This window comes from Oratosquilla oratoria, chromosome 34 (assembly GCF_046742065.1).
Source record: "Oratosquilla oratoria isolate Oo_2021 chromosome 34, ASM4674206v1, whole genome shotgun sequence".
NCBI classification, from domain to species: domain Eukaryota; kingdom Metazoa; phylum Arthropoda; class Malacostraca; order Stomatopoda; family Squillidae; genus Oratosquilla; species Oratosquilla oratoria.
The window spans coordinates 39,010,767-39,082,855 of record NC_134810.1 but is presented as its reverse complement, the minus strand read 5'-3'; the positions used below and the strand labels follow the sequence as shown (position 1 = coordinate 39,082,855).

The following is a 72,089-nucleotide window of genomic DNA, read 5'->3' as shown; positions in this document are numbered from 1 at the left end:
TTTTTTTTTTTTTTTTCATAATTCTTGGATGCCAACCGCCAGACATAACAAGCTCAGAACTCAAAAATGCAGAAACGACTTTTCGCGTTTCGTTGACATTACAGAAAAATCTGCGATCAACCACCTTTTGTTTTCCTTTTCTTATTTACATACTGGATCCTCGCAGGCCGAGTGGGTTAGAGCGTCATCACTTGCGGTGGAGGTTGAGATGACGTCCGTTCGTACTCTGCCGCTAGCGAGTTGGACCAAGGGCACGGTTCATTAAATTCCACGCCACAGAGTTCTCTGTGAGGAGCACCGTCCTAGCCTCCTGATAGGTGGGGGGGGGGGGAGTTCGTGGATTTAAACCGAATTATCATTAATCATCCACATACTTAAATGATGTCGAATACAAAGTGAAATTAAAATGACCGCAGAGAGTATTTTGGTAGGCGTCCTGTGGGGCAATTAAAGGTTGATAAACGAAAATCTCACCTTTTGCTTTTGTGCCTTCTAACTCCGAAAATTTCGTTCAGAATGGGGAAAGGGAGTTAAGAAACTGGCGCTAAAAAAAAAAAAAAAAAAAAGTAAAAGACATAAGTGATCAATGAGGACACAGACTACAGATTCCATCCTCCACAGGTGATTACCCATTGCCCCGGCTGTTCGCGTGCAACTTAAGGCGTCATCACACCGGACTATTTTCCCTCTAGCGTCTAATTACCCAGCGATACCGTCCAATTCCATCACTATTTCTCCGTCGTAGAATCACTGTGGCAAACTATTTTATTTTCTAAAAAAAAAAAAAAAAAAAAAAAATAGAACGTCATTTGCTATGCTGAAGGAAAATCACTTTCCCCCAGCAGTCCTAAGATTCCTTCCCGAAAGCTGTGGGCTTCAAACCTGCTCCAAAAATCGAAGGAAAAATAGCTCAGTGTAATAACGCATATAGTCTTCCCATCTGGCTATTAGAGCCTAATGGGAACCTCTAATTATCTCGTTTCTGTTGACCCTAAACGATCTCACTCACCCTAGAGGAACCTCTGGGCCTTTAATGACTAACCCCTGTGTGTATGTGTTCTATCTTTGCATGTATATACGCGCATACATCTTACTAACATGTACTCAACCACACGCGCACGCACGGAGCCCGCACTTACTCACACCTATACCCACAAGCAAAACTGATTAAGTGTCTCAGTAAGCAAATGCCAATGAGTGTTGGCACGAGGCCAAAGCCCCATCGTTAGAGGACGTGCAGTGATAGTGCCCCGCCGGCCACAAGCACCCTTCCCGGCCACCGAGGCGGGGCCGGCCAGCCGGCCGTCCGGCCGGCCACCGACAGCATCAGAAGCCGACAGAGGCCGGCCGCCGAAGCCTCGGTGCCGGCTATGTAGAGCGTCGGCGAGAAGAGAGGCCTTACATCGATCAAAAATACCGCTTCAGGCTTTGTTTGATGGATGAGGCTGTGGCACTCTTGCCAGGCCCTCCCTCACAAGTCACGGCACCCCTCGTTGCGGACAATTGACCACCCGCTGATCACATCAGGCCGCCCTAGGCCTGCCGACCCCGGCCCCCGCTCTCTTTGTTTTCTCTCTTTCTCTATATATATCTGTCTCTCACTATCTCCCTCTATCTCTGTTTCTCATTCGCTCTCTCTATCTCCCTCTCTCTCTCATTATATCTATATCAATCTCTCTCAATTTCGCTCTCCTCCCTCTCTCTCTATATATATACATCTATCTATCGATCTGTTTATCTGTATATCTCTAGCTCTCTTATATACTGTATCTCTCTTTCTCATATATATACAAGGTATGTATGTATATATGTATATATATATATATATATGTGTGTGTGTGTGTGTGTGTGTGTGTGTGTGTGTGTGTGTGTGTGTGTGTGTGTGTGTGTGTGTGTGTGTGTGTGTGTGTGTGTGTGTGTGTGTATGCGTTTGTGAATATAGATACATATATCCCTATTTCTCACTATCTATCTCTACCTACTTTTCTCTATCTTTCCAACTATTTCTCTCTCTATCTCTCTCCCTCGTCACCACAGTATGTATGCACCAAAGCACACACACACACACATTTACAATTTTCTTGTCTCATTTCTTTTTGTAAGTCTGCATTCTTTTGTTCATCATTTCGGCATCTGTTACCATCTTACTTTGTAGCATATGATAGTAAGCACGTGCCTATTCTTAGTGTTTCTTTTCACTCAAGTTGCCAATTAGTAAACTTAATTTCTGGACCTTGGCCGAGTGTAGAACTGTATTTAATTTTTTGTTGTATTAGCCTGTTTTACATCAATACATTTGTATTTGGTTTTTGTTTTAACCTGACTACTTAATTTTAATTTTTTCTGTAAACAAGTAGACCCTCAGTAATTTTTACCTTTTTTTTTTTTTTGCTATTGTAGATTCTAACTTCCTTTTCATGTTGTTATATGCTTTATTCTTGCATACCTCCCTCTGTTCATTTTGTTAATTTATTTATTTTACCTGAGCAAGTGTTTGCACCTTTCCAACGCTTTTAATGTTATGTGTTGTCGCTGTTGATGTTGTAGCGCATAAATGGTTGACCCTCGAAGATGCGCAAGGCTTGTCGACTGAGGACCCTTCTGCGCAGGCTCCCTCCAGCATTGTGGTAAGTTATTTATGAAACGCCTTTTGAGGACATCGCCTTTATTATTACGACGTTTTGCTTTTTACAGCTTCATCAAGCACCAATATCAAGTACTTTATTAAGTATAGTATTAAATATTTTATCGAGTATTTGATGAAGGTGTAACAAAGGAAACGTCGTACATATAAAGGTTTCGTCCTCACAAAGTGTTTCTGTTAATAGACTTTTCGGCAACTGCCAATCACATAACATGTTATGTAGGACCTGTCTCTCATCGGATATCAAATCATGACTATTCTATTGTTGTACTGCAAAGAAAACGGGTTGGAGGATAGAGCAGTAGTAACCTATAATCTGTACGTTCCTAGAAGTTCGTTCAAGGTTTGGTATACGTCATGATTTAACTATTCCACCAATTCAATATTAGTGCACGCCTCTTCCTATCTTTATTTAACCTTTTTCACGTCCACTCCTTCAGTTAAATAGAACCCATATCCCATTTTTTTTAATAATAACTTTATGTTTACCTGGTCTGGTGTGTTTCATCGGGACACCATCCGGATAAGTTACGTTTAGCTCGGTACGATTATCGCTCAACGATGATCGTTCATGGCTCAATGACGATCGCCAAACGATTGTCTAGAGCAGGGGTGGGGAACCTTTTCGTGCATGAAGGCCACCTTACAATTCATCGTCCCACATAGAGGCCGCACTGAACAAATTATTATTTTCAATTATTTTAACCCTTTTTAGGAGACGGTGTAAGTTTTCCACCCCCCTCCCTAAAAATTCAGTTTAAAAATATTCTTTTATTTTAAAAATATACATATGTATAAAAATCGTTCTAATTTCTGGGAGTGACATCACTGAACACGGTAAACTTTGCTTTCGTCTATGTCTGTGGTGTATATTATAAGTTTCAGGTGTATAATGATTTCCAGACTTTAAAAATATTCAAGGTTTTTTAAAAAATATAATATGTATATCAAAGGCCGCAGAAGGCCGCACTTGATGGCCCGGAAGGCCGCAGGTCTAGAGCATTAATTCCTTGTCTACCAAAGGCCCTGTTTCCCTTCGAGCTGCAACGTAGGCTGATCATTCTAACCAAACCCGCTAACGCGTTTCCCCCAAATACGATGCCGGGTCGGAGGTGGATCACTCTCCGTTGGCCGCGGGAGGCAAACAATCGCACCGAGCAAAACGAATCTTTAACGAGGAAGTTCTATACCTCGCCCACTGTCCCTTGCAGAACGAGGACTGGCTCCGGAACATCGAGCGGGAGTGTGAATGGAGCCTCAGGATCATCGAGGATGTGGCCACCACCATCTCCTGGACCTTGGTCGACTCGCTCTACTTCACCATGACCCTCGTCACCACTATCGGTAAGGTGTGTGTGTGTGTGTGTGTGTGTGTGTGTGTGTGTGTGTGTGTGTGTGTGTGTGTGTGTGTGTGTGTGTGTGTGTATTCACTTGGTCTTTGGATTCACTTGGTCTTTGGAACACGTGTTGGACTCGTGATCGACAGCTATTTCCCTCCTGGAAGAGAGCTCAGTGTGTGTGTGTGTGTGTGTGTGTGTGTGTGTGTGTGTGTGTGTGTGTGTGTGTGTGTGTGTGTGTGTGTGTGTGTGTGTGTGTGTGTGAGAGAGAGAGAGAGAGAGAGAGAGAGAGAGAGAGAGAGAGAGAGAAACGAGAGAGAGAAACGAGAAAGAGAGCAAGAGAAAAAGAGGAGAGAGAAAAAGAAAGAATGAAAAAGGAAGAAAGGAAGAGAAGATGAAATAGAGAAAGAAAGAGAAGAGAGAGGAGAGAAATAAAGAGAGAGCTAAAGAGAGAAAAAGATAAATAAAGAGAGAAAGAGGAAGAGAAAAGAAGAGAGAAAGGGAGAAAAAGAGAAAGAGAAAAGAAAGTAAGGGAGAAGGAAGGAAAGAAAGAGAGAAAGAAAGAAAGAGTGAGACAGAGAGATAAAGATAAAGAGAAAGAAAGATAAAGTGAAATTGTGTCCCGTTTACGGAGATCCCATCGTCTAGCACCTCAAGCAATAACCGAATCGTTTCCCCTCCTTCAGGTTACGGCAACATCGTCCCCACCACTCGCTACGGTCGCATGTTCTCTGTCCTGCACGCCCTCATAGGCGTCCCCCTCACATGCATCCTCATGGCCAAGTCCTCCGAAATGCTCTCCAACAAGATGCTCATGCTCTACAAATCAGCCAAGGTAAGCCCACTGCCGTGAGTGTTACAACGGGGAGAGGGTAAAGATATGGAGAAAGAAAACTGTGAAGTACTGGGAAAGTGGTTATAGCGAGGCAGAGCGGGAAGGCGAGCGAAGGAGGAGAGGGAAAGATACGGGGGAGGAAAGGAGGAGAGGAAGTGGGAATTAGGGAAGAAGGGAGAAATGTGGAGGTAATAAGGAATGGGAAGAATAAGGAAAGGGTGAGGAAATGGAAACGAGAGGAGGAATGAAGAAGAGTAGGGGGAAATGGGAGGGAGAAAGGAAATGGATGGGGATAATGATGGTGATTAGGATGATAATGATGGTGATGATGATGATTATGATTTATTTGGATGATGATGATGATGATGATAATTTTGATGATGATGATTTTGATATGATGACGATTTGGATGATAATATTTTGGATGATGATAATTTGGACGATGATGATAATTTGGATGATGATAATTTGGATGATGATGATTAGGATGTGATGATGATGATGATGATGATGATGATGATGATGATGAGGTGATGGTGGCAGTGGAGGTGAAGATGATGATAATGATGATGAGTGATTTTAAATGCTTATAGCAATAATAGAATCCAAATAATGTGATAGGATATTTCGTCACACTCATTATTGCGCAGTATACAGTAGAATTTGTGGCAATACCTACAGTATGATTAATACTAACGATAATATTGATCATGATCATTCTAATTAAAATGATAGCAATAATGACAGCGATGACAATGATCATGATAATAAAAATGATGATGGTAATAATGAAAATAATTAACGAAAACGATCATCACAAATGATGAGTAATGGCTAATCATCACCATCATAATTAAAAGCATTACTACGACTAAGCTATTATTATAATGAAAAATATTACAACAGCGATCTTTACAATGATTATAACTGAGCATGTTCTAACGGTGACTGAATACAATGATGACTTTAATGACAAAATTGATGATAACGGTAAGGATAGATTTGATAATACTAGTAATAGTAAATAACAATGATCGCAACAACAGTAACAAAAATAATAATAATAATATTAATGATGATAATAATAATAATGATAATGATAATAACAACAATAACAATAATAATAATAATGACAATGATAATAATAATAATAATGATAATAATATAATGACAATAATAAGAATAATTATAACCATAACAATGTTAATGATAATAACAATAATAATAATGATAATGATATCTATAACACCAACAAAAAATAATAATAAAAATAACACCAATAAGAACGACATAAACATGACAATAGAATATTAAAAGGTAAAATAATAATAAAAGTAATAAGAACAATAATTGCAATAATGAGAGGAAAAATAATATTAATGATTATGTTAATTTCATGATAATGATAACGATGCTATCATGATAGTAGTAATAATAGTAACATTAACATTAGTAATAGAATTAATAATAATAGTAATAATTATGAAAATATAACAATAAATATAATTGTAAAACAACTACCAATCATTTTGATATAATAAATGAGAGAACAAAAATAAGAATAATGATGACAATGACAATGACAATGGTGTTGATAGATATAAGGATATCCATGATTACTACATCTGTAACTACCACTACCACTACTACTACTACTGCTTCTGCTAACATCTACGAGGCCCGCAGCTACAACTACTATCCCACCACAGGTTGCAATGGTTAGTAGTTAGATAGTTAATGGAACATACGCACGACCTCTGCATCTGTTGTTTTGCATCTATTCCTCAAAGAGTCATTGTCCCCTTATAAGTCCTGACTTCCATTCTGACTTCACGTACACACGAACACACACACACACACACACACTGATTCCAGGTGTACTGGTGAGTGGACGTCTTGGGCTGCCAACTCAACATAATAGGGATCGAGCCCCGCATCACATTACTGCAAGTCATTTCTGTCTCCCTTCAGAAAAGTGTGTGTGTGTGTGTTTGTGTGTGTATCTGTGCGTATAACTTAAAAGACACAAGCATGAAGATATATATATATATATATATACACACATATATATATATAATGTGAATATATACATAAATTAACAAGCATAAGCATGAAAGAAAAAGAATATATATGTACATATTTGTATATATATATATATATCATATATATATAGTGCGTATATATAGAATATAAAGCTATCAAACACAAGCATGGAGATATAATACATGTATGTACGCATATATCATCAACAAATGTATTCCCTTTCTGCATGCTGTACCTCAGTTTTTCATGCATTTTCATTATGTTGAATCCCAAGGACCCTGTCTTCTTTGAAACGTTAAGGTATTTCCATTTTCTTCTTGATCATCACTGGTTATGCACATTATTTCACCCCATCCCAGGTGAGGTAACTATCCCGCCTGTAATAGAAATAAACCTGACAAAGCTAAACTTTCCTCCTCTTTGTTCCCCCAGCAAAAGCGGCCCCAGCGTCACCACAAGAGACTTCTGTACGGGGTCACTTGGCTATACCTCACCGTCGGTTTCATCGTCTTCATGTTTCTGCCCTCTGTGGCATTCGTGTTCCTCGAAGACTGGAACTACGACGACGCTCTCTACTGCACCTTCATCACCCTGAGCACCATCGGCTTCGGGGATTACGTGCCCGGTAAGGGAGAGGCGCCAACGACAGGGATCCCGGGATAATAGGAGATTTCAATTGTGGGGATAATAAATGTGTGTTTGTGTGCTGGTGTGTGTGTGTGTGTGTGTGTGTGTGTGTGTGTGTGTGTGTGTGTGTGTGTGTGTGTGTGCTTTTGTGTGTGTGTGTGTGTGTGTGTGTGTGTGTGTGTGTGTGTGTGTGTGTGTGTGTGTGTGTGTGTGTGTGTGTGTGTGTGTGTGTTTGTGTGTGTGTGTGTGTTATTATCTCTGCTTGTTTTCACCTTTTCGTAAGTAGCCTGTTTCGTTTGACTGAGAGAGACGGGGGGAGATGAGAGGTAAGGGATGGGATGGTAGCGTTGCTCCTGTACTGAAGAGAAGTAAAGTTCTACGAAATTCTTTGCATCCACGACATCCTTTATGTTCAAATTCCATATCTTATCAATTTTAACTTTAGCCCTAGGCACGGCTCGGTGAGACCGCGCTGCTTCCACATCACTCCATCACACTCTTCCTTGGGCCACGCCAAAGGGCTCAAGTTAGAGTAGATTGACTTCAGACGATTTCATTCAACTGTAGGGCGACTCTCTGTCCGGAAGGCTGATGCTATCGTCTTCATTCCCAGGTTATGGCTCAGAACGACCTTATGGTGAACTCTACAAGCTCGCCATCATCGTCTGGATCATGGTCGCCCTTGGGTACTGGTTCCTCCTCCTCAACTTCTTGACGAAGGCCCTCAAGAGCGATGTCCCCCGCAGGATCCGGCGCACCCTCAAGGGCAGACCCCTCTCCAGACAGGCAGAGTTCCTCAGGCAGCTTTTATCCAAGGTGCGTTTTTTAACCTAAGGGCTCATGTTAGAGTCGATTGACTCAAGACCGCGCTTCTGCCACATCACTCTCCTCAGAGAGACTCGCTATCTCTGAGGGGAGTGATTTAGATTTAAGAAGAAAATAGGCAAGAACTGGATTACCAGTAAAATGATTAACGAATGGAATAGACTTGGTAACCTTGTAGTGAACGGTGAAACTATCAGTTCTTTTAACAGATAGTTAGATAACTCTATGGATGGGGATGATAGGTGATAATGGACATGGAACTGCCTAGTGTAGACCTCATGGTCTCCTGCAGTCTCCATCATTCTTGCGTTCTTACATAAGAGCAAGTCTCCGCGGGACCTCTTTAGGCCCCCTGAACGTGTAAAAATCTTTACAGAAATTGACCTGAGCGGTCTTCCTGTGCCGAGGTGTTCCTCTAAGGTAAAGTCTTATTTCCGTGTTGGTCCCTCCAGGTTAAAACTCGACGAGGTCGGATTCAGCAAGAGGCTTCGTCCCAGGACGGGAAGGACGACGAAGTGGTCAACTTCATGCTGAACGTGGCAGACTCTTTGGGACCTGAAACTCGAAGACCAAGGTCGCGGCGAGTCAGCCTCCAAGTCGAAGGAAGAGGTGAGTGGTCCCGAAGTCGGGGCAGAATACTATAGCTTAAGCCTAAGCGACACAGGCGACACAGGCGACACAGCCGACGTAGAACAGAGTAGAAAATTGTGTCTCATTGATTTAAATTTAAATAAAAAACTTTGGTAAAGTGAAAGGAATTAAACTATTAGTCGACAGTATGAACAAGTTTTATGGATGAAAGATATTTGTTCTGCAACTGATCAATGCTCTCCCTTTGTTGCAGATGACACCCTAGTCAGCGAAGTGGAGGTGGAGGATGTGGAGGAGGAGGAAGAGGAAGAAGAGGAGGGAGATGCATACAAAACGCGGCTTCGCCTTCAGGACCTCCTCGAAGTTCAAGTGACAGTGAAGTCCCGAGAGGCGTCGACGATGTTAGTCAGCAACTCGAACTCGAGAGACTTGGACCAGCTGTGCTACAAGCCCTGCAACGCTCCATCTGAGATCACCATGCCCCTGAGGGAAGTTCTCCAGCTGGTGACCTTGGTCAAGTCCATGGAGGAACAGGAAGGCCTCCGGAACCTCGAGAGGATGCCCCTCCACATCAACACCAGTGACCTGGGTTTGGACGAGGAGATGAGTTCGCCTACGGGATCTCAGCCTTCTACAGTGACGTCATACGACCCTAGGGACAGTGTACCCCTTCTCTTCACCGACCAGCACCGTCGCAACCATCACCATATGTCCACCCAGCACCAGCAGGATGCGGAGAAACGAAACGTCTTGGGTCTAAGGAGAGGGGAGGAGGAGGACGATCTTCAGGAGTACCTGGAGGAGGATGGGGTAGACGGCGAGAGCGAGATGGACGACACCAACTTGGACAGCACGTCAAGTTTGGGGACAGACGAAATGTTACCCGTCTAGTTGCATGCACACGCACACTTTTTTCATACACACACTAGTACAAGGAGAGCCTTTACGCCATGATATGGAAAAGTGTCATGGTAGTTTTGGCCCTGTATTTTCTTTACTCGGCAGGTTGGCGAGACACGCCACTGCGTCTTGTACCAACGAGAAGCTGCGAGATTTAATCTCCAGGTTCCCTACACTCGCGCGTTCGAATCGCGTTGCCGTAGACCTTTGTCACCTCTCAAGCATTTAACCTTCGTCCACGGTCAAATGTTTCCCCCATCTACTACTTGCCCATCAGAGTTCTTCCCTACTAGTGGTATTTGGATTGACGGGGAAAGGGTTCCTGAAGTGAATGGATTCAGATCTGTCACCAGAAGTGTGGAAGCAAAGATTTCCTCAGAAAAAAAAACAATAATAATAAAAAAAAATAATAATAATAATAAATTCACGATAATAAAATAAAGTCATCGTGGACTGACATATAAAAAAAGATAGGTATAAGATTTGGATTTTCTGTTTTCCACAAGAGGAACACAAGCGAGAAAAAAAATAATTTATATATATATATATATATATATATATATATATATATATATATATATATATATATATATATATATATATATATATATATATATATATAATAGTGACGGCAGATAAGTAATATGATGAGTCATTTGAATTTAACGGTTCCATCCGTCCCCACCCCTCTATGTAGTTCTGTAGAGGGCTGAGTGGTGGACGGGTTGGTGGCATGAATTACACCAACGGTATCGTAAATGCCAACGCATTACTGGTGTATGGTACCCGACCTGTATCAAAAAATCCCCACGTTATAACCCAACCCTTCTCGTGCATTTACAAATCAAGAAGAAATAGAAAAATGTTCTACGAACCCGATGAGGCTCCGATAAAAAGGAAATGATCAAGATTTCAGCCAAGGTGCTAACAAAGAAAACTGTGAAATCGTGTGTCTAAACTTGTGTATACGACTTGTGTTGTAACTTTTCTTGACAGGATATTGTTATGAATTCTGGTGAATGTCCAGAAAAGTTTACCATTCAAACTACAAACCAGGAAAAGGGAAACTGTTTATACTGGAAAATGCTTCAAGGCCCCCGTCAAAATAATGTAAACAATGTGATTACCATTGTTTATGAATTGCTGTTGAGTTAGCGTGAGAAACTACACCCTACGTCCTTATGCTGCGTAGAGGAAAGAGGGGGGGGGGATACTTTTCTCAGCAGGATAATATCGCCTGGAAGTAATGAGAATAAATACTAAAGTTGTACAACAAAGCGAAAGAGTCAGATGGTTTGCGATAAAACCCCAGCCGAACTCGTGGAGGCTTTATCCATATCCTCACTGACGGTAAATATCAGTGACAATATGGTTGGCATCTCGTGTAAAAGTGCAGCACTAGATAAGACTACATGTAATGTGTCGACACATATACTCGTATGTGTTTCTGCATATGGATTTCGAAAATCATAAAACGGGAGAACCATAAAAATTAAGAGAAATAATGTCTATGTAGTGTTAAAAGGTTTGTCCTTTTTTCTCTCTCAGAATCTGTGGCAGCTTACATGCAAGAGTGACGCCAGGTGAGTCAGCCTGTGCGCATGCGCAGCATTTTCACTTTAATGGAACGCAGTAATATTACCTAATAATTTTTTTACAAAAATTGGATATACCTACGTTCAAACAATTCATAGGATTCAGTAGGCTTTCGGCAACGATTCTTCAGGGATTAAGTCTCGTTGACACGAGGCTAGTTTAGTAGCCGCTCGTACCAGCGGCTACTAAAACCACAGCTAAACTCGTAAAGCTAGTAAACTTGCCTCCAAACTATCGTTGTCAATATTTACGTGCCCGATAAGATAACTTGCAGCTAGCACTAGCGGCTACTAAACTAGTCCCGTGTCAACGAGGTATTATATAATTTAAAGAAATGTGTAAATGGTCTATTTGACTTCTAGCTGTTCCCCATGTTGAAGAACCAAAAGGATGCCATATAGAAACCGATGGCTCACCTGATGGTTAAGATATGTTTTGTTCAATGCGATAATAGCTCAACTATGATCGTTCATGGCTTAACAATGATCGTCATACGATTGTGTAGAACACTAATTCTTTGTTTTTCAATGGGGCTGTTTTCCATTGAGTTGCAAATGACGAGACTGATCATTTTAACCGAACTTTCCAAACATGATGCCAGATATGATGCTCGTCGCTCGCCTCTAACTGTGGTAGGCTTGCACCGAGCAAAACGTACCTTTACTTCGAAACGGGTCTTTCAGAAAAGTTTCCAACAATAAAAGGACCGATGGACAAAATGGGTAGCGTCACGAGAGGCCCAAGTGGAAGGGCATCAAGGCTAGAACACCCCCCCCCCCGCCCCAATAATAATGAAGAATAAATAAATTTATAAAATTATATAAAAAAAATTATCTATAGTCGGATGATTTTTTTTTTTTTTTTTTTTTTTTTTTTTTTTTTTTTTTTTTTTTTTTTTTTTTTTTTTTTTTTTTTTTTTTTTTTTTTTTTTTTTTGTCAGGTGTCCCACAGACAGGATCGTGCGTTCCTTCTTGTGGATAACAATTCGAAGATTCGAAGAAGAATGGTGAGACGAATTAGAAAACGTACAGGAAATGCAGGAAACCAAGCTCACTACACAAATCTCGTCAAACAGTCCATGCAAGTCAAACATTACGTTTTCAGTTTATATCGCGACAGTTCACCACATCTGCCATATTTGAACACGAATGATCGACAACAGAATAATATAATAGCATTCACCGTTTCATTGTCATTCATGCAATCTCATATCGCCGCATGTGAGCGTTGTCAGCCTCACAAAGGGGATTGTTTGAACACGAATTATCGACGCATCGTCAACAGAATAACATAAGAGATACATTCACTTGTCCCTCATGCAATCTCATATCACTGTCTCGTGTGAGCGTTGTCAGCCTCACAAAGGGGATCCATTTTTTGAACACCAATGATCGACGCATCGTCAACAGAATAACATAAGAGCTACATTCACTTGTCACTCATGCAATCTCATATCTGCCTCATGTGAGCGTTGCCAGCCTCACAAAGGGGATCCATATTTTGAACACGAATGATTGACGCATCGTCAACAGAATAACATAAGAGCTACATTCATTTGTCACTCATGCAATCTCATATCACTGCCTCATGTGAGCGTTCTCAGCCTCACAAGGGGATTCATGTTTGGTGTTCACTACCCAACTAGCAGAAACGCGCCGTGTCCGTTGTTGGACCTGTCTCAAGCAGGTCAGGAAGGCGTGTGTTAGGGGCTTATCACACTTGGCTATTTTTCCTCCAACTGTTGGAATAGATTTGCAGCTCGTAGCTTTCGGGAAGGAATCTAATATGCCGGAGGAAATTAATTTTCCTCCAGCATCTAAAATGACAGTCTACGAAATGTGTATTTTTGTTGGGAAAACAAAACAGTTGCCATATTGATTTTACGGCGGGGAGAAGTTATGGAGCCGGGCGGTATCGCTGATTAATTGGAGGTTGTAGGAAAAACAGTGTGATAACCCTTATTGTTGAGGTCGTGAGATCTGTCTTTTGGTCAGTACAAACAGTATTACCTGGTGGCATCTAAGTGTGAAGAAAGACAGGAGAATCATCTAAATCATCCGATATACAAGCCAAGTGTAACTTTATGCCAAGGATGGGCAAATTTTTCAGTGCAAGGTCCACATTTAGAGATTCGTAATATTAAAGGGTCGCATAATATATTAAGTAAATTTTTTGTATCTAAATTAGCAAAAACAAAATTATTAATTGATATGATAAAATGGAAACTTCGCATGTGCTTCAGCTATCATTATTAGTATCGGTTGGCACACAAAATGACAACCGACGAAACGCGTAGTGTGATTTATCAAGCTATTATTTCTCTCAACGTGGCTGCTTTCTGTTACCCATTCCTCACCTGTACCACTAGAAATGATGTAACTTCATCGCGTATTTTAAGCACATTGGCATATGTGGAGGTCAGCTAACACTGAATACGATATATATTTTGTCATCAATGCTCCTTCTAAGCTGTGCGCATACAAGGTTTTCAAGATGAAACTGATTTTAAATTAACGAAATTAATCGTATGATTTCATGGTAATTAATTCAAAACAAAATAAAAAATTCAATTTTGAGAATCTATCAATTACCTTGGAAATGTAAATGAATTTAATAATCCCACATGTAGTTTTGAGATCGTTTGTGTTTGTTCGGCGTTCAGTGCGAATATAGTGACTCGCATAGGTGTTCACATAGAGGACAAATTTTGCACAAAAACAAATTTCTGCGCTCATTCAAAGCAAAATATTAGAGGGAACATTACTTGTGATCCTTTTTTCATTTCTTTTTTCTTTTTTTTCGTTTTTTCTTTCATCCATCAAAATGTAGGTTATCTGTATACAATCCTCACATTATCTATGTGCAACTTATTCATGTGTATATATATATATATATATATATATATATATATATATATAATATATATATATAATATATATATATATATATATATATATATATATATATATATATATATCTTCTAATAATTCAGGTATGAAAGTGCGTATCAGACGTCTATTGCCACCCTGTAGTGTCATCTGCGAAAACAAGTTTTTTTTTCAAATTTATCGTAAAGTTTCTCATAAAAGTTCGTTACGGTCGGTCTGCGCAAACTGAAATGTAGACGACGCAGCACAGAGCAAATGCAGAATTCCTGTTGCTGAATTGAAGTACACTTTGAACTTCTCTCTCAACTTGAAATGTTTCTAGATGTACTACTTCAGCATCTCAAGTGAGAGAGAAGTTCAAACTGCACTTCAGTTCAGCAACAGGAAGTCTGACTTTGCTCTGTGCGTTTCAGTTTGCGCTTAGGCTAACGGTTGCAATTTGGGTACGGGACCACAGATTTTCAATCAAATTGTTTGAATATTGGTCTTTATACAGAAATTCTACACATCCTACAAAATACACAATCATACTTATTTCAAATGACATAGATTTAGTTATTGAAATAAACGTTTCAATTTTTTTTAGTAAGATAAACCACTAGAAGTGAAATGACATTCTCGCATATGGTGAAAAGAAAGTAAAGGAACAAAAATTATTGAGAATAATTTGTGTAGCGTCAAAAATTCATTGGATACACTTTTTAGCACAAAGGGTTTTTGAGAAGATAAATTCTACAATCTTTTTTCAACCTTTGCATCCATTTTTGTAAGGATGGATATAATTTCCGAGATATCGTCATGAACATTAGTCAATTTTGGTTGCTTGATCCTTAAGTGGCATTTCAAAAAATCTTTTGGTTCTTAGGAAACGAGACTCGTCGTACCTAGTTGTCTAATTTCCTTTGCACCTTTGGCTTGGCTTTCCACATGGCTTGTTCCTGTTTTATTTTTATTTTTTTTTCTAAAATATTCATCCTACTCGTCATACGAATACTGACCACTATCATCTCAGCTCCGTTTCTAGTGAACCTGCTCAAGGAAACTGCTCTTTGAAATGATCTGTTCACAAATATCGGTTTACATAGTGCACAAACACTTGTCTATTTTTTTTTTTTCGGTCACAGGCCCTGTTCACAATAGCAAGGAAAAAATGCGCGGTTGTATGTGAACGCCTCTATCACATTACGCCGTAATTGAACCGCCACGGTGCAAACCTCTGGTGTTAAAAGGCCCTAAGGCAGGGTATCTGTTAAGATGAGCGAAAAAGTACCTTTTTCATCATGATACCGCGTCACAAACAGAATCTCATAAGGCAGGTGATTAGAGGCTAGCTTCATTCGCTTATTTATGTCGGAATTCATGCAGTTTTCTCTCTCGAATATTCTTAGTTGACCAAATGTGGACCACTAAAATTTACTGTTATACATAACAGTAAATTTTAGTGGGCCACATTTGGTCAACTAAGAATATTCACAAGTGAAAAGTTATATATTTTTTAATATTAAACCTTTATATATGCCTCACTTTAAAAAAAAGGGCCGAAATAATACATGGCAAGTGAATTATGAAGAAAAAAAATCCGATAATTCATACTGATTTCCTAGACTAGAATGGTACTTTTAAATCATGAGGATAGCCTTTCAGTTAGAATTTCGTTCAAGAACAGCAGGACCTGAAATAAACGTAGAGGACACCAATTTCATACCAAAGATCACCCGTTGCCAATAACGGTTTCCATTTCAAATCACAACCGGCAGCAAAACCCCATCATTTACCATTGATTTAGCTTCTATTTGTGTGTTGTTTTTCCATAGACATCGTTTTAGTGAAAACTAGTATTTACTCATATATGCACATCATCATTTGATTTAGTATTTCATTGAAAAATTTCATAATTGTTGTATTAAGCGCAACACATCCCTGGCAGATGCATCATCAAATGTTATCGACTTTCAATTTAAGGTAAATAGAAGCCTGTGTTACATTTCCATATATCACAAAGACGCAGGCAGAACTGTAATTTGACATCAATTCAACATTCAGATATTTATCATACTTCAACAGAATAATGTTTTTAATCTTAGAGCATATGACAAACATGACAAAAATCATCACCGTACTCGTATTTCAAACAAAATACATAAGTAATTTACATAAAATGAGTGCATATTTTACATTATATATATATATATATATATATATATATATATATATATTTATATATATATATATGTGTGTGTGTGTGTGTGTGTGTGTGTGTGTGTGTGTGTATACAAATACTTATATATATATAGATGTGTATATATATATATATATATATATATATATATATATATATATATGTGTGTGTGTGTGTGTGTGTGTGTGTGTGTGTGTGTGTGTGTGTTATAATGATATGCCTTTCTATATAAAATGTTTGTTCAGTGACCTTTACTAGGATATTCACCTAAGATAATTATTTTATAGTACAGGCTATAGTTTTGTTAACAGAAAATGAGCATTTTCTGGCATTTTCGAATGTCCTGCCAGTTGACCCTGGAAAACGATATTTCATTGGTACTCATGTCAAGATTTTTGTCGATTGGTTGACTGGCTGTTGTGGTCAATCTAATCATACTCGTGTCTTTCTCCAGATTATTGTGTACAGTTTATTGTTTATATATGCTCCTTGATGACTTGTGTTAATGTTGGAATGACTGATATTTGAAATTCAACTATGAGTACTGGTTATAAACTTTACTCAGACTATTTTCGTAATGCCTCATGAATTAGATCTGTGAAAGAAAATCAGCCAATCAGAGACACTGACCTCAGAGCCGTCCTATAGGTTATTATTTGCATGTCAAATAAAAATTAAATACGATCAGAATCACCTGCTAATCTCAAACCTACTTTAGGTTTAATAAGAATATTACAAACGGCATCTACTGTATATAACAATACCTCGCGAGAATTGCGAGTTTATGCTATGTAACAAATTAAAATATGAATAATTATAAAACTTAGCTTGTAATAACGCAGCGATAGATATAGAAATTATATTTAAGAAATTATCATATATTTTACCCCAACTCAGAGTAAACTGAAGACATGTCCAGTGATGGAACGCTCAGGAGATTTTTGCATATTTAGCAGTTGTGGATGTTGATGGTCCTACGACTGTTACAATTTGAAGGAAAAATATGTAAAACGGTGACAGTGATGCTAAAGCTTGGCATGGTTATTACAGCATACCAATATCCCCATTTGACATAATCAAGACAGTAATAGCATGTATAACACATAAAAGCACTTGAGCACAAATTGTAATCACACTAGCCTGGCAAGACATAGCACCGCTCCTCACTGTTAGTTCCTGTGATACAAATCCTATGTGATAAACGTAGGCATACAGTGTTAAACATACCATATCATAAGTTATAATAAATGAACTGTTATTCTATAGCAGAAAGCATGTTAATATTGTTTTCTTCTCCTCGCTTAAAACTCACTCCCATCATTAAAGTGCCAAGTAAACTGGCTAATGATAATGAAATTGTCGGGCAAGGGAAGAGAGACCAGGCGGTTGAAACTGTTCGGACGGCTGTACTGCGCGAAAGTCCTCTTGCCCCGTCTGCACAGCGTCGGCAGACACAATCGAGATATTTGTCCGGAGACGAATTCACCGTCTTTCTCTGCAGGAGACAGAGATGGTGAGTTTGCAAGACAAATGCTGTTATGGGCACTAGCTCAAAGACTATCACTGAATTACTCAACTGAATAGAGAGATCTGGAAGTATGGATGTGGGATATGTTGGCAAGCGTATCAAGAATGGAATTGTGAGAGGTACAGCCGAATGAGAAATGTGAATGTAGTCTTTCACTATGTGGATGAAATGATGATGACGCTCATGGAGACCTTTATCCGTTCAAAACTGGAATATGCGGTAATGGTATGGTCCCGAAACATCCCATTCGGTGGCCCAATAGGCATTTCTCGCTAGCATACTACTTGTTATTACTACTTCGTTTAGGTAAAAACGACTTCGGTTACGATCTTTTGTTTTTCAGACTCCCAAATGTCAAATTACTCTTGAGTCATACAGTGAGAGGCTGAATGACGCACTAAGAGAGGTACCTTCATGAATGTTAGACACAGTGTTGAGACGTTTTAAGGAAGTCTCGAATATTGTAACCGAAGTCGTTTCTACTCAAACGAAGTAGCATACTAGCCTAGGGTGCCGCCATCTTTAGTTAGTTCTTATGATACTCTCGTCGTTTGGTAACCTGCTTACACACAAAACGCAATAGTTCTCGTTACTAACCACAAAAGCTTACTTTCGTCAACGCGAGGAGTTTTCATTCAGCACCGGGAAATATGGGGCAGATTGTGATAATTTCTGTAGAATCACGATTGATTCAAAATAATACGCAATATCCTAATAAGACAGGCTTCCTTCAACTTATGAAGATAGTCTGGTGTTACCCATAATAACGCCTATCAAGTTGTTCACCGTGGATTAATTAATGAAATGTTTCTTGCCCAATAACGCGGTCCGGTTAGATCCCGTTTCGTTTGAATTACCCGTGTTTGAATTCATAATTCGACTAGTGACTTCGACTTGCCTTCTGGCGTCAGCTCTTCGCCACAACCTTGCACGTTGGGGAAGCAGGGAAGAAAGGTAACAGTTTTGGTAATAGCTAAGCACCTCCTGGTGTGAGCTCCCTCCTCTATTTCTAACATCAACAATTTCCTCTCTGGCATGAAATTGCGAGGTGACGTCAGGACTCGTGCATCATTCTAAGAAACGAAATCTCCGGGCGAGGTGAGTCAACACTGTCCAGTCATCCTTCGACCTCTGTTCGGAGTCTCATTAATTATTCAATCAGATGTTTCATTTCATTCTGGTAATAGAAAACATTTGAGGATTTTGTTTTGCCAATTATTTGACGAAAAAATATGACACAAAAGTTAAATTAGTGTGGTGAGAGTTCATAGGATTGTTTCTACATTTTACACAGGTTTGCAATATTCCGAGAAGAAAAAGGGTGACTTTAACAAATCCTGCCGCTAGCAACAATGCAACAAAACAGCTAACACAATATGGCATGACGCAACGTTGATAAATTTGCATATAAATGCCAGCGACTTTGTGTTGTAAACCAAATTGAGAAAACAAAGAAAATTGCAAGAAATAGGAAGCGTCTGAACATATATCTATTTATGAGTTCAATACATTATTGTTTTCAAAAAGGGACTAGTCATGTTATACTAGGCCTGGATTCACAAAAACAATAAATTAAATCAAGAAAATACAAGAATATTACAATAAAATAATAAATGCTTGAACACAGATTCACTTAAAAATTAAAAAATATATATTACAAGAACTGTATTTAAAGTGAAATAAAATAAAAATAATGCCACCTTTCTAACTTTTTCTAAGAAATCAGTAATACTACAAGAATGTCGCTTCTTTCAGCTTCTGACTTCCAGAAGTATTTTGTGATATATTTCGACTGTAACATGAAGGGAAAAATCAAAGAAAAATATAGATAACTAATCGAAAATGAAATGTGAAATGTAAAACTTCATCGTTTCCATTTTTTTTTTTCGTATTCTTAAAACTACAATTCCGAGTGCTTCTAAGAACTCACTGGACATTGTAGTTATACTTATGAACATAGAAATTGAGACTGCAAGAGACCATAAAGCCTACACTTGGGATTTTCATGCCCAGTGCACCTATGGCACGAGGCCATGTTTTTCTCCCAATGTTGAATGTTGCCACGCCGAGGTGTCTACAAGTGAGAGAGGTGGGTTGGCTTATCGTTTTTATAATCCTAAAAAGTGATATGCAGTGTACTCTACAGCTTCCTTCACCATATACAGAATAAAAATAATTAAATGGCACATAGATGGACCACAATAGAAATAAGCTTACGTGATTTCTTGTTATTGTAATTGTAATTCGAACTATGTGTTCTTTTCATTATCTGTATTTCATGTATTTGATTCATTGCCAAATGAACAGTAAATCACGACGTATGCCACACCCTAAACGGACTTTCTGCGCAGCTTCTGACGTCATTATATATCATATATATTCATATATATATAGACAGGAACTATAATATTTTATATATATTATATATCATATATATTCATATATATAGACAGGAACTATAATATTCTATATATATTTATATATATATTTTATATAATATTTGTCAGAATATAACTAATCGCGCGGAGCGGTGCGAGCGAAGGCAACGTCATTTTTTAACGACGGACCAGCTTCAACTGACAGCTATAGGACCCGCTAACCCCACTTTGAACAGCCAGGTGACGTTCACGGGCCCGCTGCGCCAACTCCCTCGAAATTCGGTCGGAAGTGGTTAGACCTTATATTCTTAGATCTTGGACTAGTCAAGACCTCCCGCCCGAGGAAAAATCCCCCATTTCTCCCTATATTATTATTATCTCCAAATGCTTTTGTTCTTGAGGGATAGACAAAAGTGACCATAGGCCTTGCGTTCTAAGGTGTCCGTTCAGGATGGGGCAGAAGCGGAAATTCGCTCGAATGCGACGTTGCCAAATTGACCATAAAAATTATTGGAGCGTCACTCGCCTGTCACCTAGTAAGATCATAGCGTGGCAACATTGGGATGCCACGAGTCAATGAATTGATTCAAATCGTTGTTACACTCCTTAAATGTGATACTCATTGTACTATACAGTTTCTTTAAATATATACAAAATATGAAAAATAAGATATAGATGGGAAATTAGAGAGAGGCTTGTACTATAGCTGATTTGTCAGAATGGCTCACGACATATCATCCTGAACACTACTTAGAGTGCACAGACTACATGGGTGACATGAATCTAACCTTTCCACACGAAATTTCACCTTCAATTTCACAAAATCGTCTGGCAGGGTGTCAAACGTATTGAGGACACACCTTCAATTTCACAAAACCCTCTGGCGTTTGCTAGAATATAAATAGTTCAGGGTGTCAAACGTATTAAAGAGGGTTAACAAAACGACAAATTTGACGGTTATAGCGTGTGTGATGTTTAGTGGAATGTTGACATTACTTGAGAAAATAACCATCAAGTTGAAAAGGTAAGCTATGTGACGACAGCCTAAGGAGAGAAACGAAACTCGCACACCTGCCGAGCACGACTAAAAACACTTCGAGGACATCCGTTGTGTTACGTGGTGGTTGAATGACATGCACTTCAACGCTGTGACGTTCATAGTAGATTTCGTTTTGGTCAAGCGATTTCATCCAGTTAACTGAGGGCGATTCTCTACACAAATAGACCACATTTAACCCAAAACCCATTTCCTGGTTGCAATAAACTGACCGCTTATTGAAGGCAAGAAAGTTTACAAAATTTAAACAGTACATACGTTGATATTCAAGTATATATATATATATATATATAAATCTTATAATTCCTTGGAAGGGAAAGATTTATGTAACTAAAGAATAGTTTCAAGAATACCACCGTAAGAATCTTACGTTGATATTCAAGTATTCGGTGCTACTAGAGCGTGAAGTCTACCGCCATATGTCGCCTATCCAGGTGCAGCCTTGAGGTCTACCGCGTGGCCGGAACACTCCCCACACCCGTCATCAAACATGTGACCTGCCCAAACCCATGAAAAAACGTGACCTGTCCACGTGACCTGACCATATAAAAGGAAGCAAATGGTGCTCCTAAATCAGATTCCTCCTCTGCCTAAAACAGTTAACATCTATTGAGGGTACTTCAAAATGTTACTGAAGTTTTAAAGAAGAGTCATTCTGACAGAAGAAGCAGCACTCGACTTTTTAAGAGTACAACCTAACCTAACCTAAGATATAAGAAGTGTGTAACGCTAGAATAAATGTATGATAACATGTTTATACCTTTCTTCCTTTATGAGTGTAATTAGAAATCGCATTATATAAGTCATTCCTAGGATATGTACAAATTATTTGTTTATCGCTAAAATAAATGTATGGGAATGTGTAATATCCATGAGGGATGGATGATACAGCGGTAGACCTCACGCTATACTACTAACGGGAGGTAGATCTCACGCTATAGTATGGTAGACCTCACACTATAATGTGGTGGACCTCACGCTATAGTGTGATGGACCTCACGCAATAGTGTGATGGACCTCACGCTAAAATGTGGCAAACCTCACGCTATAGTGTGGTAGACCTCACGCTATAGTGTGGTAGACCTCACGCTATAATGTGGCAGATCTCACGCTTTAGTGTGGTAGACCTCACGCTTTAGTGTGGTAGACCTCACGCTTTAGTGTGGTAGACCTCACACTATAATGTGGCTGACCTCACACTATAATGTGGCTGACCTCACGCTTTAATGTGGTAGACCTCACGCTTTAGTGTGGTAGACCTCACACTATAATGTGGCTGACCTCACACTATAATGTGGCTGACCTCACGCTTTAGTGTGGTAGACCTCATACTATAGTGTAGTAGACCTCACGCTATGGTGTAGTAGACCTCACGCTATACTAACACCAAATATTATTTCCCTTCTAAGAATTTATATAAGGAAAGAATGTTTAAGAATACCACCGATTTAGATTAAAAAAAAACAAGAAGTGGTTTACCAATACAGTAGCTAATAGGGCTGGGCGGGATCCGAGTACTGGACCCGAATCCACCGGATCCGACAAGGCAGGAGGGACCCGAGTACCAGATGTTGGTACTCGGATCCGCTGAGACGAGTACAAACGATTACTCAAGGATCTATTTTCCCTGTGGAGCCAAAATTCGTTATGAATACTTTTTGTGATATTATGTGATATTACTTTCCATCTATGAAGCAGAAATAATTACATTAGCTATTAGTAACATTTCTTCCCCTTACATGTGATCCTATTTATTTCTTTTACTCTCTACATTGAAGGAATTACTGTTTGTGATATTGTGTGATATTATTTTAAATGTGAGACAAATAATTACTGTTAAGGAAATACCGTTTGTGGATATTACTGACTGTGATATGAAAAAAATATATACTTTACTTTATTTGTTATTAATTTGACACAAAAAATACTATTTCCAAGGAACAATTTCCTGTACTATTTTTCCTGAAACAAAAAAAGCATACATTGCTGGTATACATGTATGCTGTATATTATATAGCTGTCAGTGAACAAATAAAACCAAAGGTCCTTAAAAAGTGTTTCAATTATACCACAAGGTTCACCCTAAATATGTTTTGTAACGTGCACCGTGTACAATCTTTTTTCGGTAGAGTATCACTGAACCGTAATATAACTAATGCAAACTTTTTTGTACAGCAGTAAATATGTAACAAATATAAATCTGTGTGCATAACTGACGTATTATAGAGGACAAAATACTTCAGCAGTCAGAGATAATTCAGCAGTCAGATAGAGATTCCTTGGTGTTCCTCTTGAGTGGGATTCGCCTAGTTGGTGTGGACTCGAGTAGATGTAGCTGTGGTGATTACCAATGCCAGGCGAATACCGCGCGACTGGGATCCGACAGAGGATGTCAGTCGGATCCCGCTCCCAAACGAATCCGTGGACTCGCGCTGCCAGTTCTCCGTGCTGAAGGAAGTACTCGGATCCGGATCCGAATCCCGCGGATCCGCCTGGCCAAGTACTCGGATCCGCGAATACTTAAGAACTCGGATCCTGCCCAGCCCTAGTAGCTAACGAGTGGAATAGACTTAGTAACAATGTAGTCAGCGGTTGTTTGAAGAGGTTAAATAAAATGTGGATGGGGTAATGAACATGGAACTGCCTAGTGTAGGCCTTGTGGTCTCTTGCAGTCTCCTTCATTCTTAAGTTCCTATGTTATTATTTCTACATTGGAAATAAGATATACTTCTAGCCATTCTGCCAAATCAACCTTAGTATCTCGCAGTGTCTAGTTTGCTCTTAAATTCGTGAATGGTTTTTGCACACACTATTGTTTTGTTCAATTTGTTCAAAGTGCCCACCTCTATGTGTGGAATATTGTTCTTCAGATCTCTTCTATAATTATCTTTTTTTAAGTTTCTTTCCATGTCCTCTTGTGTTTCTCTTGTCCCAATTTAACACGTACTCTCTATCGAGCATTTCTGTGCCCTTCATGATTCTATAGATGGTCAGTAAATGTGTGAATGGCCATGGGTAGCCTCTGACTTGGCTACCTCCCTTATATGAAGGAAAAACTCTCGGTATATAAATAGATATAGTAGATGAAGCTTTACAGTACAATGAGTATAACTTTTTAGGTTTATAAGAAAGATTACCCACCCCATCCCATCTGGCTCACCCGTAAGCTGTTGCGCGCCAAAGTTCAAATCAAAGATTTCCAAAAAACTAACTGTCGCCCATCATTACAATCGTCAGCCTCGATTAATGTTTTATAACTTTCCTTTTGTTCATTATTGAGGATGACTTGTATCAAATGTTACTTTTTCTGATATTCCCTCTGCTACAGGATTTATTAAATAATCAGCACTATCTCTTGTTAAGACTCGTTTCTGATAGTTAATAATTTGATGATTGGTTCATAAGTACTTGGTTGAATGCACTAAATAGATATAACACCATTGCCCTTATAGATAAAAGGAAACGTGTGGACAAGGTTGAAGACTGAGGAATTTTGGGTGGCTGATTACGCAGTTGACTGGGCCACTGGACTTGGCCTAACCTCACTACCTGGGCTATCTGCCGAGCCCTAAACGAGATACCAGAACTTACTCATCTGATGCATTCTAGTATAAAATTAACATAACTTCACTGCCCCCACCCAGACACCCCTTACCTACCTAGTCTGCAGCAAATCTTGAAAACAACTTGGAACTTACCTTAGGTAGTGTGTATGGGCTTGTCCAGCGGTCTGGTGAGCGTACAGGTAAATAATCTTGTTTTGGGGCGTCTATTTATTCGAAGCAGGTGGTATATGCCTGAAGGCTACCCACGATATGTGCCCAAGAAAACATATTAAATAATGTCTTCATTAGTGCAGACTGAATATAAATAAATAAATAAAATTTGAGAAGTAGGTTATACGTCGTGCCCATAACCAGCCATTTCATTCATTGACTGGACAGAACACTAATATAACAATACTTACAATTATCACACGAATGACACAAAATGTTTTTTGGATGGGCACCGTTGTCTACAGGCACTGGAATCAAGTTTTCACATATAAAGATTCTTTTAGATAAACACACTCGGCACAATTCAAGACTAATAAATATGGCGCCCACCCGATTTCGTTTTCACCATGAAAAACCCAGTGATTGGCTGAATGCGGTTACAGGGTTCAAAACAGTAAGACATGGGCTGTAGCAGTAATTCATTACATGAAGCTTCTTCAAAATTCATTACTTGTACGCGCAAGAACAAACAGTAACCAAAATATAACTGTAGCTTTATAATGAAATGTGAATGTTATTTTCTTTAATTACACGAGACAAATGTAGACAATTTTTTTTTCTTTTTTTGCAAAAGGTTTGGAGTTTCCTTAGCTTAATTTTTAGAGCATATATACATTTTCTATCTAATTGTACTATACAGGACCAACACTCGTTGGATCAGTCTCCTATTCTATAATTTCTAACATACCTAGACATTCGTGTACAGTTCCAACTTAATATATATTCTTAATTCTCAATTACCATATTCAGATATGAACTAATGCATTGTTCGAGCTTGGGCTATATCACCGTCTAAGCTATTCTACATATTTATGAATTTATATGGAAAACTGTATTTCTTTACATCCTTTCGACTTGTGGTCCATCTTAATTTACTTACATGAACTCTCTCTCCCATTTTCAATTAGATCTTCTCTGTCAATGTAATTTATCACCTTTAGTGTGTGTGTGTGTGTGCTTACACTTGTATGTATACACTTATGTAGATGTGTATACATGTGTGTTGTGGGTGTTGATATGGATGAGAACATTCGAATGCGCGTGCATATTTGCGTGTACCTGTGTGGTTCACTCAGGCATGTGTACATTTTTATCTATATGTACAAGAAATTATAATAATATTTGTTATTTCAAGTTCCATTGCCTGCAGCAGTCCTTGGGCCCCATCATATATCTCTATGTGACGAAATTTTGATCTCTTGTCAATATTGTATTATTGTGAAGCAGTTTATTTGTCAATGCTATAGTCAGCGCAACGAGAAGTGACCGCTAAGGCGGGGTTAGGAGATTTCCCGGTATAGAAAACATTGCTTTGATTTTTACCTCAGTGGTGGTGTGTGTCAAAAATTATAATATAATTATATGTTGCAACATTATGAAATATATAAAATAAAATTTAGAATAGAGACAAAATTATAAAATAATTACATGTGGCAACTCGGGGAATCCCCGTGTTCCGCCCTAACGGCCATTTCTCAATGCAACGAGTATAGTAAGTAGGACGATGGGAATATTCGACGGTTGTCTGGAATACAGTTTAATTTAACAACGAATTATCTAACACTTTAAGGTGACCGAGCGCCAACCTTTCTGGGCTCCACCTACATATGGAGATATAAGGGCTGACTTGTATTGAAAATTAGCAAAGTCTGTTGTTTCTCTCAGAAGTGCAGCTTGTTGGATTTCCACTAGCAAACGGCCATCATGTAACAGTTATAGAATTTGTTAGTGATAGCGATGATCGTAATAAAAATGGATTTCAGGGATGTGGTTTTCAGCCGGACTCCTGGATATCATTATATGCATTAGGTTATCGGTCATTTTGTACGTTCTGTGTTGTAATTGTAGCCGCCGAGATTCGGGAGAAGTGGACCATGTTTCAAGCTCACTACGACTGGGATTATTTGAGGTAAATCATTGTCATTAGCGACTTATTCCATTTTATATATATATATATATATATATATATATATCAACCATTCAAAGTCCACTGCTAAACAAAAGCTTCTTTCAAATCATTCCATGATACGACTGTGCCAGACTCTGCCATATCACTCTTATCCTTTATCCTTTCACCTTCTGTCTGGTCTTCCTCATGCATGTATCCCATCTCAAGATGTCCAGTCTGTAAAACACTTGCTCCATTGCTCATCATTCAATCATACTAACTTACCTGCCTAATTCCACTTGCTTTCATTTACCACCTCCATAACCTTTCACTCCAGGCTGCTCTGACTCATCTTGCTGTCTTTCGGCATTATTTCCACAATTGATCTCTCAATTCTCCTATGTGCACTTCTTAGCTTTGCCTCCATCGTTTTCAGGTTCCCAAATTTCACATCCATGGCTGGCATTATACATTGATTGTAGAGTTTACCTTCAAACATAAAGGTAGAGAGCCTCAGATGAGCTTATACTTACCATTTTCTAATCAATTGTAATATGGCTTTTTATTTCATTATCATGATCTTTAGTCACTCTCACCAACTGGCCTAGATAATTATAATCTACTACTTCTTCAAGACTCACCATGGATTACGTCAATGATAATCTCTTCACTTTAAACTTTGTTAAACATTAGTTTGGTTTTACTCTTATTCATCTTTAAACCTACTTTGAGACTCCTTGTTCAGATCACTCAGTATATCTTTCTGAAATAAGAATTATGTCATCTGGAAATCTTTGGTAATTAAAATATTCGCCATTAATCTTCAGACCTTTCTCTTCCAAACAAGCCTTAAATAGTTTTGGGTAAGATTGCATTGCTTTGCCATACTCTATTCTCAATCTTTTGCATAAATCTTTTCTATATCCCTTACAATGTATTCATTTGAATCCTCCTTGCATAGCAAGTTATTGCTATTTGTTCTATCAAGTCAAAGACCTTCTCATAATCTACAAAAGCTAGTTATATTGTATTCTGTCATTTTCTCAGTTAGTGACTTCATCATCTGTAAAAGGTCTAGAGTTGAATATCCAATACCAAAGCCTGCCTGTTCTCTTGATTGCTTTCCATCTAAAACTTTACTTAGTCTATTTGTAAGACCTTGAAGAATAATCCATATACATTTGATAACAAGCTAATCAGTCAGTAGTTACTATGGTCTTTCTCCACAAGGAGACAGGTTGTGGGTCAGCAATTAAATGAAGTGGCCTTGCTGTGGATGTGCTGTCTTGCTACATTGCTTCTGACCCAGGGCAGTGGGTGAGATGCAGGGATAACCCATCATCCAGGAGGAGCAAAGAAAAGAGGGAAGGAGGGGTGGTGAATAGGAGTGGAGTATGTGAGGATGAAATGGATGGGAGTGGAATAATGCCTTTGACTTTGGCTTCCTCCCTTGTAAGGGGGGAAAAAAAATCCCTTGTTATATATGTAAAACTACTATACCATTACACCATGATTCAGGAATGCTTTCTTGACAAACACTGAGTGTAGAACTAAGCTACTTTACAATGAACTTATTTTCCTGCACTTTCAGATCTATCAGGTGCTTATCCTTTGTAACTTCTGTCTACAGATGAGTTTACTGACTACAATCTTTGATGTGTAAATCTCTTAGTAAATTTCTTCAACTCTTTTTACCATTGTTTCGGCATTTAATCTCCATTTCTATATTTCAAACATATCACTTATTGCACTAAGCCCCTTTAATACATTACCTTTCCAAAGAGTTTCCTCTATATCATCCATGTTTCCCTTTCTTTTCTCTGATCTCTGCCTATTGATGAGCTTATTTCTACTCCATTTCGCCCTCTTGCTCTTAATCTGCAGTCTTTTTTTTAATCGGGTCATCTGTAGCTCTGGAGTATTTATTTCCTCTAATGCATTTTGTATTTCCTACTTTCTCTGGACACTGCTTCTGACCCAGGGCAGTGGGCAGGGTGCAGGGATGACCCGTCATCCAGGAGGTGCTCAGATGAGAGGGAGGGTGGGAGGGGTGTGGAGTGTATTTAGGGATGAAATGGGTGGGAGTGTTTTTATGCCTTTCCCTTTTTGGCTACCTCCCTTGGAAGGGGGAAAAAGCCTTGGTATATGTATGTATGTATGTACTTTCTCTGGAAATTTCCTAAGGATATTCACTAAATTCAAATTCATACACTTGATGGTGTCCTTGTTATTTCTTAGAGTTGTTTTCAATTTCTAAAGGATATTCCTCCTTGTTATCCTTAACCTTTGCTATGCTTATTTTCTTTTTCAAAACTAATTTATTTCTCTCAGCTCCAACATTGAATCTTGCTGTGCAACCTAACATTCTATTATCACTAACTATATCTAGTTTATTTATGACCATAACAATGCTAATGCTCTTCCTCTCATTTCCTAATATGAAGTCTATTTTGTTCCTTGTTGTTCCATTTGGACTTCTCCAGGTCCACTTATGACCTACACACATTTGCCCAGTTGTGTATTGCGGCATTTTTGGTTCTTCCTGGACCTCTAGGCTCATGTATCCTTCCCCTGCACTATCTCCTGTTTGTCCTCATGTGCCACCATAACCTCATCCCAAAACCTCTGCTGGCATCACCTCTTAGTCACCACAATGACACCTTGATCCATTGTTTAGATCAAAGCAGTAGATACATGACCAAAATACAACCATCATTAGCAACCAACACAGACTAACTGAACACATTACAAGAGCAGGAACAGGCATCAGTTGGTGGCTTATAAAGAAAGTACGTTTCTTCTCAGTAAATAGGTAATTAAGTACTATTTGACTTATATATTGCACTTTTGTTACAGTATTACTCAGATCTGAATAAAGGAGCTATATCATGTCTGTATACTAACTAGTCCATATATGGACAGTCCAGATACTGAGGGAATCACTGTACAGTGCCTCCATTCTTCATACGCTGCATGACACCCATCCAAAAAGCCCAATTTTTTTTTTTTTTTTAATAAATCCTGGGGAGGAAATGACAAACCCTCCCACATAGACCCCTAGTCAGACTCCCAGGCCTTACTACCTATTTACATTATTGGGGAAATCATTGGGATGGGACCTAGCTCCCATCTGATTGTGTCAGGTGGAGACATCTTGAGGTAGTTGACTGTAGGTTGTAGCAGCCTACAGTGCCAAGAGAGTAAGAATGGAGGTATCACTCTAGTGAAAGGGTAAAAAATTCACATCATAATACAAAGGTAGAAGCAGGTAACATTATGCAAGGTAATTTTTTTTTAAAGGAAAAATCCAGTTTCTGTATCTTTCAACATATATTTTGTACATTACATTTCACCTGGCCTAATAGAAAATGAATAAGCATTGAACTTATTCCTTTGGTAATAGTCCTCCATTTTCTCTCCAATGAAAATCTTCCATGTGGCACCCACAAAATCTATGAACATTTCCCATAAATATCATGAGCCAATCTCTTGATACACAAGGGATACCACTATCACTGAATAATACATTATACAAATGTTGGGCCCTATACATTAAGCAAGTTTTCAGTTGGACACTCTTATTCCTTCTCTTCATAAATGAATACTATAATTAAAATTTGGTAGCCTACTGCTGATCACACCATGCCTTAGCATTAATTATGAGTTTGGTTCTACATTGCACATAATACAGAATGACCTCTGCCAGTTGTATATCATAAAAAATGCTTTCCCTTTTCATACCACAAAGGCCCAGAAGAGTACTATGGTGTCAACATTTCATTCCTGATAGGGAAATATTTATTTTCCACTACTATCATTGCTAGAGCCCAGATGCCTATACTCAAAACAGCTAAAGATGCCAGAGACCCTATAAAATTGGGAGAGGAAAAGTCTTTCTGTCCAATGCTACCAATTGGTTCGCTGAGTTTGCTGAATGGAGATGTATAACAATCCCTATCACTTCTTTTCTTAGTTATCCAAATATAGAATATCAAGTGTTACAAAACGTTGTTATTAATTTAAATCAGATTTCAGAAAATTAAACATACTATGTACACTTTGAAACTGGAATAATTTTGATGAAAAAAATATATATATGTTTATATGCAAAACAAATCACTAAACACATGTGACAACAATACTTGCAGAAACCACTTGGGAAACAAAAGAAATGAATACCAAATGTTTTCATCTATGCAACGGATGACCTGAAATCATTAACTTGTCCTCTCCCATGTCCACTAAACTGATTTCCACTGTCCAAATGCATTATATATTGGCTATAAACAGTTCATCATTATTAAAACAAATATTAACTTAATAAACATAAATGTTGGTTTCAAAGTCAAAATACACGCTTGCAGTCAGACAAGTGACTTGTGAGGAGAGATTAAGTAATGGGCACCAAGAGTAATACACATAAAGGTTTTGATTGAGGCAAATAATACTTTCAAATAAAAATGGATCAAAAACGGGTCTATGTCATAATTGTATATGATAAACCTGAAAGCCCTTTCTCTCTTACAAACAGCAAGGCTGTTTCATTTCATCAGCAACCCCCCCATTACTGTCCCCTCATGCAAAAAAAGAGAAGACTGGGAGAAATCCTGTCAGGCTCTGTCAAAATATCATTCACACATACTCCTCACCCCCCCTTTCCCACCCACTCCCATGCATCACAGCATCATCCATACACAACCATTCTACACTCACCCCTATCTTCTGTCTTCTCCCTTCCTTCCTCAACAGACATTCCCCTTTCCCAATGGCCCTTTTACCCCATCCATCCATCTCATCCTTGGTTGCCCCCTCATGTTCACACCTTCCATCTCTGCCTCTCTAAAATACTTTGCCCATCTTTCTCTGATTGCCATCTCTTCTGTTATGATCTCTCCATTTGCACCTTATACCTTTTCTTCTCTACTTGATTCACCTCTCTCTTAATTTCCTTCTAAAACATTTTTTTATTACTTTCAATTTTTTTTGTCATACTCTTACCCCATTTCACATCTGCTCTCCTCTTTGCCTCTTTTATCTTATGCTTTACTTCTCTTTTCGAATAGAAATAAATAGACAAATAAATAAATAAAATACATATATAGGTACTGTAACAAAATGGCATGTGTACACAGAACAGATGCAGGCAAGTGCTCTCCCTTAGTACCCCAATACTTGTCACCCATTGAAGTCACAATTTCACTCATACTTATCCTACCATAGTCTAGTAATCATGTACATTCAGTAAGGTAGTGGGTTGAACATCTCTGCAACCTATTCCCATTCCAAATATAGGCTAGCAAGACATTATACTCACATAGTTGACACTCTAGCCACTCAATCACTGAGACCTTATTTATGTAAAACATGGCAAGACCAGCATAATCTTGATGTGATACCAGTACCTACAATAATATAGGTTAAACTACATGGGATAATGGAAGTGGGGGGAGGGTTATTCCAATGTAGATGGTGATATATCTAAAAGGAAACGACTACAGTCTTACTCTCATAGGTTTGAATATTGGAGGTCTACCTCTCAAAATAAATGAAGTTGTACTTTTAACATAACACTAGTATGCTGAAGCACCTTTTTTTAACCCTTTCCAATCTGATTGCACACATAATGGATTTGGTTCAGGCTACAGCTATAATTCACATGGAGGGCAATAGCTTTAAGACTGAAAGAATTACGTTATCTTACTCTCCACCTTCAGTAGATGTTATAAACCAGTTTCTCTTTGATCTGCCAGGCAATTTCATTCATCCGAAAAATTACCAAATAAATGGACACAAGGATGTCATTCTATGCATAAAATCTGGTACAGACAAGTGCAGACCACCAACAGTTACCTGTAAGTGATCAACATCTTCATCTCTATCAGACCAAAGGAGCCAATACTCAGTCTTGTACACCATCCTCAACATCTTTCGTCAACTTTAATTGTATTTCTTTCAGCAGAAAATTGGTGACTGCTCCCTTCCTACTCCTATGACCCAGTGACATAAGTACATACCCACACTTCAACATTTCCAACATCACCATAGCATATGGGTGCAAATGCTCACCTTATGCAAAATGAGAAGGATTAAAGGGCACACTACTAAAAGCTCCCTTCTGTATGGGGTCTTCTCTTCAGCTGAATAAAACTGTCATTTACCAAAATAAAATTGATCAGGTGCATCTATATTCTTGAAGTGTTTAACCCGTGTGACCAGTTACAGTGAAAATCGACCAAGAATGCCTTCATCTACAATTGTGTCTGTTCAAAATACCATACATATACCAACAGCTTTTTCCCCCTTACAAGGGAGGCAGTCAAAATACAAAAACATAAAATTCACTCCCAACCATTCCATCCTCAAACCAAGAGCGCCTTCATCTACAATTATGCCTGTTCAAAATACCATACATATACAAACAGCCTTTTCCCCCTTACAAGGGAGGTAGCCAAAATACAAAGACATAGAATTTACTCCTAACCATTCCATCCTCACATACTCTACTCCCATTCACCCCACTCCTTTACTCTTTTTTCTCTTTTTCCAAAAAAGTCACTCCCCACTATTTCTTTCCTTTCACCAAGACAAAAATCATAAGTACCATCTAGGCTGAAATGCATCTATTCATTTAAACACTCTAAACCAACAAGTCAACAAACAAATTCCCACCAGTGTGATGCTCATATACGAAGTCTAGGAAACAATCCCCAGCAACTACTGATGACTGCCATTTGCCCTTGTTCTGTAAACGCAAAACAAAGATGAAGGCATGTTTCACCTGGAGCTACATAACTCCAGAATCTATTTTAAAAAATGCACCACCTCAATTCTCTAAAATGCTGACATTCTTTGGCTATCTGACAATTTCATTCAACTTATGGACAGATCGCTTTGACCCCTGAAGGGATGTCACATGGATGAATAAATAGTGTGTATATATATATATATATATATATATATATATAAAAAAGCATATAAACCACTCCCACCCATTCCATCCCCTACATACTCCACTCCCCTCTACCCTCTCTTTTTATCTTGGCACCTCCTGGATGACGGGTCATCCCTGCATCTTGTCAACTGCCCTGGGTCAGAAGCAGTATTGCAAAACACAGCACATTTGGAATAAATAATTTGGTGCAAGCCTGACTAATCAACAGAGGAACCATCCTTCCTGAAGGGGAGCTGAGGATATGAATGTAACAGCCTGGCAGAAGGTTGAAAGAATATGACCTGATATGGAGAGAGTTACAGATATCAATTGAACTCTCCAGTCTGGAGCCAAACCTGCTAGTCAATAAACCGTTAACCAGAAGAAAATCTATAATACATGGTACTTGTCTTGAATGAGTTAAGGATTTCTTTCCTCATGTACATCAAATTAATAAATATACATATAAAAACAAACGTGAAATACCAGCAATACAATTTCATATTTACTACTTTTCTCAATCAAATTTCAGAACCTCCTACTGCGGATGAACAAGTATGAACTCCCAAACCCTAACCGTGAAAGTACATTTTTTTCATTTTTCTTTACAAATATAAAATGACATTAACAGGATGAAAATGAAACCTACCTACATGTTTACATGTTTGCCTGGGAGTTGTACCAACAAGGTTACTCCATAATCCTTACAGCTCTTCATTTGTCCAGTGTTGTGCAATAAAAGGTTCACCAGGAATGACATTTCAAATTTTTTTATTGGTGCTGTAAAAGTCTATGAAGCGTAATAAATTACAATTTACTATAATTCAATATTCTGACCAGTTTTGTATGTTTCCACTACAGTGATGTACCATTTCCTCTTGCCAAAATATGTAATAATTTAATTTCATTTTCCAAAACTTGAGCAAAGGGGTAAATATTCAGAGCATTCCAAAAATCTTGTTCTGTTGTATGATGCATTTAACTGTCTATCCTTACACAATTAACTGTCTATCCTTATTGAGCTTTTCTCCTTTCAATCCTGGGTTTGCAAGAGCACAAAACGGCCACACTCACGAGCATTTTAATGCCCCACTTGAAGACATAAACAAACATAAATCATTATATACAAAAACACTTACACTCTCAAAATCTCTAGACACTTATTGTAGCAGATTGCAATCCAGTCAGGTTGAGTGGCGCCCCACTGGATTTGATTAATTTCCCCTTCAGCAGCTGTGTAAGCCAAAATTGGGTCCTCAATGGCACGTGGCATTTGTTGTACATCCCATATCAAGGCCTGGTGATCATCTCCTGCAAAACATAATTTAACATTGAAATAACATACCACCTCTTTCTTTTCTCGTTGTGCAATGTCAGCATGGTTGTTCAGCATGTACATAGATGGAATGGTATGGAAGGTAAATGAGACAGTGATGGGCAGGAATCTGGAGATGAGTGGTGACAGTGGAGGGAAGTGGAAGGTGAGCAAGTTGTTGTTTGCTGATGATGATGTACTTAGGGCTTGGTCTGAGGAAAGTCAAAGGCAGCTAGTGGCAGAGTCTGGGATATGTGAGATAAGGCAGCAAGAAAATGTGAGCTAAAATACTGTGACGAGATTACAAAGGGAGTGGAGGCAATGAGTTTAAGCAAGAGTTAAAGGAGAGGCCACAGAAAGTGAAGGTTTTTAAAGTATTTAAGGTCAGATGTAGCAGGGAATAGAGGTGTGGGGGTGAAGGTAATTTACTGAGGGAGAGAAGTGTCTGGGGGGAATGAAAAATGTCACGAGAAATAAGTTACCAAGGATGAATGCAAAGAGAAGGCTATGGAGGAGTGATTGTGCCTATTATGGTGAGGGGGGTCACTAATTAAGTGAAGCAGCCTTGCTGTGAATGTCCTGTGTCTTGCTGCATTGCTTCTGACCCAGGATTGTGGGCGGGAGATGGGTGACCCTTTGTCCACAAGGAGCTAAGATAAGTGGAGGAAAGGGTGGTGGACAGGAGTGGAATGGATGGAAGTGGAATGGGTGGAAGTGGAAAAGGTGGGAGTGGTTGCATGCCTTTTGACTTGGCTACTACCCCCATTTTCTACTTTATCTATATACATACATATACCAAAGGCTTTTTCCCCCCTTATAAGGGAGGTAGCCAAAAAACAAAGACATAAAAACCACTCCCACCTATTCCATCCCTATTACATTCCACTATCTATATACCTATTACATTCCCCTATCTATACACCAAGGAGTTTTTCCCACTTACCAGGGAGGTAGCCAATTCAAAAGGCACATACATATTCCCACCCATTTCATTCCCACCTACTCCACTCCCACTCACCACCCTTTCCTCCCTCTCATCTTAGCTCCTCATGGATGATAAGTCATCCTTGTATCCCACCCGGTGCCCTGGGTCAGAAGCAATGTAGCAGGACACAGCAAGGCCAACTCACTTAATCGGCAAACCACCGTCTCTGTTCCTTCATGCAGAAAAAGAGTAAACAGGGAGAAATCCTTTCAGGCTGCATCAAAATATCATTCACACATAACCACTCCCTGTCCACCCATCCCCTGCCCCCTCACTTCTTTGCATAACAGTATCATCTATATACAGATTCTCTCCTGCCTTCTCCTTTGGTCAGCGGACATTCCCCTTCTGCTCAACACCCTCTTCACCCCATCTCATCCTTGGTCACCCCCTCAAATTCACTCCATCCACCTCTGCCTTTCACACCTCTTTTACTAATCTTTATTCACTCATTCTTTCCATGTCTCCAAAGCATCCCAGTACTCTTTCATCGGCCTATCTGCCAGTCTCCTTTTCCATCCCAGCTCTCCTCCTCACCTTTTCTCATTATCCAACCATGTAACCCCTACCATATTCTCAGACATTTCATCTCAAAAACATTCAAACTATTCCTCTCTGCCTCTCTCAAATTCTAAGTCTCTGCCCCATACAGTGCTGTTGGCACAAACATCCCTTCATATAATCTCTGTATCCATTCCCAAATGCCTACTCTCATTACACTTTTTGGTCCCCTAAGGCATTTACTTGCTTCTGTCAATCTGCAATTTACCCATTTCCACTCTCTCCTTTCAGACTTACTTCCAACTCGCTGGATGACCGCATTGTGAACAGCTGCCCAGGATGTAACACTTCACCCCACACCATACAACACATAATGGAAGACTGCATTATACACAATCATGCACACAAACAACACATTAAAACAACACCCAAAGACCTGTATCACACACAGATACTCTCTTCTCTTCCTCTACAACCACCAAATACCAGCCTCCGGAAACATATTCATAATCATATCACTCACCGCTCCATTAACACACTGAAAGACAACACACTGCTGCATGCCAGACCCCCTGATATCCACCCTTCTGAATCCTCTCTCCCACGAAAGGACAGAGTCCACTTGGCCAGACTGCGGTGCGGCCACCACCCAGCACTTCTAAGCTACCAGAAGAGGCTGGATGACCGCATTGTGAACAGCTGCACAGGATGTAACACTTCACCCCATACCATACAACACATAACGGAAGACTGCATTATACACAATCATGCACGCAAACAACACAACATATACTCTATAAAGGATTTGTGGGAAAACCCAGTTTTGGCTGTGGCATTCCTTGGGGAGACGGGACTGCTCGGACAGACAGTCTAGGGAACGACGACAACAACAACAACAACAACAACATACACTATATAAAGGATTTGTGGGAAAACCCAGTTTCGGCTGTGGCATTCCTTGGGGAGACGGGACTGCTCAGACAGACAGTCTAGGGAACGACAACAACAACAACAACAACAACTCGCTGCCATCCTCTACCCTTGCACATATCATCACCTTAAATTTGCCCACATTTTCCTTCAACTTTCTCCTATCGCATACCTTCCCAAACTGTCACTAGCTTTCTTAACCTCTTCAATGAGTCAAATACTCACACACACACATTAGGCTACCTGATGTACAATGATGCATTACAATACGTTATAAAATATAGTTACAGCTGTTATACATGTTCTCTCACCCAGAATGTTTATAACCATAGAAAACTTGTCCAAACCTGTTCACATAACATGGGGGTCACTCAGCTATAACTACAAAATAAATACAATATGCCTTTGCCTATGCCAATGCCTATACCAACATTCTCATATACCCACTTGTGCCTCATGACACCTATGCATAGGCATCATTGTATTCTGGTAATAATCCCCAGTCTGACCCTGACACAAGCAGTGTCATCAGCAAACAACAACTGGCTCACTTCCCACTTTCTCCCTTTTTTTTTAACCACTTCCAATCACCTGGCCATTACCCTTGCCTTTACCCCTCACATCACCCCATCCATGTATAATTTGAACCCCAAGGCAACATAACACATCCCTGGCAAAGTCCCACCTTTACCTCAAACTGCTAACTCTCTCTATTTCTAATTCTAACACAAGCTCTACTACTCTGATGTATTCAACAGCTTCAACTGGGCCCTTCTGTGGATGTACTGTGTCTTCCTGCACTGTTTCTGATTTAGGCAAGGAGTGTAGGTTAGGGATGGACTTTTATCTACAAGGAACCAAGAAATTTCTTTTAACCACTTCCATACGGTGACGCCTACGTAGGCGTCATAAGGAGCAAGTGGGTACACGATGATGCCGATGTCAGCGTCTTGATTATATTTATTGTAGTCGTACCTACGTAACCTCCATTCTCTCTAAACTGGCTTCATCATATTTTTTATGATTATCAAAATTCACGGGTGAAAGAGAACAAACGATTGAGCACTGACTTTATTTTCTATAATGCGATTATTATGACGCAACATCGCACGTCGGGCAGCTAATGCTGCCCGATGTGCGATGTGCCCCGGAGTGAAGAGGTTAACCACTTCAATACGGGACTTAAATCTCGCGGGCAGCAGCCAATGCCAGCCGTACGACGTAACGAAATAATATTCGCATCATAAAATATAGTCGCCGCTTATATCGATCGTTCTCTCTTTCACCCGCGAATTTTGAAAACCACAGAGAATGGGATTAAGGGCGCATTTGGGAGAATGTAAAAACACAGGGGCGACTACAATAAATATAATCAAGACGCCGATATGGCAGCGTCGCGAATCCACTTGCTCCTCATGACGCCTACGTGTGCGGCACCGTATGGAAGGGGTTAAAAAGGGAAATAAATGGATAGGTAGAGGATGGGTGCACTCCATGGTTGGCTTCCTTCCTTGTGAGGGAGAAGAAGCCTTTTGGTATATAGATAGATGTCCTCAGGTACTTCTGATGAAACCATTATTGTACGAGGGGTGATCAAAACGTAATGACAGTGATACCATATATTTTCACGGTACAGAGGTAAATCCAAATAGTGGCCTACATTCCTTCAAAGTACTCCCCTCCTGCCTCTATGCAACGTTCCATCCTCTTTCGCCACTTCATGAAGCACTCACGGTACTCAGAAGCCGATATACCTCGTAGCTCTGAATTGACTGCTCGCACCAGATCTTGGATGCGATGAAACAGCTTCCCTGCGATCGCACCCTTGATCTTTGGAAACAACCAAAAATCACAGGGAGCAAGGTCAGGCGAGTAGGGTGGGTGGGGGAGAAGTGTGATCCCCTGCTGCTCCAGGAACTGCACAGTGAGGCGAGCTTTGTGGGGGGCAGCATTGTCATGGTGCAGCAAAAGGCGCTATCGGCGACGGGTTGGTGCAGTCTTGGCCTGATATTCCAGGACTCGAGGAAGGACGTGATCAGTGTAGTACTGGGCTGTGATAGTACACTGTTGAGGCATTACATCCACACACATTGGTCCTTGTGAATTGAAGATGGTGAAAAGGCGCTTCCTGCTGCGAAATCCTTCCTTCAGAATCGAGGTCGAGGTTCTTCATCACTTAACCACACCATGTTAGACTGCTTGTCTCTGGTGGTGAAGAAAGAAATCCAACACTCATCTCCGGTAGCTACATCTGAGAACCATTTCGGACCATTTGGCTCGAATTCAGCCAGCCATAGACGACAAATCTGCACCCGTTCGCTCTTCTGCTCTTCCGTAAGCAAATGAGGTATCCATCGAGCACACTTCTTCCTCAGCCCTAAGTGTTCATGCACGATGTCATGTGCGCTCCCATAACTGACACCGAGCTCCAAGGATAAGAATCGAAGAGTAACAGTTGGATCTTCGTCAATGATGGCCCGCGCACGGACCGTCGTTGCTTCGGTCACGGATGTCCGAGGGCGGCCAGGACGATGATCATCTTCTAGCTGCAAAAGCTCGAATCCAGCGGGAAACAGTTTCCAGTGATGGAGTAGACTCGGGAAAAACTTGCAACAATTCCTCTCTGATCTCCGTTGCTTTTTTCCCGAGTTTCCACCTTGTGAAGGTGTAGAATCTGCAGCCTTCTTTCGAAAAATCCATGTTTACGGTTAGAGAGGCAAACCAACAATGACGCAATCGCACAGCGCAACGATAAAATGTAAGCTAGACAAACAGCGACAAGCTCAAACATGTAACAACAGGAAACACTTGCTGCCCCTTCTCCCCGCCCCCCCAACACTTATAGTCTCTCAGCTACGAGTCCGACTGTCATTACTTTCTGATCACCCCTCGTAATATACATACATATATCAAGGGCTTTTTAGTTGAACCAAGGCCTTTTGGTATATAGATAGATATCCTCAGGTACTTCTGATAAAATCATTATTGTAATGTACATACATATATCAAGGGCTTTTTAGTTGAACCAAGGGCATGGTTCATTAAATTCCACGCTACAAAATCCTCTGTGAGGGGCACTGTCCTAGCCTTCCAATAGGGGTAAGTTTGTGAAGCTAAACCATATCATCATTACAAGAGAGGTAGCCAAAGTCAAAGTCAAAGGCATTAATCCACTCCCATCCATTTCTTCCCCACATACTCCACTCCCATTCACCACACCTCCTTCCCTCCCTCCATATTGTACATACATACATACATATACCAAAAGCCTTTTCCCCCTTACAAGGGAGGTAGCCAAAAAACAAAGGCATAAAAACCATCCCCCACCCATTCCATCCCTAATATACTCCACTCCCCTCCCTCTTATCTTGGCACCTCCTGGATGACAGGTCATCCCTGTATCTTGTCCACTGCCCTGGGAATATAGATATTAAAAAATAATATAAAGAACACAAACCTGCTGTACATATGTGCACAGACGAATGTGGTGCCCAGGCAATGCCATTAACACAGGCACGGTGATTATTGAGGCGGGCCACTGGGGTGCAAGGTACTCGTACATCCAAGATGATTACCTGTGAAAAAGACAAGTTTAGAAATTTAGTAAACATTAATACAAAACAGTGCATCACCAGCTAATGCAGCTGAACACAAGAAGTTTATTGTATAAGGATTTCCCCCCCTTATTTGGGAGGTAGCGAAGTCAAAAAGCACATATTCTTTTATTGTTAATAGCTATCGCTTCTCATATATCACTGACAATACACCTTAGATAATCATTATTTTTTAATACTTGATTTGTGTCAATACACACATACATATACCAAAGACTTTTTCCCCCTTACAAGGGAGGTAGCCAAAAAACAAAGGCATAAAAACCATTCCCACCCATTCCATCCCTAATACACTCCACTCCCCTCCATCCTCTACCCTCCCTTATCTTGGCACTTCCTGGATGATGGGTCATCCCTGCATCTTGTCCACTGCCCTGGGTCAGAAGCAGTGTTGCAAAACACAGCACATCCACAGCAAGACCACTTCATTAAATCGGCGACCCTCCCTCTCCGTTCCCTCATGCAGAAAAGGAGAAGACAAAGAGAAATCCCTACGGGCTGCGTCAAATTTTTCTCACACATACCTCACCCATCATCCCCCCACCCATTCCACCTCATGCATCACATCATCATCCATATACAACCATTCTCCATTGTGTCAATAGATTATAATATGAAAACCCCTTTATATCAGCAGAAAATCTCCAGTCCATTTGACTCACCTCACACGCATCCATAGCAACAGTGGAGAGGTAGTTAGGGTCTTGCTTGTTCCATGCTAAGCGAAGTAACGGTATGTGTGTTGGGTCTTCATAGATAATAGTAGAATGTTCAAGATGACGAAGATCAAACATTCTCACTGACCCATCAGCACCTTGGGTAAAAATAAAAAACATTAAGAAACTGATTACAATAGAGAAGCATGCTGACATACAACATTTCAGTCCATAAAAACAGGTACAAAATATTGAACTATAGAAATAACACATGAGAGTGTGGTAGATAGGGCTTTAATGGACTATATAGTGGTAACCTGGAGAAGAATAGGAGGAGTTTTGGATGTACATGTTCTAGGGGGAAAGAGTGGGGGGATATCAGATCATTTTCTAGTGGAAGGTATGATGAGTATGGAATATAATGTAGATGGAGAAAGAGGGAAAAGGACAGAAGGTAGGGAGTTGGTTACAGTAAACTGCTTAAATGAGAAAGAAAATGAGGAGTACAAGAAGCTGAGAGAAGAGTGGGAGGGAGTGAAGGATAGAGTAGAACTAGGAGTGGAGGAGGAATGGGGATGATTCAAGGAGGGAGTCACAAGGTATGCAAAGATGGTGTGTGAAACAAGGAGGATTGGAGGAAATAGAAGGAAAGGTAGTGAGTGGTGGGATGATGAAGCAAGAAGGTTGTAGAAGAGAAGAAACAAGCATTCACAGATTGGTTACTATATAGGATAAGAGAAGCACATGAGAGGTACAAAGAAAAGAGAAGAGAAGTAAACTGTAAGATAAAGAAGGCAAAGAGAAGAACAGATTAGAAATGGGGTATGATTATGACAGAAAATTTTGAAAGTAATTAAAAGATGTTTTGGAAGGAAATTAAGAGGGAAAAGGGAGGTGAATCAAGTAGAGAAGAAAAGGTAAAAGGTGCAGATGGTGAGATGATAATGGAAGAGATGACAGTAAGAGGAAGATGGGCAGAGTATTTTAGGGAATTGCTAAATATGGAGGATACGGAGGGAAAGGTAGTTGCAGTGGGAAGCACTAAGAAAATGACAGTGATGAATGAGGAAAATGGATGAGAAATAAGGAAAGATGAGGTAAAAGCAGTTACTAATAAGAGCAGGTACAGTACCTGGGTTTGATGGGTGTCATGCAAAATGTCTTAAGAAGGGAAGTATAGTGACCTACTATAACCATCATCAGAACAAAGTATATTTGGTTGAATGGAAGTAGATTTTCAACAATACTGGTATATGATGAATTAAGTTAAAAAGACATTTTTTCAAAACATTACAAACTGAATTCAGATTAACAACAAAAACTAACTTACCCACTGAAGCAAACATATCTCTGCCACCTCCTGCTCTAGAGAAGGCAATGTCAAACACCTCCTTATCATGAGCAATTAGCTGAGTCTTGACATGACCCGAGACCACATTGACCCGCCCTAACATCTGACCTGTTTCCAATCCCCAAATGGTACAGGTGGTGTCAATACTGGAGGTACCAATCAGATTGGGCTCAACTTCGTTCCAATCAAAAGAGGTCAAAGGTGCACAGAAATCGGAGTTTTTGTTCTGCCAAAGAAAAAGCATTATTAGTGTACTCATTAATAAATCATGCAGCCTATCAATTAATTCATTCATTAATCAATCAACCAGCCTTGCTGTGGATGTACTGTGTCTTGCTGCATTGCTTCTGACCAAGGGCAGTGGGCAGGATACAGGGACAACCTGTCATCCATGAGGAGTTAAGATGAAAGGGAGGAAAGGGTAGTGGTTGGGAGTAGAATGGGTAGGTGTGTGCCTTATGACTTGGCTACCTTCCTTATATGGGGGAAAAATCATTGGTTTACAGATAGATTAATCAATCATCCAATTGTTGCTTCAAGTTTCCCTAACATGTAATTTGTGATCTCACAACAGATGGCAATAGTCACTAGTTCTTGGCTAATTTTATATGATGAAATGAGGAAAAAATGTGAAATTGGTAAACTCAGTTAGATTTTAGGTTCTGAACTGATACCAACTGCCAGTTCCCTTTGATTGCTGGGTGGAAGTGAAGATGTTAACTGTCTTTGAAAACTTCTAATAAGATGGTGATGATCCTTACTGACATCTTTCCCACTGGACAACATCATGCTGATATAGTTGATCATCAACAAGGCACAATTTGAAAACCTGTACTAATGATTTTATACAGCAATTGAAATGGGTTTTAGAAATTACATAAATACCAAAACTATATCCAGGGTTTATCAATCATTCTGATGCCCAAAGTCTCTCTTGCTCAAAAACCTAACTCCATCTAATTCTGTTTTCCACACTTATGTGAGGGAGGGTGGAGGGTGGAGTGTATTTAGGGATGGACTGGGTGGGAATGGTTTTATGCCTTTTTCTTTTTGGTTACCTCCCTTGTAGGGGGGAAAAAGCCTCGGTATGTATATATTTGAACCAAGGGCATGGTTCATTAAATTCCACGCTACAAAGTCCTCTGTAAGGGGCACCATCCTAGCCTTCCGATAGGGGGGAGTTTGTGACGTTAAACCATATCATCATCATCATATGTATGTACACTTATGTGATAGTATTTCCCCACTTGTTCTTTCTATATCCCCCAAGCCACCTCAGCAATCAATGACCCAACCTATCTAGCAGCTTTCTTTCCACCCCTTTCTGTCTCACCTCTACAATTCTCACTACCCATTCTTGTAACACCTAATACAAAAAGTTTATAGCTATATCATGAACGCTCAGCATTTACAGGTTTAACCCCTTCCATACGGTGACGCCTACGTAGGCGTCATGAGGAGCAAGTGGGTACGCGAGGATGCCGACGTCGGCGTCTTGATTATATTTATTGTAGTCGTACCTGCGTGACCCCCATACTCTGTAAACTGGCTTCATCATATTTTCTATGGTTATCAAAATTCACAGGTGAAAGAGAACGAGCGATAGAGCAGTGACTTTATTTTTTATAATGCGAGTATTATGACGCAACATCACATGTCTGGCAGCTAATGCTGCCAGACGTGCGATGTGGCCCGTATTGAAGGGGTTAATGGCTTACAAGAAAAGATATACATTCTGATACATACAAAACTAAGAACAATGAGGTTATAGATCAATGCTCTCGTACTTACATTATTAAGAAGACATGCCATTCTGGTGTCGTTGTCCCCATTTTGCTGCCAAACCCGCAAATAGTCTCCACTGGTTGCTAATAAATCCGGATAAATTCCTTTCTGAAAAATCACACATTCAAAATCAGGACATTTATATCTAAATACTTGACTATGACAACAACAATCTTTTATGTTTACTATTTACAACTGTTCCCAACAGGGGAGAGTTTGTGACGTTAAACCATATCATCATCACAACTGTTCCTGTGGTGGGTAAATAAAAATTACACCACTATGTCCCATGTGTTGTAAAAGACCACATGTGGCAGACTGGGGATTCCCTTTCTGTATCTTTTTCCCTTAACAAGTCAAGGGTTCACGACTCACTCTACACCCACCTTATGATACAGAAAACGTATGTACCAATGTAGGGTACATACATGAAAAATAATGCTGAGCTACTTTTTATCTTTTACTACTGTGGCAGGGGTGATAAGTACATTGTTACTATGTATGTCATAAAAGAGTGCATGGTCATGCTAACAAGGTAGAGCTACGTAGCAACCAAAAGTTTGTGTATAAGCTCATAAACTTTGTGTTTGTAATAAAGTACTTTTTTCAATAATAAACATTGCACTTACACAGACGGTCATTTGGTTGGGAATGCTGTGGTGCCAGGGTGAAAGTACATAAGTACATCATGGCATGGAAAAAATGAACTGAAAAAGTAAACTTAAAAAATACAATGTGGTGTAGTTTGGCATGGATTGAAATGAGATGAGAACTTATACTCACACTATCAGGAATCCACATTATTTTCGTTGTTGGGTATGGATGATCGAATGTTGACCGCACAACAAATTCTGAGGTGTCTTCATCTAACTGAACAATTTGCACTTTGTTGTTATATTCCTCAACAAAACTTCCCACAGCCAACCTGCAAAACCAGACATACCAATTACATTCTCAATAAACTCAACACAGATTTTACAGAATATTCTTTTTAATTCATGATGTGCTTTCTAAACATCAAGATTGCCATAATAAGCTTATTTAGAAATATTTTGTTTTCAATTCAATTAGAATAATTTCTTAGTACAAGTGGACTGAAATCATAGCACTGGCCTTCATTTTAGTTTTAATTATCATGTAAAAAATAATGTCAATGTGATTAATAAGAAAAGGCAAACAGGCTTACTAAGACAGGTAAATAGAGAATGGACCCCTTTCTCATACCTGAACCGTTTGTCAGGTCGGACTGACCAATTCATACTGTAGAGCGTCCATGGTGCTGAATATTTGTAGATCTCCTTCCTCTTAGGGGGAGGGTGCACAGACATCCTGGTTTGGTCTGCTGCAACTCCAAACCTAAATAAGTTTGATTCTTAGTAACTTGTAAGTATTACATACCTTGTTTAAATATAACCCACAGTCGAAGAAACAACACAAAAGAAACAGATGATCTGTATATTTTGACCACAAATGTGGTCCTCTTCAGCAGATAAGTACAGAGGTAAGATGAAAATATATACAATAAGAAAGGTACATAATAGGAACAGGGAAGGTGTACCTTTCTTATTGTATATATTCTTGTCATCTTACTTCTGTACTTATCTGCTGAAGAGGACCACAATTTTGGTCGAAATATACAGATCATCTGTTTCTTTTGCTTTGTTTCTCCAACTGTAGGTTATATAACATTTTACAAATATAAAATGACATTTTGGTTTTGTGAATCACATACATTTCCTGACAACTACAGTGGGACGAACAAGAGCTTCCTACAAAACTGACATCATAGAGAGCAATCGCCTTGCCAATATCTTCAAATCCAGTCAACAACCTAACCTTTATCTGGAGCCATAGACCTGTGGACCAGGCCCATGATCTATCAACTCCAACTTTATTTTTACCACCTTTTCACAAAGACGACAAATGGCAATTACTCTCTTCCTCCTACTATTAAAAGCTGGTGATATAGAAACAGTACACAAGTACACTAACAATAGCCAAAGGTTTCCCAGAAAAACCTACAAAGCAACCTGAAGGCCATTGTCAGTCAATTATGATAACTGAACTAGACTAAATTCAAATTTGATGGCATTGTAAATACTCTTAGGCTGTATGCACAATCCAGACAAAGCCGTTTCCATCAAAACCATTTTGTTGAACAGTTTCCATAACCATTTACGGATATACTCTGCTGTCATAACCATTGCACTGTTCCTGACAAACTAACGATTTCTTACTGAAACAGCATAGGAGCTTTTCAATTTCTTTATTGCCCCTTATGAGTCTTTGTTGGAGAAGGGAGAGGAGACATCTATATCAAGATTGATTTTTCATATTATTTTTATTTTCCTTTTCTCTTTTGTGGTGGATTTGAAACTTGTTTTGGATAAGTGTTTATTGATGATACTACATTGCTGTTTTGGAGACCGTACATTTTCTTGAGGAATCTCACCGACTGAGTGAGTTAGGGCATCATTACTTGCAATGACGATCAAGGGATGGCAGTTCAAACCCTGCCAATGGTAAAGTTGAACTAAGGGCATGGTTCATTGAATTCCATGCTACAAAGTCCTCTGTAAGGGGCACCATTCTAGCCTCCTGATAGGTGAGAGTTTGTGATGTTAACCGTATCATCATCATATCTTTTCTTTGATTGCTTCATGGGTGGAGGGTGGGTTCAATTTTAAGTTTTTGACATTTTTGTAGTTCTCTACATATTATTATTTCTCAATCAATCTATACAATGTCCCAGGTCTTTCTTGCAGGAGATTCACAGCTCCATGGTCATTGACAACAGCCACCAGATGGGCCCACAGTACACTCAGGGAAGAAATACTGTATCAGTCCAAGGCCAGCATAGTATTGTTTTCCTGCCAACTGTATTTTTTTGCTTTCCCCAGTTTTCTTTCTTCTTGATGTTTAATAGTTTTGTGATGTCTTTGGTTAACTGTGATATTTATTTTTATTGTTCTGTTGAATTTTGTTTGCTTATTTTTTGTTTTTATTGAATGGCTATCTCACGTGTAACTGGGGTTTTTTGTTTTTTTTCTGTAGCCTCTTGGAATATGTCATTTGCATGCCTCCTCAATAGCTACTATTATCTCATTGATTGCTCTATATCAGGATAACATTAAAAAAAAAAAAAAAAAAAAAAAAAAATCATCGTAATAATAGGTTCGATAGGATGATATCTATATTACATTATTACAATAACCAAGAATATGTTGTGTGTATTTAATTATATTATGTATATGAAATTAAAAAATCAAAAGTACATTAGTTCATCTCACTTGTTCTCGCGAAACCCTTAGGGGCCTTTTGTGGAACCTTATGGTTTCAGGGAACCCTGGTTGAGAAACGCTGCTCTATATAAAGGAATTCATTAGTCAAAGGTCTCTATTTTATATTATTTTTTCTTCTTTTTTCCCTATTGCATCTGCGTATTGTTGACAATTAGCACTTTTGTAGTAACATGCACCCGATACTTTTGTGACTGCTTTGGGATGCCTCTATGGACCAGAGCCACACATCATTTGTCTGTGTTAAGGTAAAATCTCTACTCACAGAGGAATGATGCTTCTTGTTTTACATCTATCCCTCCTTTATGCTGTTTCCTTGAAAATATCCTTTACCATTTCATGACTCGACCTCTATGAGGGAATTGTATGAGAGGTACAAAGTAAAGAGAAGGGAAGTTAAGCATAAGATAAAGGAAGCAAAGAGGAGAGCAGAGGTGAAATGGGGTAAGAGTACAACAGAAAATTTTGAAAGTAATAAAAAGATGTTTTGGAAAGAAATTAAAAGAGGAAGAGGAGGTGAATCAAGTTGAGAAGAAAAGGTAAAAGGTGCAGATGGAGAGATGATAATGGAAGAGAAGGCAGTGAGAGGAAGGTGGGCAGAGTATTTTAGGGAGTTGCTAAATGTGAAGGAGGATAGGGAGGGAAAAGTAGTTGCAGTGGGAAGCGTAAAGAAAATGAGAGTGATGAGTGAGGAAAATGGAGGAGAAACAGGGAAAGATGAAGTGAAAATAGCTGTTAAGATGATGAGAGCAGGTAAGGCACCTGGGTTGGATGGATGCTATGCAGAATGTCTGAAGAAAGGAGGTACAGTTATGGTGGACTGGCTGGTGAGGTTATTCAATGTTTGTTTAAGAGAGGGTAGAGTGCCAGAGGACTGGAGGAGTGCCTGTATAGTTCTGCTTTACAAGGGAAAGGGGGACAAGTGTGAGTGTAGTAGTTTCAGAGGGATCAGCTTGTTGAGTATACTTGGGAAGGCTTATGGGAGGGTCTTGATTGAGAGGATTAGGAGAGGAACAGTGTGGGTTTAGGACAGGTAGGGGATGTGTAGATCAGATTTTTGTGGTAAGACAGATATGTGAGAAAGCTATAGGAAAAAGTAAGGATGTTTTTTGGGCTTTCATGGATTTGGAAAAGGCTTATGACAGGGTAGACAAGAAGGCACTGTGGGAGGTTTTGCAGATATATGGGATAGGAGGAAAGCTGTTAAGAGAAGTCAAGAGTTTTTACGAGAGTAGTTGAGCTTGCGTTAGGATTAGAAATGGAGAGAGAAATGGTTTGAAGTAAAGGTGGGACTTCGTCAGGGATGTGTTATGTCGCCCTAGCTGTTCAATCTGTACGTGGATGGTGTGGTGCGAGAGGTGAATGCAAGGGTAGTGGGTCAGGGGTTGGAGATGGTTAAAGAAAATGGAGAAAAGTGGGAAATAAGCCAGTTGTTGTTTGCTGACGACACTGGGCTTGTAGCAGGATCAGAGGAGGGATTGAGGAAGTTAATGACAGAGTTTGAGAAGGTGTGTGAAAGAAGGAAACTGAAGATAAATGTGGGCAAAAGTAAGGTGATGAGATGTACAAGGGGAGAGAGTGACAGCAGGCTGGAAGTGAGTATTATGCGAGAGAGACTGGAGGAAGTGGATATAAATGCCTTGGTGGATTAAAAAGTGTAATGAGAAATAGACATCTGGGAATGGATGCTAAGAGGAGGTAATATAAAGGAGTGATTGTGCCAGAAGCACTGTATGGGGCAGAAACATTGAACATAGGAGAGGAAAAGAGAAGGAATTTGAATGTGTTTGAGATGAGGTGTCTGAGAAGTATGATAGTGGTTACTAGGCTAGATAGAGTGAGAAATGAGGAGGTGAGGAGGAGAACAGGGGTGGAAGGGGAGTTGGGATATAGGGTTGATTGAAAGAGTGTTAGGATGGTTTGGACACATGGAAAGAATGAGCAAAGATTAGTAAAAGAGGTGTGGAAGGCAGAGGTGGAAGGAGTGAATATGAGGGGGTGTCCTAGGATGAGATGGATGGATGGGGTAAAAGGGGCATTACAAAAGAGAGGAATATCTGTTGAGGAAGGACAGGAGAGGACAGAAGATAGGGGTGAATGGAGAAGGGTTGTGTATGGATGATGCTGTGATGCATAAGGGGGAGTGGGTGGGGGATGAGGAAGTATGTATGAGAAATAATTTGACGCAGCCCGAAGGGATTTCTCCCCGTCTTCTTTTCTGAATGAGGGGACGGAGAGGGAGGGTCACCGAATTAATGAAGTGGCCTTGCTGTGGATGTGCTGTGTCTTGTGACACTGCTTCTGACCCAAGGCAGTGGACAGGATGCAGGGATGACCCATCATCCAGGAGGTGCCAAGATGAGAGGGAGGGAGGAGGGTGGAGGGAAGTGGAATATGTAGGGGATGGAATGCGTGGGAGTGGTTTCTATGCCTTTTTCTTTTTGGCTACCCCCTATATAAGGGGGAAAAGAGCCTTTGGTATATGTATGTACCTCTTCCTATTCCCTATGGTAGGGATGAGGGGGTATTCTGCCTCTGTGTTTTCCATGTGTGTTACAATAAGTAACTGAGTGGGATGGAGAGATGGGACTACGAATCCTGCTCTGTATGTTCCTATGAGAATTCAAGGTTTAGAGGAGCCTGGGAGTAGAGCTCCAACAAGAACTCTGAAAATTGGGTCATTTAAAGTGTGTGGTTATAGTACAGATGAGACGTAAATGAGAAGTGATCAGAGGTTTGCTTGTAAGAAGTAAAATGGACTAGTTATTTAGTGAAACTAAATTGAAAGTGAGGGGTGATTTTGAGTTTGGGAGTGTAGTGGAGCGGGTGTCAGGAGTGACAAGGAGGCAAGGGAGGAAAAGAGCAACTCTGCTGGTAGGTAATGAGATTGGAAAGCACACAGTGAAGTGGAGGGAAGTATCTTCAAGGTTAGTATGGGTGGAGTTGAAACTGGGTTGGGAGATGTGGGTTTTTGTGAGTGCACAAGGACCTGGTAGTGAGAAAAGTGAAAAGAAAGTCTTTTTGGATAGACTTAAATGAATGTTTTAAGTTTCAGAAGCACTGTCAATGTAATGGTGTCGGGGGATATCAATGCTAGGGTGGGGGATGAACCAATAGATGGGGTAATAGGGAAGTTTGAGGTCCAAGGTATAAATCTTAAAGGAGAGATGTTGTTGCAGATGTGTTTAGAAAGGTAGTTCATAATAATAAACAGAGTTTAAGAAGAGAGCCAAGGATAATTTTACATAGGAAAGGGTGGTGGAGAGAAGACTGGTTGATAGGGCATTAATGGTCCATGTAGTGGGGCAGTGTCAAATAATTTCTTAGAAGAAAGGAAATTGTGAGTGGGAGGGGGTGATGGTGGTGGTGATGGTCTAGGTGGTGAGGGTGAAGGTGACGATGATAGAGGTGGAGGTGGTGATACTGGAGGTAGTGATGGTGGTGGTGATGAAGGAAGTTGAAGTGGTGATGGGGGCAATGGTGGTGACATCTATTATTATTTCTAACTCAAGGTATCAGTGGATTATGACATCAGAGTTACAAAGGAAACTAAATGCTTTCTCAGGCACCCACCAGAGGTCCTCGACTCCAGATGCAGAGGAGGCTGTCTGCCAATGCTACACAAGCTGTTACTCTATGGAAAATAGACTGGGGCAAAAAGTACCAAAACACCTGACCCACCCGTCTGTTGTGCTTTCTAATTAATAGTCTTTCCTAGCAATTTTTCCTGCTGCTGATGACACAAAGAGCAGTTTAACTGCTTTCATAGACATGTAGCTATTCATCAATACACTACTTTTTTTTTTTTTTTTTTTAACAATTATGGAATCCTAAACCTTGGTCCCTTATAGAAAAGGAGAATGAAACCACTCACAACTTTCATTAGTCCCCTGATATCAACCCAATGGAGTACTCAGCACTCCCTTTAACTCTATCAATTTCTGCAGTATTCATGACCTGAACTCAAATTTCCGCTAAACCCTATTTTTCTCTCAATGAAACACAGGTTGGTGGCAAAGACACTTATATGTTAGCTCTTCCTATTTCCTCTATTCTCCCATCTAGTAGACTGTACAATAAACCCTCATTATTATGAACACAATTACAGAGATTTTTTTTATTCATCGACCCTAATATGCCTACCAACCATCCATCTGATGTATCAAAGATCTACATATCCATCTGATGTATCAAACAAAGATCTATATATGCAGTGGAACATTCAGTCAGTGGCAGCAAGGGAGGGAGTGAGCAAGTAAGGTTATTATAGTGAGGATTTACTGCATTATAGACCACCTAATGAAAGTAAATTGACAATTAAAAAACTGAAGACCCATCTCTTCACTGAATGGTGTGACTTAAAGGAAAGGAGTATTAGAAACGACAAAAAATTCTTAGTAGTGTAGAGCAAATGGAGTGAAGCCCTAAACACACTTTAAGAAATAAGTAGTCTAAGGAATTGAATATCAATAATGTATACTAGCCACCCCACAGGTCAAGAACCATATTTTTTGTAGAAAGATATTTCTTCATAGATTTGCCATGATTACCACCCTGAGTTTTACCACCTTCATGTGGGATAAAATTGTTAAACAAAACCGTACCTAAACTGCTACTGTTGCATAGGCCACTTACACATGTGGGGAGTCCCTAAATGTCCCTCTAAAAGAAGATTAGGGCTCTACAACAGGTGGCGCATAGTTATGGCCAAATCCATCACCTCTGCCCTGTGCGCTTGAATTGTTTGAGTAGATAAAAGTCACTGTTGGGAACTCTAGAAAATTGTAAAATTTGAGCCCACATCTAAGCAAATATAAGACCATTACATTTCCAATAATGCCACCAGCGCGTATCTCTACAGCATGAACCATGCCATGATAAATTTATCTTGTCCTTCTATTGACACCTTTCAGAATGAACTCACAAGAACACTTAATTGAAATGTATTAATATACTTACTTTGCCAAGTTACAATAACAATTACACTTGGCTGTAATAACAACAATCAATTGGAGGTCTTCGGACCTCCACATTCTGACACAAATTAGTGAAATTGCATGTTTATGGGCACCAAGCACATAGCATCCTGAACTATGCAGTTATAATAGTAATTTACAGTACTTGCATGCCTTGCACAAAAGAAAGTGAAAAATTGAAGGCTTTACTCACTGCATTACATTTACAAACTCAAAGATGCAAATCCTACAGCTTATATATTCAAAACTATTGTTAATGCTTATAAAGAAATGCTCATTAACAAGACTAGCGTGTAATTACTCCGTCTATAATTTTCCCTGTAATATTTCACATGGCTGTTTTTCGTAAACGAAACACAACCCACCCCCAGACCAGCTAATAAGACGTTTTCAATGTAGAATCGCCACACTAGAATACTAACAAGTACCCCTTGTTTAACGATACGAGGTACATGCGAAGTGCCAGAAGCTTTTATTTTCTTCGTGGGCACAATTCATTCCTATGTACGTTTGATTTCAACTTGTAAAATTTGTAAGCCTTGTAATATGACTGACGCTTACCCCTGAATGGTCGAAAACGCAAGCGTCTTTTTTTAAAGTCTCTATTAAGTAAAGCAAAATACAACTCTTTAGGCAATTATGTTCGTAGTGTATATATATTACACGTATCCTATATGGTTAATGAAATACTGATAAATAAATTATGAAGAATAACACGGATCTAACCTTTCTAGCCAATCTAATTCACAACTTGTAAGTAAACAAAGCCGCTCTCAAACAGTACCAAACATATTTGCTATATATACATAGAATTTTGCATTTTTGTTATGTTTCTGTCAATCTACAATACAAAAACTTTCAAAGTGCGTTTTACAAACATGTTTCGTAAATCATTCCTAATATTCTCAATTATTAGAGTGTGATTTGATATATTTACATTTTGCTTGATCGAAGCTTCCCGCGAAATTTAAAGGAACACTAAATGATGCTTTTGTTTTTCGTTCAGACAGAAGGAAACGATCCTTCAGCTGCCTATGAATTCTTTGTAATGTCCCATAGGCCATGATCCACGGAAGCCAATAACAATCAATGAATGATAACACTTGTCAATCAGGCAACATTACCTATTACTGTGTGGATGTAGAGCTGAAGCAGGGGAGAAAGCACGCCAAGCATTTTCCATAATTCAAGATGTCTATCTGAATAAATAAAAAGTATGAGTACATTAAACAGGATTATTTCACTAACATCACAAATGTTTTCAAAAATATAGCATAATAACAGCGTGTATATTTGCCCAGTAAGTCCAACTCTTTTCTTTTTTTCTTTCTTTTCAATATAGAAAATACGAGCTGGAATTCAGGGAGAAAGGTAAGAGAGTTCTGGCCACTAGGTACAAAAATACAGAGATGTACAGAAAAAAAACACAGAAATGGACAGTATTTACGAATCAAGGAAATTAAGAGGACTCACTTCAGATGGAGTAAATATTCTTGGAAGCAGAGAAATATGAACAAGACTCCGAGACACAAGTGTGGATGAGAGTGAGCAGTGAGGCAAGAAGAGAAGGTGGAATAGGAAAGCGAGACGAGTGGCGGGAAGTGTGGGGTAGTGGTGAGCAAGGTGAAGGGTGATAAGTACGGAGAGAAGTGAGAGGGAGGAAATGGAGTTGACGGAAAATAAAAGAGGAAAGGTTGATGAAGAAGAAAAACTTGTTAAAGGAATCTGAGTGAGGTAGAGGGCAGGGAAGGATGAACAGCATGATAGATAGCAATATGAGAATGGGGTAGCAAGCATGGGGAAATATTGTGTACCGAAGGAATGGGAATCAATGATGCGTGGTAAATCATATGTATATATGTATTGAGCAACAAATTCCCCTATATCCTGCGGTTTCCGGTTTAATCCATCACTTGTTTTCCCATCCCCGATTCCCATTCCCCCTCCCCTACATAATGGTGAGTTTCCCCCTCCCGACATTCCCCCCGCCCCGAGTTCCACCCGCACTTACCATCCCCCCCTTCCCTGCCCCCATCGGCGCAAGAACCAACCGTTATCTGGTCACACGACGACAGCATCCACCTCAGTCGCTGCGTACATTTACCTTTGAGGAACTTGTTTGGAGGTTCACTGACGCGCACCCCCATCCCCACCCCACATGGGATAGTCTTACAAATCACATATGAATAAATATATATATATGTATGTACATTTGAATAAATGTATGTACAAATCTCTACAGTGGCATTTAAAAACCACTGATCTAAGCTATTCCAAGTATTTATGCATCTATACGGAAAACTGTCCCTTCACATCATTTAGACATGTAGTTTTCTTTAATTGGTTGGTATAACCTCTAAAAGTCCCCCTATCCTTATGATATCTCACCAGCCAATGTAATGAACCACGTAGCCAATCAGTGGTAAGCAAGTTTGCAATGTTTTGTGCATCCAGTACGGATGTGCCATACTATTACAAGCGGGTGTTTGATGCCGGTTAACCTATCAATCTGATTTATGTAAATGAATTTTGGTTAACGAACTATTGTACTTACTTGATTGGCCTGCATAATAAATTGGTTAGATGTTTGTTATGTGTTAGACATAATACAAACTTAAATCTATGTCTCATGTCTTATACTTTCGTAGAAAACGGTTCTTCGACTCTAAATGGATTTCACCAGGTAGAGGATCCATCAATCAGTCTAGGTTTGTGTATGTGTGTGTGTATGTGTATGTATGTGTGATTCACCTTGGTCTTCGGATGTGTTGGACTCGTGATCGACAGCCCACGAGAGTTGGAGCAACGACTCGAAGCGGAGCAGTACTGAAATTATTTCAGCCCGGGGTATGATACGAACTCAGACCGCCGTAGAGAAAGTCGGGGACTCTACCAACCGCACCACGGAGCGCGTATATATGTGTGTGTGTGTGTGTGGTGTGTGTGTGTATTTACCTAGTTGTATTTTACGGAAAGGAGAGCTATGCTCGTGGTGTACCGTCGTGTGTGTGTGTGTGTGTGTAATTCACCACGGTCTTGGATCACATCTTGGAATCGTGATCGAAAGCTACAAACTTTCTGGATGAGAACTCAGAAATAGCCCTATCTATGGATAATGCTATGACCTTAAACACACACACACATACGCTTGTTAGACCTCGTCTTAAATTCATGTATGATTCCTGTTTGAGTTTGGATTATAATTTTTTAGACTATTCAGCATACGAATCTGTAAGGAAAATTAAAATGGGCAGTGGGAAAACTTGCAAGATTACCACTGGTACTCGGAGGTATATATTATTGGTCCATTGGCAGGAATGAGGTGTGTGCGTGTGATTCACCGTCGTCTTGGACCACGTGTTGGACTCATGATCGACAGCTATTACCCTCCCGGAAGAGAGCTCAAAGCTCATATATGACCGATCTATGGGTAATGCTGGACACACACACCCAACTCTCCTCCCACGAGAGTTGGATTAACGACCCGCAGCGCAGCGACACCATAATTATTTCAGTCCTGGGAGGGATTCAAACCCGGACCACCGTAGTAGCAGCCAGGAACTCTACTAAACGCGCCATCGTGTGAGTGAGTGAGTGTGTGTGTGTGTGTGTGTTTACTTGTAGTGTACGGGGCTGAAGCAAAACTTATAGTTGCTCTTTTCCTTCGTTTGACAAACCTTGCATCGAATTCTTATATAGTGTTGGTTTGGGTTATATTTTCATCTAACTTATTTCACAAGCTGACACTTTTATGTGGAAGGACATACTATAAAAAAAATAGATAAATGAAAAATAATGATTTTACTGTGACCTCTTGTCGATCTTCCCGTATCAGTAATTCACTTTCTCCCAGCCTGCTTCCAGTTTAAGTAACACCATCTCTCTTTTCTTTTTTCCAAAGTGGATAGTTCAAGTTTCTTTAATATTTGCTCATTTAATATGTTGTTTAGAGCAGAGATAATTATCATAATTTTGGTGCCTGCTTTTTGTATTCTCTTTGTTTTTCTTGTAATTGTTTTTTAAGTATGGTGACCACATCGCCGCTGCATACTCCAGGCTAGGCCGTATCAAACATTCATTTGTTTTCTTCATCATATTATTATCATCTATGTAATGAAATTTCAGCTTATATTTTTCAACGGGTCTCTCTTGCTATTTTCCTTATGTGTATTCCATGTCTTTGATTATGATACTTAAGAGCTTTTCCTCCTTTGCTTTTGTTATCATTTAATTTCCCATTTTGTAGTCCATCGTCGGTCTTTTCTTATTTTGATTATTTCCAATATTTTGCATTTCTTTCTGTGAAATTTTGTTTTCCGTTCCTAACTTCATTATGCACCATTGCATCATAATGCAATCGTCCATGCATCGCCAGGAAATAGGTTTCCATAATTCTGTTAATTTCCCGTTATGTTATTAATACAAATACAAGATATATTACAGGATCCAAAACTAAATCCTATGGTATAACGCTGTTGACTTTTCTCCATTCAGACTTTTCATCTCTCATTACTGATCTCATGGTCTTTTAAAAAATCTGTTATACATTTTAGTATGTTACCACCGAGGCCTCCTATTTTTTCTAATACCCATATCAATGTGTGTGTGCGTGCGTGCATACAGAGGGGATAATCATATTGCACACTCATGCATGTCAATACACATGCTCTCTTTCACTCTTCTCCCGCTTTCACTACTTCCCATACTCTTCCTCATCCTCATCCGTACACACACACACACTCACTCTCTCTCTCTCTCTCTCTCTCTCTCTCTCTCTCTCTCTCTCTCTCTCTCTCTCTCTCTCTCTCTCTCTCTCTCTCTCTCTCTCTCTCTCTCTCTCTCTCTCTCTCTCTCTCTCTCTCTCTCTCTCTCTCTCTCTCTCTCTCTTCTTCTTCTTCTTCTTCTTCTGAAGCCTGAACACGCAGTGTTTTAGTGACTAATGACGTCAGGTCGTACTTTCTCCGAGCAATTGTGTATGTTTTACTTCTTTACTAAATGGCAGCCAAAATACAGAATCGTAACCGCAGTTTAGGAAAGTTAAAGAATAAAATCTTCATATAATATTGCAATGAACACTTTTTTAAGTCTGAGTAGTGATTTTATATATTCAGAAACTTTAACAAAAACTACGCACAAAATATGTGTGACGTAGTAATCAAAGACGACGGGGCATCGCAATGCCTAACAGATGGTGGCACACTAAGCTAGCATGCTACTTGCTTTTGCTACTTCGTTTGAATAGAAACGACGTCAGTTACAATATTCTAGACTTCCGTAAGAACATCTCAGCAACGTGTCTAACATTCGTACAGGTTTAACCTCTCTCAGTTCGTCGTTCAGCTTCTCACTATATGACGCAAGAGTAATATGACATTTGGAAACAAAAATCAAAACCGAAGTCGTTTCTGCTCAAAGTAGCAAAAGCAAGTAGCATGCTAGTGAGAAATGCCTAGTGTGCCGCCACAACTGTTATGCTTCTCCTCCTTCACTTCTTTTTTTCATCCGAATTTCTATCAAGATAGACCGAAGAAAAGATGGAGTTGAAGAAATCCTAGAGGCAAATGGATTAGGAAAAATAGAGGATTTGAGGGAAGAAGAAAGCTTTGAGAGGACAATCTGGAGAAGTGTGCTGGCCCGACTGACAGGCCTACCTGGGGGCCGAAGTAAGGAGTGTGTTTATTAATTAATTAATTAATTAATTTGTTTATTTACTTATTTATTTAATTGTTCATTTCTTAGCATTGACGTCAAAAAGAGTTAGAGATGATTTCCCCGTGTTATTCTTAAAATCTGTTTCCATGTTGATTCTTGGCAGTTAGTTCCCATCTCTGTCAACTTTCTCTTAACCTATCAGAACTGTTAATAGGAAGGTGACAACGCTTAGCCCTTGAACTATAACATTTAGAGCTTATTTTCCTTCTTGCCCAAAATTTCGCATCTATATTTATCAGAAAATTTGTGGCAATTTTTGTAGTTGCACTTTTGTCAGGAAGGTTTTAGCAAAGGACGTTCTCCGGTAATTTCATTTTTATATTTCTCCTTTTGAAACATATGATGTTGCGCTTGATCAGCGTTTCCCAACCTTTTCCGACCATGCATCTCCTGTTGTCATGTCTAAGCAGTCCAGCACCCCTATCTTGTTATTAGAAGGATAAAAGAAAGAGAAGTGTACTGCTTAATGATTTATTTTCTTGATTCCCTAGAACAAACAAATCGACAATATTGTTTGTAGAAGAAATAAGAATACACTAGGAAAAAACTAGCATGGAAAAAGTCAAATATTCGCAACTGGGTAATCAATGATACACATATCAATGCGATTTTTTGTGTGCATCATTTCCCAACTCCCTCTATGATTGATTTCATCAGCCCAGGTTGAGAAACGCTGCGCTAGACATATCGCAAGAGTTTCACGGTGGTATTCATAAAAAAATCTTTCCTTATATAAATCCTTGGAAGGGAAAGATTTATATAAGGAAAGTATTTTTTTAAGAATACCACCGTAAGAATCTTACGGTGACATTCTTAAAAAATATTTCCTTATATAAATCTTTCCCTTCCAATGATTTATATAAGATTTATATAAGGAATTTTTTTCTAACAATACCACTGTCACTATCTTTCATTCCCAAGCGACGGCCCCACGATATTTGTCTCACTGCTCCATCGTTTCTGACTTGTAAATATGACTCTTCCTCCATTCTCTGTCATCCAACGATATCAACGATGACGTTCCCTTTTTATATATTGTTTATTTTGTTTTATTCTATTCTATTTCATTTTATCTTATATATATATATATATATATATATATATATATATATATATATATATATATATATACACACACACACACACACACACTTTCAACGAACGGACGGCTTGACGAACGCTCTGAAGAAAAGTGCAGATTGTGGATACCAACGCAAAGAGAAGTGCCTTTTTGTATTTGCAGGGGGGGGGGAAATTGCTCGTGAGGCAGTAGGTAAATAGGAAAAGAGGAGAAGGGGAGGGATTGCTGGGGAAATGGAAGGAAATGAGGATGTGGAGGACTTGGCCCAGGCAGACGGGCGTAAGGTCAACATGAAACGACCACCGGATGACGAAATGGCAAATAAAAATGTAAAGATTAGAAGTATAGAGAGGAGAAATACAGTAGAAAGTGACGAGAATATGTTCCAGGGATTTAAAGAGGGTGGGGGGGACACAACCCCCCCCCCCGACTGATAAGACTAGAGGAGAGAGTTGATAAGGTGATCGAGGACTTGGAACGTAAGTTAGGTAAGGTAGACTCCATCTTCCAGAGAATTGAAAGATTGGAACAACTAGAGAAGGCTAACAGAAACTTAACTGAAGAAGTAGAGGACCTAAAAAGACAGTTAGGAAATGTAAAGGAGGAGAATGAGAAATTGAAGAAGAATAGTAATGAAAACAGTGAGAAAATAGCTACAGAAGCTAAAAATTGGAGAATAACTCAAGAAGGGAATAAGGTTTCATTCACTGACATAGTCAAACAGCAATTGAAAGAACATAATGAAGACTCAGTTATTAAAGTGATGAGACAGAAGGAGAATATAGTAAGAGAATTAGCTGACAAAAAGAAATGTATAATTATATTAGGAATGGAAGAGAAACATAACCCAGATAGAACCGCAAGAATCAAGGAGGAAAATGAAAGGGCAAGCAGTTTATTAAAATTAGTCCAGGAAGATGAACCAGAAATTATAAAGGAAATTGAGGAAAAATTCAGACTCGGAAAATATAGTACAGATAAGACCAGACCAATTAAGATTAAATTCAGGTCACAAACAACGGCAGAGAAAATTCTATCCAAGACAGGGAAACTAGCAACAAATGATCAATATAAAAAGGTATGGATAAAAAGAGAAATGAATAAGGAGGAAAGAGAGGCAGAAAAGCAGAAAAGAATTGAAGCTAAGGCAAAAAACGAGGAAAGAACGGAGTCAGAGAAAGAGAGATTCTATTGGAGAGTAGTGAACATGAAAATAAAGCAGTTCGACATACTAAAGAAAAACATAAGGGAAACAGAGAACACAATGGAAGTGGCAGAAAACTAAGAGTGTCTTACACAAATATAGATGGATTGATAACAGGATTGAATGAACTGAATGATTATTTGAAAGAAAAAGAACCGGACATAATGGGAATTGTAGAAACAAAATTAAAAGGCCCACTACCACCCAACAGTGTAGGACATGATACATACAATTATTGGATTAGAAACAGAGAGAAAAAACAAGGGGGTGGAGTTATGTTCCTGACTAAGAAGGATATAAACGTGAAAGGTGTCATATATGGAAAGAATACAGTAGAGATGATTATGATAGAAGTGGAAGACCGAGATAAGAAGAGCAGAAAATTTGTGATCAATTATGTGCCTCCGAAAACAGCCTCATGGGAGGAGAGTGAACATAAAAGTATGTTAGAGGACACAAAGATAGCATTAACTAAAATAATGGAAGACGGAGGAAGAATAGTTATGATGGGCGACTTTAATTGCAAAGAAATCTGCTGGGAAGAAATGACAGTAAAGAGTGGTGATGACTCATGGGGAAATGCTCTACTTGAGATGATTACTGACCATTCAATGACACAATGGATACAAGAGAACACTAGGTATAGAAATGAAGAAGAACCATCGAGGCTAGACTTAATAATTACATCTGAACCTAGAATAGTGGACAAGATTGAATATAAAACACCAATAGGTAAAAGTGACCACATATTGATTGAACTGGAACTTAATGAAGAAAAATATATGAAAAGAAATGAACAATATAGAAAAGGAAGAATGATGTATGAAAAAACAAACTTTGATAAAATAAGAGAATTCTTCCAACAAGAAAACTGGGAAGAAATATACAAAGAAGAAACATCAGTGGAAGAGAAATGGAATATTTTGACAAAAATTTACAAAGAAGGAGTGGAAAAGTATGTCCCAAGACAAAAACAAGAAAAAGAATATGTAAAATGCTGGTACAACAAAAGTTGTAGGGAGTTAAAAGACAAAAGAGACAAAGCCTGGACCGGATGGAAAAAAGACAGAAGACCTGAAAAATGGAAAATATATACTGGTTATAGAAATGAATATGTACAAAAGTGCAGAGAGGAAAAAAGAAAATATGAAAAAGATGTTATAGAAAAGTGTAAAGATCAACCAAAACTATTCTACAGATTTGTAAACAATAAACTGAAAAACAAACAAGACTTGGAGAAATTAAGACAAGGAGGAGTTGAATACACTGAGGAAATGGAAATGGCAGAAATTATGAACAAACATTTTAAATCAGTGTTTACAAGGGAAAATATACAACCTGAAGAGATTGAGTGGAAGGAAAAAGTCCCCCCTATGGAAGAAATAGAAGTAACGAAGAATGAAATATTGACACACTTGGGTAATTTTGATGTCAGAAAATCGCATGGGCCAGATGAAATAGCAAACTGGATTCTGAAAGAATGTAGGAATGAACTGGCAGACAAAATACATAGCATAATAAGCAGTTCCTTAAAAGAAGGAAAAGTTCCAGAAGATTGGAAAAAAGCAAATATAGTACCTATATATAAAGGAGGAAATAAAGAAGAACCTACCAACTATAGACCAGTCTCTCTAACAAGTACAATAGCAAAAATATGTGAAAGAATTATCAAAAGTAGATGGGTAAAATACTTGGAAAAAAACAACGTACTAAATCCAAGGCAATTTGGATTCAGACAAGGACGATCATGCGTCACCAATTTAATATGTTTCTATTCAAGACTAATAGATATAATACAAGAAAGAGATGGATGGGCTGATTGTGCATTTCTAGACCTAAAAAAAGCTTTTGACAAAGTACCACATAAGAAGTTGCTTAAGAAATTAGAATATGAAGGAGGAATACAAGGTAAATTGCTAAATTGGATGGAAGACTTTTTGCAAGAAAGAAAAATGAGAGTAGTGATAAGAGATCAGCACTCAAAATGGAATGAAGTAATAAGCGGTGTCCCGCAGGGAACAGTTCTGGCCCCAATAATGTTTGCTATATATATTAATGATATGGATGAAGGAATTGAAAGCTATATGAGCTTCTTTGCAGATGATGCAAAATTACTGAAAAGAGTGAAAACTGAAGAGGATTGTGAATCACTACAGAGAGATCTAAATAAAGTACAAGAATGGAGTAGGAAGTGGGAGATGGAGTTCAATACAAAAAAGTGTAGTATAATGGAATTTGGAAAAAGCAAAAACAGAATAACAGGATCATATAATTTGGGAGAAGAAGGAATAAAAAGAGTAGAAAATGAGAGGGACCTGGGAGTCATTGTTATGAATAATATGTCACCTGAGAAACATATAAATAAGATTTTTGGAGAAACTTATAATTTAATAAGAACAATCAAAGTGGCATTTACATACCTGGATGAAGAAATGGTGAGGAAAATCCTAATCACCCTGATAAGACCAAGATTGGAATATGCAGCAACGATATGGTCACCAAGTACAAAAAAATGTATAAAAAAACTTGAAAGAATACAAAGAGCAATTACTAAACTGGCACCAACACTCTCAAAACTATCATATGAAGAGAGACTACAAAAACTTAAACTACAGACACTAGAGCAAAGAAGAGAGAGAGGAGATTTGATAGCTATTTACAGAATCATGAAAGGCATAGAAATTACTGATAGAGAGAATCTGATAAAATGGGATGACAGAAATACAAGAGGACACGGAAAGAAAATAAAAAAAGACAACTATAGAAGAGATTTGAAAAAGAACAGCTTTCCTCACAGAGCAATAGACAGTTGGAACAAGTTAGATGAGAAAGTGGTGTGTGCAAAAACAATACATGAATTTAAAAATAGTTTAGATAAAATGAGATATGAAGACGGGACCTCACGAGCATAGCTCCCCTTCCCGTAAAATACAACTAGGTAAATACAACTAGGTAAATACACACACACACCACAACTAACACCACAGTCGGACGAAGAAAAGAGTTAAGTAAGGGTAACTTTATATTTCGATTGCTAACTGCAATCCTCTCACGCTTACTCAACTCTTTCTTTCGTCCGACTGTGGTGTTAGTTGTGATTTACAGATTTGTTACTACATTTTTCACCAGTGATATATATATATATATATATATATATATATATATATATATATATATATATATATATATATATATATATGTATGTATATACATACATGCTAATAAGAACACGGGTATGTGTGTTCACTTATGCATAGTAGACCACTTGGAAAAGAGAAACTAACAAAGCAGAGCGCTTTCGTATATTACATCTTCAGTGCAAAAAGTACATAGTTAATAGAAATACATAGATTATATATATACATGAAATAGGAACAAGGACAGTTTACATAAGGGTAGAGGGGTAGAGGACATTTACCCCCTGGGAGGCGGGCTGTCAGGTCGCAAGGGTCAATGCGTCCGCTAATGAGGGTGGGGCGACATTAGGTCACAGTCGCAGGGTTACATTTTACCTTTTATTATTTTGCTTATTTCTTGACAGATAAAATTGTCAAGTTTTTATAAGCCCTTGTGTAGGTTGGTATTTTGATCACTGGTGGTATGGATCAAACTACACTCTATTAGGTTTCTTACTATTATGTTGTTAGTATAATAGATTACATGGGTATTACCCCAATCAATTGGATGGTTTTTCAACTCAATATGCTTGAAGATTCCACTGGAATTATTGCCATCCCTAACATTTTTCTTATGTTGTTCAATTCTAATGTTTAAGGGTTTGGCAGTTTGACCTATGTAAAATTGATTACCCATTTTGCAAAGGAGGTCGGAGGGACCTTAGTAACTATGGACCGATTAGCTTGCTGCCAAAAGTATATAAAGTATTCTCCAACATCTTTACAAATAGACTAAGTCAAGTGTTAGATGAAAAACAACCGAGAGAACAGGCAGGATTTAGGAGCGAAAATTCGACTCCAGACCATTTGCAGGTGATTAATCAACTAATCGAGGAAACGACAGAATACAATATACCTCTCTGTTTAGCTTTTATAGATTACGAGGCCTTTGACTCAGTAGAACAAATAGCTATACTAAACTCGCTACGCAATCAGAGTACAAACGAACGGATTATAAGGATTTTAGAAAAGATTTCTGAGAAATATTCCGCAATAATTCGACTACATAAAGATACAGAAAAAATCAAGATCGGGAAAGGAGTACGGCAAGGCGATACAATTTCACCCATATTGTTCACAGCTTGCTTGGAAGAGATCTTCAGAAGGTTGAGTTGGGAAGAGAAAGATTTGAAGATTAATGGTGAATATTTGAACCTCCTAAGATTTGCGGATGACATTATTCTTATTCCAGAAAAAAACAGAAGACTTTAAAATGAAGAAGAATAAAACGAAAGTAATGTTCAACACAAAAGTTCAAAGCAAAGATATCATAATCGACGTGGGAGTTTTGAAAAGAAGCTGAAGAGTATAATTATTTAGGCCAGGTGGTGAAAGTGAACAAAGATCATGATAATGAAATAAAAAGACGTATTACAATTGGTTGGAAAGTGTTTGGTAAGTACAATAGAATCCTGAGAGGTTCTGTTCCTTTATGTTTGAAACAAAATTTACAATCAAAGCATCCTACTAGCAATAATCTACAGGTGTGAGACTTGGAAACTGACGAAGGCGATGGAAACAGAGCTAAGGACTGCACAGAGAAGAATAGAGAGATCAGTGATGGGAATAACGCTGAGAGACCGAAAGAGAGCAGGTGGAAGAGGGAGACCAAACAGCATGTGGGGAGACGAGATTGAGAAATTTACAGGGATGACGTGGCGGAGGTAGGCGCTGTCGTGTGAATCATGGAATATTATGAAAGAGGTCTTTGTTTAGCATTGGACTCTAGATGGCTGATTTGATTGGCTGACTCAGTGAGAGAGAAGGAGAGGGAAATTATGTCATCATTGTTTCTTAATACAGTCGGTATGCCTAGGGTGGGAACCCAACCCATCCGTTGACTATTGTATCTTTAGCTGACAGCGTATCGGGTGGTTGGACGACGAATTGGTTAAGGTTAGTCTTCTGTTGGTCTATATAATAAACTTTTCGATTATGTTAACATTTGCATTCAAGTTCAAAGATGGTCTCGAGGCAACGATTGTGGAAGGCCTCAAACACAGTGCAGGAAAATGGCTTTATAGACTCTGATTTTGGTTCGAGGTGACAGGTTGTGGTTACGAAGGACCATGGCTTAAAGTTGCCAAAATTTGAGCGGGTGAACCTCAGTATGTTCATACCTCGTTCTTATCACAGAAAAATGAGATGCCAATGAGGTATCTGAAAGAGTTTCGATTCTTCAGATTCCTTTATATGCACAAACGAACGGTAGTTTCAACGGGTTTAGTGTGGCTAAGTAAATGTCTTTATGTCACTTGGTAGTAGACACTAAGGATATAGGAGGCAATGGAAGGTACTTTGGTGCAGGTAACACACAGACACCCAATCTTCGAAATAACGCTACCTGGCACTAAACAGGATAAAATTCTATGAAGAATTTATCTATAAAGAAGAGGTTAGAAGCTACTTTATTTCAGCAGGGGGAACAATTGGAAATGGTCGACAAATTAGTGGAGATCTATACTCGTATTTGCACACAGCTGTCTGCGTAGTCCTTCATAATGGTGTGAACGATACAGAATAACCTTAAACCCATGTTGCTGATAATTTCCGCGATAAGCCTTGTGGACAACAGATAAGCACGTCGACATTTCCTCGAGTTGTGTTTCAGAACAATCTCGAAGTATGGGCATACTGTACTTTGCTACCGGAATCTGATGACTTCACTCACCCAAACCACGTGACACTCAGGTGCAAGTCCACCTCGCAAGATCATTGGCACCTGGCAGCATGACATCTGTGTGTTGTAAAAGTTCTTTGACTGCGCTGTGTTTGATTAAAAAAAAGTCACAATTTGCTGTTTATTATGAAATCGTTTTGGTAAATTTGAAGAAAAGGAAATTATATACAGTGATTATTTACTTAATTGGTCATTTTTTTCAATATTCCCCATATAATTTCACATAATTCCTTACTATCTTCATTCAAAATCCATAATCTAAAGCAGCGTTTCTCAACCTTTTTACCCTTGCGTAACCCTTAAAATAAATTGCATGTCTCAAGGAACCCCTGCGCAAAAAAAAGCATATACCATATCTTTCTCATTTTATTCTCATCGTAATAATAGGTTAGATAGGATGATGCCTATATTACATTATTACAATAACCAAGAATATGTCATGCGTGTTTAATCATATTACGCATATGAAATCAAATAAAAAAAATCCAAAGTGCATTAGCTTAACTCACTTGTTCTCGCGGAACCCTAAGGGTCAGGTCTAGATTCCATACTCGCTAGTAGATGACGTCACGTTTTTGTGTTGTTATCACTTCGGGCAATGTCGGGTATTTTCGGAAGTTTCCGAAGTCCGATGTGACGGAAGACATTCAGAGGCCCAAATAAAACGCAATATTAGACTTCAAGCTTCTTTTATGGAAGAAAATTAAAATATCAAAACTTTATAAAAAAAATCATGTGGAATGGTGAATTATATAATATATTACTATTACTGGGTGGACGTTTTTTACATTAAAAAAGTTTGAACTGCTAGGAAAAGACAAGAGACTTGAATTTTCTTTATATAAAAATGGTCTTATTTTTATTTACAGCAGAACAATATTAAAATACATGTATGTGGAAAATCTCAATATTAAAATACATGTATGTGGAAAATAACTTATTCTTATTTACAGCAGCACCATTAAAATGCATGTAGGCCTATACAAGTAGGTGGAAAATCTCTACTGGTAAAAATACTTTATTTTTATTTGCAGCACATTGAGGGCAACTGTAAGTGTCATCTGTGCACATTTCCCTGACATCATGCACAGACAGATTTACACAGTTGTTATGATACCATTGTTTACAACAGCTGCAGTCTATCATCAGTTTTCCAGGACGTTAGACATAACACAATATTTGGTGATAGTTTCATACCTCTCATTTTGTGGCAATCTAGCTTTATTGAGTTTTTTTATGTGGAAACATGGTGAAATTTCCCTTTTCAAGACATACTACAAAGTGTTCCCTCATTTTACTTGCACAGGAACTGATGACGTATACAGTACATCCTTGCATATGATCCCGTGACGTCATCTACTAGCGAGTATGGAATCTAGACCTGACCAACCCCAAAGGGGCATTTTGCGGAACCTTAGGGTTCCGGGGAACCCTGGTTGAGAAACGCTGATCTAGACCACCCAGTTCAACATATCTATTCGCCATCTTGGGAATGAAGGAGTTGAAGCTTTTGTCAATGATCTCCTTCTGTACCGGATGCCACATTTCTTTTTATTCCGGTTGTCGTCAAACCATTCTATTCTCCTTTTTGTCACCAACATTTAGGAAGGACTTAGGCAAGAACTGGTTTACCAATAGATTGGTTAACGAATGGAATAGATCTAGTACAAAGGATTACAAAGGCGGAGCATGCCGACAGGAGACCTTTTGATCCATATCTAGGTCGCTGAGACTATTGACTGTTTTAGAAAAAGGATAAATAAGTTTATGGATGGGGATGATAAGAAGTAAGGGACATAGAACTGCCTTGTGTAAGTTGTATGGTCTCCTGCAGTCTCCTCCATTCTTATGTTCTTAAGAGAAACCCATTCATGTTCAATTAAACAAAACCGTCCGGCGTTCACTGAAATATTTTTTTTTTTTTAGTTTTCTTGAATTATTGGCCTAAAGGTCTCATACAGCCACGTTTTTTTTATGTTCTTAATATAGGAGCGAAGGAGTACAACACTATTTCAAGTGAGATCCATCTTGTATTGGATGTCTCACACCTTCTTTCACCTTCCTTTGATACCATCACCAAACTTTCATCTCCTGAACGTGCGCTCTCTGCGACTTAATAGATTTAGTGTGTGTGTGTGTGTGCGTGCGATTTACCTTGGTCTTGGATCACGTGTTGGACTCGTGATCGATATTTTTTACCCTTACGAAAGAGAGCTCAGAGCTCATATATGACCGATTTATGGGTAATGTTGTGACCTTACACACACACACACACACACACACACACACACACACACACACACACACACACACACACACACATCCAACTCCTCGCCCACGAGAGTTGGAGTAACGACTCGCGGTGCAGCGATACTGAAATTAATTTAGCCCTGGGCGGGAGTCGAACCCGGACCGCCATAGTGGCAGGCGAGAACTCTAACCACAGCGCCATGAAAAGTGTGTAAAATATTTGTCTGTGTGTGTGTGTGTGTGATTTACCATGGTCTTGGATCACATGTTGGACTCGTGATCGACAGGTTTTACCCTCCCGAAAGAGAGCTCAGAGCTCATACATGACCGATGTATGGGTAATGCTGTGACCTTACACGCACACACACACACACCCAACTCCCAGTGCACGAGAGTTGGAGTAACGACTTGCAGTGCAGCGATACTGAAATCATTTCAGCCCTGGGCGGGTTTCGAACTCGGACAGCTGTAACAGCGGTTGCGAACGCTACCAATGTGCCTGCGTGTGTGTATACATGTGTGTTTGATTCACCGCAATTATGAGTCACGTGCTGGACTCGTGATTGACAGCTATTAACCTCCAGTGTGTGAGCTATGTCGATCATATGTACCCTGTACATATGTGTCCATGTGCGTGCGTATGTGTGATTCACCATGGTCTTGGATCACGTGTTGGATTCGTGATCGACAGCTATTTCCCTCCCGGAAGAGACCTCAGAGCTCATATATAACCGATCTTTGGGTAATGCTTTGACCATACACGCACACACACACACAACTCCCCACCCACGAGAGTTGGAGTAACACCCCGCAGCGCAGCGATACTGAAATTTTTTCATCCCTAAGCGGGAGTCGATCCCGGACCTCCGTAGTGGCAGGCGAGAACTCTAACCATTGCGCCACGAGGTGTGTGTGCGCGAGTGCGTGTGTGCTATTCGCCAGGGTTTTGGATCACGTGCAGGACTTACGATCAACAGCGACGTCCTTCACACATAAGTGCTCAGAATTCGTATAAACCAAACAGTGGGTGATGTTGTGACTTTACACACACCGCACTCCCATACCCATTCTCTTGCTCAAAGATACAGTAACGGTTTGCAGGAGAGTAGAGTTTTGATGGATTGAGCGAGAAGCGATATCTTTATCGCAGGATGTACTAAGACAATCGCTACAACAGCAATCATATATAAAATACATACACACATACACGCACACACACACACACACCCACACACACACACACACACACACACACACACACACACACACACACACACACACACACACACACACACTCTCTCTCTCTCTCTCTCGGTGGCGCGGTTGGTAGAGTCCCAGACTGTCAGTACGGCGGTGCCGGCGGTACCTGGTTCGAATCCTGCCCATGGCTGAAATTATTTCACTATCGCTGCACTTCCAGTCGTTACTCCAACTCTCGTGGGCGGGGAGTTGGGTGTGTGTGTGCGTGTAAGGTCATAGCATTACCCATAGATCGGTCATACGAGCTATGAGCTCTCTTCCGGGAGGGAAATAGCTGTCGATCACGAATCCAACACGTGATCCAAAGACCAAGGTGAAAGACCAAGGTGAATCACACACACACACACACACACACACACACACACACACACACACACACACACACACACACACACACACACACACACACACACACACACACACACACACACACACACACACACACACACACACACACACACACACACACACACACATACACACACATACACACTCACACAAGTGAGCCAATAACATAAATGAATTGAGGGCATGGTGTGATTAGTGGAGGCAAAGAGACAGGATCCCATAAGCACAGCTCCAACCACGTATAGTTCAACTAAATTCTAGGTGAATATACAAACCAAAGAGGACACGACTAGTAACTAAATAATTGGGCCTGCTGTTTTTATAAGAAAGGAGAGAGATAAAAAGAGATCGATAGATAGATAGATAGATAGATAGATAGATAGAGAGAGAGAGAGAGAGAGAGAGAGAAAACGAGAGAACGAGAATTATTGTTAAGGTTTATGAAAGGAAGTGAAAACGTTAATAATGAAGATCACTTTGCTTGAGACGAGAGCAAAAAGAAATCATGCATAGAGTTGAAAAAAGATAATTTTAAGAATATCAAGATTTTTTTCTATGTAGATACATTGAATTGTGGAATAGTGTAAATATAGAAATAAAGGTTCATTCCACGTTTTACCTCCGACCTCCATTTGAACAACTAGAATATGACTTCGCTTAAAGAAATCTAGACCTCTCTAAGAACATTTCAACAGTATGTCTGATATTCGTCTAGGTCTACAATCTCTTAGTTCATCATTCAATCTTTTTATATATAACGGAAAGACAATTTGTTATTAGTGGTTTGAAAAATAAGATATTGTAACCGAAGTCGTTTTTACTCAAACGAACTCTCAACTGTCGGTGCTAGTGAAAACCCATGGAAGCCCAGTGTGATAACTCCGTAAGAAGATAGACAAATTTGAAGCTCAGTTTGAACAATAAAAATGTAAGGCCGATAGCC

At 39.2% G+C, this 72,089-nt stretch overlaps 2 protein-coding genes across 4 annotated transcripts in view; one reads left to right on the top strand and one right to left on the bottom strand.

The window, feature by feature from the left end:
* Positions 1-10,151, top strand: part of LOC143018218 (uncharacterized) — a 181,392-nt gene extending 171,241 nt beyond the window's left edge. Inside the window, exons 3-9 of the mRNA XM_076173439.1 lie at positions 2,548-2,627; positions 3,856-3,988; positions 4,668-4,816; positions 7,292-7,484; positions 8,100-8,302; positions 8,764-8,920; positions 9,156-10,151. Coding sequence (XP_076029554.1) covers positions 2,548-2,627; positions 3,856-3,988; positions 4,668-4,816; positions 7,292-7,484; positions 8,100-8,302; positions 8,764-8,920; positions 9,156-9,793 — 1,553 coding nt within the window. The 3' untranslated portion in view covers positions 9,794-10,151. The remainder of the gene's footprint in view (positions 1-2,547; positions 2,628-3,855; positions 3,989-4,667; positions 4,817-7,291; positions 7,485-8,099; positions 8,303-8,763; positions 8,921-9,155) is intronic.
* A 22,545-nt stretch (positions 10,152-32,696) lies between these two features.
* On the bottom strand, positions 32,697-55,044 carry wap (DDB1 and CUL4 associated factor wap). 3 transcript variants are annotated; one of them, XM_076173436.1, is made up of 10 exons: positions 54,909-55,044; positions 54,560-54,634; positions 46,385-46,516; positions 45,944-46,085; positions 45,167-45,268; positions 43,355-43,601; positions 42,031-42,182; positions 41,212-41,329; positions 35,163-35,334; positions 32,697-33,834 (listed from the first exon to the last, which is right to left on the bottom strand). In XM_076173436.1, exons 2-10 carry the CDS (start codon positions 54,616-54,618, stop codon positions 33,807-33,809), a joined length of 1,152 nt encoding a protein of 383 aa, XP_076029551.1. In that variant the 5' UTR covers positions 54,619-54,634; positions 54,909-55,044; the 3' UTR covers positions 32,697-33,806. The 3 variants fall into 3 exon arrangements, with proteins under 3 accessions (XP_076029551.1, XP_076029552.1, XP_076029553.1); XM_076173437.1 differs by lacking the exons at positions 54,560-54,634; positions 54,909-55,044 and adding an exon at positions 54,373-54,391; XM_076173438.1 differs by lacking the exons at positions 54,560-54,634; positions 54,909-55,044 and adding an exon at positions 54,162-54,298.
* Positions 55,045-72,089: the final 17,045 nt, after the last annotated feature.

Coding starts and splice junctions, on each gene's coding strand:
- wap (XM_076173436.1), bottom strand. CDS start 54,618: ATGGAAAATGCTTGGCGTGCTTTCTCCCCTGCTTCAGCTCTACATCCA. Junction 46,086..46,384: donor CGACCTGACAAACGGTTCAG/GTATGAGAAAGG, acceptor CTGGTTTTGCAG/GTTGGCTGTGGGAAGTTTTG. Junction 35,335..41,211: donor TGTGCACATATGTACAGCAG/GTTTGTGTTCTT, acceptor TATGTTTTGCAG/GAGATGATCACCAGGCCTTG.